This window comes from Hakea prostrata, chromosome 2, assembly GCF_041222555.1.
Source record: "Hakea prostrata isolate BN-2017 chromosome 2, UWA_Hpros_2, whole genome shotgun sequence".
Classification (NCBI taxonomy): Eukaryota; Viridiplantae; Streptophyta; class Magnoliopsida; order Proteales; family Proteaceae; genus Hakea; species Hakea prostrata.
In genome coordinates this window covers 41704367-41776455 of record NC_142601.1, presented here as the reverse complement: position 1 = coordinate 41776455, position 72089 = coordinate 41704367, and the positions used below count along the sequence as shown (strand labels likewise).

General features: G+C 40.0%; 1 protein-coding gene across 2 annotated transcripts; it reads right to left on the bottom strand.

Moving 5' to 3' along the window:
• Nucleotides 1–27587: 27587 nt before the first annotated feature.
• Nucleotides 27588–59286, bottom strand: LOC149024384 (zinc finger protein VAR3, chloroplastic-like). 2 transcript variants are annotated; one of them, XM_089144647.1, is made up of 5 exons: nt 58711–59286; nt 58416–58533; nt 35620–35903; nt 31014–31112; nt 27588–30924 (listed from the first exon to the last, which is right to left on the bottom strand). In XM_089144647.1, exons 1-5 carry the CDS (start codon nt 59163–59165, stop codon nt 28575–28577), a joined length of 3306 nt encoding a protein of 1101 aa, XP_089000773.1. In that variant the 5' UTR covers nt 59166–59286; the 3' UTR covers nt 27588–28574. The 2 variants fall into 2 exon arrangements, with proteins under 2 accessions (XP_089000773.1, XP_089000774.1); XM_089144648.1 differs by lacking the exon at nt 58711–59286 and having other exon boundaries at nt 35620–35948; nt 58416–58504.
• Nucleotides 59287–72089: the final 12803 nt, after the last annotated feature.

The window sequence follows — 72089 nt, the reverse complement described above, 5'->3', positions numbered from 1 at the left end:
TCATGAATCACATTGTGGGAGCCATTTATTGGTAAGGTTACAAATGGCTAGACTTGGGCTCACGGGCACTCAAAACCGGTGAAATGATCCGTGAGGGGACGTGAGAGCTTCCCGTCTACTATTTGTGGATGACCAATAGGGTTGATGAGTCCGTAGTCCGAGAGGGAATACGCTGACTCTAGTGTGAAGGATACCGGAAAGGATCCAAGATATCTTAAATGGTTGAGGAGAAATGGACGTATCTGGATCTGACTTAATACGACTGAGTAGATGACTTGCATTGGGCTAGGCTTTACCGTGACATGCGCCAATACTTATACCAAATGGTGATGTGAGAGAGTGGTGACCAAATCTGTAAAACCCAGCCCTAACCTTGACCCGGAAACCTTGTTATTTGTAGGTCCGATGACCCGAAGTAAAGTAAGAAGTCAGCTTTGGGCCATCCCAGTAGAGGACTTGGTGTCTGGCTTTGAATCCATGAAAGTTGATGATGAGGTTCTATTTATGGAAACTGAATCCTGATGAAGATCTGATTAGTTGATGGACTTGGAGTGCTCTCTATCTTGGTTTGAAGGCATTTCTACCTATTAGGTAAGTCACTTGACTTGCGTGCAAAACCCCTTTAGGATTGGATTTGATCTGGACCTTCAATTCCCTGTTTTGGTCTTGCTGTCAGCATTGGTCGACTGATTGGTCGACTGATTGGTCGACTGGACCAGTCGACCAATCCACTCGACCAATGAGTGCTGTCTTTGGCAATTAGGTTGTTCTTGCTCTATTTAAGTCCAATCTCGAGTCCACTTCGTATTTGCTGCCTCCAAACTCTCTGGAACGAACCAAAGACCTCTGCAAGTCATCTCTCTTGCATCCTTGGTGTTTTCTTGACGGATCTTCGTCGAAACTCTTCTTTTTGCATCAAAAGGTATGTCTACTCTCTCTTCTTCTCCTCCATCTTTGTTTTTTCTTTCCTTTTTGAGTTGAGACAGTAGAAGAGATGCTGCATTCTCTGTTGCAAACATCTCTGAACATGTTCTCATGATCATCCTAAGGATTTGAGGCTAGAACAATGATCTTAACCATGATCATTGCAAGCTTTTGAAGGAATCATGATCAAACCATGATCTAATCTTTGTTAAACTTCTAATCTGAATTCTGATCTCTTTGGATCTTCTATGTTGATCATGTTAGTAGTTAATTACTGTGTTTTCCTTCCATGATCCATAATCTATCAATTTCTAGTTGTTCTCTTCTACCTTACTATGTGTTCTTCATGATGCATGGTAGTTACATATATGGTAGGTTTTATTTCCTTATTTAGATTTATGCTTCTAAGCCTTGTTCCTTGAAGATCTAAGTATGTTTTCATGATACCTTTACCTGAAGCAATGATCCATCCTCCTATTGTTCTTGTCTTTGTTTTCTATTTCAAATTCATCAAGATCCATGGTTGATTTAATTATGGTAACTTTTTGTTTCCTAATTTGGATCTTGATATCTTGATTGGATTAGTGTTTTGAGGTCCCCTATATGTTAGAATACTACTGATGTAGTCTACCCCTTGATTAGTACCCTTTTGAACCACCAAATTCGGGTTTCATATCTTAAAACTCTGTTTTTTTTAGGCTACTGTCTACATTGGTCGACTGATTGGTCGATGGACCATCGACCAATCCACTCGACCAATGAGTACAGCAACTCCAGAATTGGTCTGTGTTGGATGTTTTGGTATCTTTTCTGTTAGGGATCTTTCCTAATATGTTGTATATACTTGTTTAGGACCTTCTTCTCAAGTTTGCCGAGATCTTACTTGATTTCTTAGGATTTCTTTGCGAGTTATAAAAGGTAAGGATGGTTATTTCCTTAATTACATAGATAGCATGAATCTAGTTTCTATATTTGAATATCATAGATATGATTCCTAAATTAGATTCTTACAATGATATACTACTGTTGTATAACTTTGATTACAGTAGCATTGCTTATTCATATTGAATTGGTTCATGTATGATTTACTTACCAATTGTATACAAGTGATTGTAATTATTGATTTCTTTCCATATATGAAGTTACCATATATGTGATGATATGAATTGATGCATGTGTATGCTTAAGTATGGTTTGGAAAGGAGAGGTGTCCTTTTGACACTTCTGTCCTTGGACTACTACGGGAATATTATGGGATGTTTCCGGAGATGCCCTCTGGACACCTTCCTAAACTGTTGGATGACATATCTAGGATTGTCTAGTAGTGTTTGGCTAGGATGTCCTGTTATGTCGGACCCTAATCGGAGGGGTATTGAGACCGAACGACCCGTGGTAGCAATGGGGATTCATGGGCGCTCAAGACCGGTAACCAACCCGTGAGAGGACAGGAATCACATTGTGGGGGCCATTTATTGGTAGGGTTGCATATGGTTAGACTTGGGCTCACGGGCGCTTAAGACCGGTAACCAACCCGTGAGAGGACGTGAGAGCTTCCCGTTTACCATATGTGGATGATCAATAGGGTTGATGAGTCCGTAGTCCGAGTTGGTCGGTGCCATAGGATACGCCGACTCTAGTGTGAAGGATACCGGAAAGGATCGTCGGGGGACGAGGAATGGAAGTATCCGGATCGACTTGATGTAACTAAGTAGAAGACTTGCATTTGGCTAGGTTTTACCACGACATGCGCCAGTACTTATACCAAATGGTTGTGAGAGAGTGTGTTGACTTAACCCCCTGCCATGGTTTGTCCCGAGGGATGAAGGACCCATTACCAATCGGCTGCTCAAGACCGGTGAAATGATCCGTGAGAGAATCCAAGATATCTTAAATGGTTGAGGATGTGAGTGGACTTTCCGAAAGAAGTACGGTGCTATGACTTAAAGCATGTCTGCCAATAGAGACCAGCATACATAGAGTTAGATTCATTCATTCATTGCTTGTCTCATATCATATTGCATTCATGATTGTTCGGAATCCTGCCATTTATGTTATTATGGATTTTTAATCGCCTTACCGAGTTTCTTTGAAACTCATTCCTTTATTGTACAATGTTGTTAGACTATCCTGCAGTGCTGAGTACTATGACGGTCCCTATGAAGAAGCGCAAGGCGAAGAGGCATATCTCCGGGGAAGGTGATTGCGGTTACCACAATTACTCGAAGATCCCGCGAGTGGTTATGCTCCGTACGATGCTTAGTCCGACCATCGAGTGGAAGCGTCCTTGTGCCATTTATGAGATTTACACTTACAAGGATGTTGTCTATAAAGTGGAGAACAATTTAGTTACCCAATGTACTTGCTACTGGGATTAGGTTTTGTCTAGTTTATTCTTTAGAGCTACTTTTCCGCTGGTTGTAAAGTGGGATTTTTGCCTCACTTTACTTATCCGTTTGATACTCGATTATATCTATTATTCGATTCATTTATGATTCATTCTTTCTTTATTGGATCTATGATTTATCTTCCGCACTCTTGTTATGATTGTTCATGATTATGTTATTGTTTATGTGGGAGGTTGATCACTCGATACCTGATCTTCGGGCTGTGGATCACACTCTCGGGTATGCCAGATAGGGTACCGGCTGGGAGGGCGTGACAGATTGGTATCGGAGCCCAAGGTTCGAGGAGATCCTAACCACAAAAGACAACAACTGAACATTCCTGAGTCATTCATCCGAAATGACTCTTCTACTCTTAGAAGTGAATAATAGAACACTTGAATTAGAAACTTGACCTTTGAGGCATAACAGAACATTTTCGAATAACATACCATAATTATACTTGAACAAATGTCACTAATGCAAGGAAAAGAAAGGTGCATAACATACAATAATTAAAGAGAAACAAAATGAACTTCATTAATTTCAAAGGTTTTTACAACGATTACATCCGAAATGCATAAATGGAAATCCTAAGGTACAGTCTATCTAGGTGATCTGCTCCGATCTCTGTATGCTCGAACTCCTCTCGCTAGCCGAGTCACCCGATGCTCTATCCTATCCTGTCGTGACTCCATCCTCTCGTACATCTGCTCCTGTCGATCTCCATTCTCTCTAGCATGGAAGTCATCGATCTCATCTGTGCTCCAAGATCTGAAGTCTCCGGAACCGCATGTGAAGGGCCACCTACCTCGAAGTGTGATGAAGGAAACTCGTGATGCACGAGGCTCAGCCTCGCGCATATCCGCATCATCTCCGGCCTGATCATCACTATCGGGACCGATATCCTCTCCTCCATCCTCCGATCCCCGATCCTCATCCTCGATTCATCATCATCCTCACCCTCCGGACCGGGAGATCTCTCCGATCGTCGTAGTCTCATCCGACGAATGGTCCGAGTCCCAATAGGGTATCCCCGTGATCTAGTGTCCATTGGTGTATCCTCGAAACTCACCCCGAAATGCCCGAAGATCAAAGTCGGTAGCCTCCCATAGCAAAGGTTCCGCATGCTAGGCCGCAGAACTAAGTCCAAGCATGACCTGCTGAATGATGTAGGAGAGATCGATCTCGAAGCCCATGTAGATGCGGTAGATGACTAAGGCCTCCATCACCGTGACCCGATGGTGATGTCCGGCTTTCGGCATGATGTTTCGGCCGACTATGCGACCGATAATCCGTGCAGAACCCGTCATCCGTCCGCTAGTCCACGGAGTGAAGCATCGACGGCTATCCCATAGCGTAGAGCATATCTCGCGAAGCTCGTACGGCATCGGATGGCTGTCCGGATCTGCTCCTACGGGTATCCACACACACCTTGTGGATAGTAAGGAACCCTGCAAGATCTCAGCCGGTGTCCGGGTAGAGAAGCGAATCCGAGTCTGGGAAGACCCTGCTCCCGAGGACAAGTCTAAGTGGATGTCCTTGGCCTCGAGCCTCCTCTGTGTAAGTAAGGTTGCTTTGAAGAACAACCTCACTAGTTCGGGTATACCGGTAGATCCTCGGTGAAGAGATGAGTCCACCGCAATGTGTCGAAACTCTGCCGAATCCTAAAGGCTACGAGCTGGCGTAAGTGAAGTAGACGTCCCATCTCAATGTTGCGATAAGCTGAAGTAGGCCTCGTACGGGAACTCGGCCCGAGGTGTGTCAAACATGTCTCGGTCTCCTAACCTCCGTCTAGGCTCGAAGGAACCCGACCTCTGCCCCTAAGAGCACCTACGATGCGACCACGACCTCTACCTCGTCCTCGCCCTCCCCTTTGCATAGTGTATCTGTGAAAGAGACAAGAGACAATTCCAATTAGTGCTATTTTAAGATTTGAGCCAAAAGGGTATTTTCGTAATTTTTCGGAAAATTTCAAATTTGGGGGAAATTTGATTTGAACATACTAGCATGTGCGCAATACTTGGAATTTCATGTCTATGAAGTTTGTTTGATGAAAATCGATCGAAAACTTGGATTAAAGCGAAAAATTCAGCAAGAAGGAAATTTGGGGATTTTGCAATTTAGGTCAAAATTGGATTTTTGAAAAGTTGAAATTGGTTAAATCAAATTGTATGGACCTATCTACAATGTCATCTTGAGCATGTAGCATTTGATCTCGTGCGAAAATTTCAAGCGATTTGAGAGAAAACGAAATTTTTCTAAAGATATCGATTTCGGTATAAAACTTTGCGAGATGAGCACCAATGTGTTAAAACTTGCTGTCTATGCATGGCATTGTGTTTAAAACCTAAGGAATATGTTTCTAAGCATTCCTAAGCATGATTTCTAGCATTGGATACAAGTAAAGCATGGTTTTATTGAAATGCAAGCATGAGAAGATGAAAATGGAAGGAAGATTAAGAGGTTTACCTTGTTTGTGAAGATGGTGTGTTGTGGTGTTGTTGTTGAAGCACTAAATCACCTCAAGAACACTTGTGGGAACTCTTGAAGATTTTCCCTAGAGCTCTCTCACCTTTGGAAGAAGTTAGAATGAGGTTGGAATGTGGAAATGAGGCTTATAATGCGAATTTTCGCATTACTGTCACGCATTGGTCGACTCATTGGTCGACTGGGTCACTCGACCAATCACTCGACCAATGGTCACAGAGACCTCATTTGCTGTTGAATTTTTGGAAAATGTGATTTTTGCCTTATGGAATATTGTTTGATGACTATATGGATATATTTGAGCATAATTTAAGTTTTCAAATCATTTGGACTTGTGGTTTATGTTGAATCTTCGAAATTCGGTATTTTGATGTTCTCGGTTTTGCGAGAATGGTTACTCCGAGAAGTGGGCGTGGTGAATCCAGTGGTCATGGAGGTGGTGAAGTACCTCAGGGAGGTGGTGAAGTACCTCATGGAGGTGGTGAGATACCAAATGTTGATCGGGGTACCCATGAGATCCCCGGTGCCCCGAATGTTGGAAGTTTCGGAGATATTGCCAATATTATGGGCAATATGATGCAGCAAACAAGCAGCTCGGTTCAACCAGATGTTGGTGGGTTTCATGACTCGCATAATGAGACCCGGGCTGGTGCTAATGTGAATCCTCATGCCGCAGTCCTGAATGCGGGAGGTTTAGCTTGAACTCCTCATACTCGCTTTGATGGAGAGTTTTTCGAAGATGCAAGTACCCACTTTTGCTGGAGTTACCAAGGACCCCTTGTTTCCTAACAAGTGGCTTCGTGAGTTGGAGAAGGCTTTCCGACATCTGCAATGCTCGGAAGCTCGGAAGATTTTGTTTGCTGAACACGAAGTTGCAACAAGAAGCCGATGCATGGTGGATCTCCACTCGTCCTGTTTTGGAAGGTTTGCATGCGGGAGTTGTAACTTGGGAGTTATTCAAGGAGGCTTTTTGTATGAATTACTTTCCCGAGGCGGTAAAAGATGTGAAGGAAGCTGAGTTTATGATTCGACTCAAGGAACTCGTGTCGTGTTGGAGTACCAACAGAAGTTCGAGGAGCTTCATTTCTTTGCTCCGGATTCTTTGATGGAAGACCTCGCCAAAGCAAAGAAGTTCTTCAAAGGACTGCGCCCTGCCATTAAAGCTTACCTCACACGGTCCAGCCTATAGTGAGCTATGCTCAAGTGGTGCGAGAACTCGAAGAAGTTGGAAGAAACGAGAGAAGGAAAGTGCTCGTGTGCAAAAGCCTTGGCAGTCAAGGAATTCTGGTTTGGTGGATCGTAATGACCGTCGTTTTGTGAGACCTACACCCTACCCCACTCCTACCTTTCGGGCTAAGAGTGTAGGTCGGAACACGGGGTTTCAGCAGCCCGGCCGGTTTAGACAAGTATGGCGGAAACCGACCACCAGCAAGTGCAAGTGCAAGTGCAAGTGCAAGTGCAAGGCCTTTTGTTCGGAAGCCCTCTGTTGCAGCCACCCCGTTGGATCCAGCAATCCTGTTTGCTTCTACGCAAGCAAGCTGGTCATTTTGCTCGTGCTGTCCGAAGCGGCCTGCCCAGCAGCCTGCCCCGGTGGTGAAGAGTGCTCCTGCTCCTCCCTCCGGTAGAGTTTTCGGTATTTCAGTCTTGAGCGGGATCCAAGCCATGATGTGATTACGGGTACATTGTTAGTCGCTTCTATTTCGCATTTGTCTTATTTGATACGGGTGCATCTCATTCGTTCATGTCATCTCGCATTCATCAAGAAGACTAACCTAAGCCCCGAGAAGTTGTCTAGTTGTTTATTGATTAGTACACCTACTGGTCTGTTGTGAAACTAGATAAGGGGTTATCTAAATGTCCTGTGTTGATTGGTGAGAAGAACTTGGAAGCCAATTTTGTGATTCTTGACATGAAGGACTTCGATGTTATTTTGGGAATTGATTGGTTGACAGCCCACAAAGTTGTGTTCCTTTGTTCCTCAAAGAAGATTCAGTTCCATATTTGTGGAAGTCCGGTCTTTGAATTTCGGGGTGAAAAGAGAAGGGTTTGTAAGAAGGTGCTTGTCTGCACCGATGCAAGTCTATGCCCTAGTGGATGATGCTTCATCCGAAGGCAAGGGTATAGTGGAGAAAAGAGTCGACGAAGTCGAGTTGTCTGCAACTTTGTTGATGTCTTCCCGATGATCTATCGGGAGTGCCTCCGGACAGAGATGTCGAATTCTCTATTGATCTCGTCCCCGGTGCCGCTCCGGTATCTAAAGCTCCGTACAGGATGGCTCCTGCGAGTTGAAAGAGTTGCAAAATCAGTTGAATGAGCTCATAGATAGAGGTTTCGTGCAGCCTAGTGTGTCACCTTGGGGAGCTCCGGTCTTGTTCGTCAAGAAGAAAGACGGTAGTATGCGCTTGTGCATCGACTACCGTGAGTTGAATAAGTTGACTATCAAGAATAGATATCCGCTGCCCGAGAATCGATGATCTCTTCGATCAGTTGAAGGGTGCAGTTGTGTTCTCAAAGATTGACTTAAGGTCCGGATATCACCAATTGAAAGTGAAGTCTAGTGATATCTTCAAGACAGCTTTCCGAACGCGGTATGGTCACTACGAGTTTAGAGTCATGCCCTTCGGATTGACCAATGCTCCTGCGGTGTTCATGGACCTCATGAACCGAGTATTTCATGATGTGCTTGATAAGTTTGTGATTGTTTTCATTGATGACATCTTGATCTATTCGAAGAGCGAAGAAGAGCATGCGAGTCATCTAAGTTTCACTTTGCAAAGGTTGCGAGAAAAGAAGTTGTTCACTAAGTTTAGCAAGTGTGATTTCTGGCTTAAGAGAGTGGTATTCCTTGGTCATGTGGTTTCAGCCGAAGGTATTCGTGTCGATCCTGAAAAGGTCCAAGCTGTGGCTGATTGGGAGAGACCGAAGTCAGTAACGGAAATAAGAAGTTTTCTTGGATTGGCGGGTTACTACCGAAGGTTTATTGAGAACTTTTCTCGGTTGGCTGCTCCTATGACTAAGTTGACCAGGAAAGAAGAGAAGTTTGTTTGGTCTGACGCTTGTGAGAAGAAATTTCCAAGAGTTGAAAGATAGATTGACAAGTGCCCCGGTTTTGACTATACCTGATAGTTCCGGTGGTATGACAGTTTATACCGATGCGTCAAAGATTGGTTTGGGTTGTGTACTGATGCAACATGGCAAGGTCGTAGCCTATGCTTCTCGGCAATTGAAGGATTATGAGCGGAATTACCCAACTCACGATCTAGAACTTGCCGCCGTTGTCTTTGCTTTGAAGATTTGGAGACATTATCTTTACGGTGAGAAGATTGCCATTTTCACGGATCATAAGAGTTTGAAATACTTCTTTACCCAAAAGGAGTTGAACATGAGGCAAAGGAGATGGTTGGAACTAGTCTCCGATTATGATTGTGATATTCAGTATCACCCTGGGAAAGCAAATGTTGTTGCTGATGCTCTTAGTAGGAAGAACCAGAAGAAGAATTTGGATTTGAATGCTTTGAGTTTACCATTGTGGTCTTCTATTGAGAGTTTTGATTTGGAAATCGTTCCTGAGAATTCTGATTTTATTCTTTCTGCCATGACGGCAAGATCTGGTCTTAGAGATAAGATTGTTGCTTTGCAGAGTTCTGATCAAGAGTTTTTGATCAAAGTTGAGAAGATTTCTTCGAATCCTGAGTCGGACCCCGACTTTGGTATATCCATGGATGGTGCTTTGTTGTTTAGAGGAAGACTGTGTGTGCCTGCAAACGAAGAAGTTAAGAAAGAAATATTGAAGGAAGCACACCAGTCAGTCTTTACTATACACCCGGGAAGCACCAAGATGTACAAGGACTTGAAGGAACATTTTTGGTGGATTGGTTTGAAGGCCGATGTTGATGATTTTGTTGCCAAGTGTGAGACTTGCCAGCGTGTGAAGGCTGTTCATCAACCTCCATCTAGATTACTTCAGCCCCTTCCTGTTCCTAGTTGGAAGTGGGAAGATATCTCTGTGGACTTCGTGACTAGCTTGCCTCGGACGAGTAAAGGCAATGACACTGTGTGGGTGATTGTTGATAGGTTGACCAAATCAGCCCATTTCATTCCTATGAAGATCACTCATACTCTGGATAAGCTAGCAAGGCTTTGTGTGGATAATGTGGTTCGTCTGCATGGTGTGCCAATGAGTATTGTTTCTGATCATGATCCTAGGTTCACCTCAAGGTTTTGGAACAATTTGCAGAAGGCCTTGGGAACCCAATTGAATTTGAGTACAGCTCATCATCCACAGTCTGATGGACAATCTGAGCGGACAATTCAGACTTTGGCAGATATGCTCAGATCTTGTGTGGTGGATATGGGTGGAAATTGGGATGAACACTTAGCTTTGGTTGAGTTTGCCTATAACAACAGTTATCAAGCAACAATAGGCATGGCTCCATTTAAGGCTTTGTATGGTGGTACTTGCAGGACACCATTGTACTAGACTGAGACTGGTGAAAGAAAAGTCTTAGGTCCTGAGATGATTGAAGCTACGAGCGCAATGGTCGATATGATAAGAGAAAGGATTAAGTCTGCCAAGTCTAGGCAGAAATCTTATGCTGATAAGAGAAGGACCTATTTGGAATTTCAAGTTGGAGAGAAAGTTTTCTTGAAGGTTTCGCCAATGAAGAGCGTGATGAGATTCAATGTTAAAGGAAAACTTAGCCCCCGTTTCATTGGACCTTTTGAGATTTTGGAGAAGGTTGGACTTGTTCCATCTAGATTACTTCAGCCCCTTCCTGTTCCTAGTTGGAAGTGGGAAGATATCTCTGTGGACTTCGTGACTAGCTTGCCTCGGACGAGTAAAGGCAATGACACTGTGTGGGTGATTGTTGATAGGTTGACCAAATCAGCCCATTTCATTCCTATGAAGATCACTCATACTCTGGATAAGCTAGCAAGGCTTTATGTGGATAATGTGGTTCGTCTGCATGGTGTGCCTTTGAGTATCGTTTCGGATCGTGATCCTAGGTTCACCTCAAGGTTTTGGAATAGTTTGCAGAAGGCCCTGGGAACCCAATTGAACTTGAGTACAGCTCATCATCCACAGTTTGATGGACAATCTGAGCGGACAATTCAGACATTGGAAGACATGCTCAGATCTTGTGTGGTGGATATGGGTGGTAATTGGGATGAACACCTAGCTTTGGTTGAGTTTGCCTATAACAATAGTTATCAAGCAACAATAGGCATGGCTCCATTCAAGGCTTTGTATGGCAGTACTTGTAGGACACCTTTGTCTTTGGATCGAGACAGGTGAAAGAAAAGTCTTAGGTCCTGAGATGATTGAAGCTACAAGTGCTATGGTAGATATGATAAGAGAAAGGATTAAGTCGCCTGATCGAGACAGAAATCTTATCTTGATAAGAGAAGGACCGATTTGGAATTTCAAGTTGGAGAGAAAGTCTTTCCGAAGGTCTCACCAATGAAGGGTGTGATGAGATTCAATGTTAAGGGAAAGCTTAGCCCTCGTTACATTGGACCTTTCGAGATTTTGGAAAAGGTTGGACCTGTTGAGTATCGATTAGCATTACCTCCGCCTCTTGCTGGTGTGCACAATGTGTTTCATATTTCGATGCTCCGAAAATACATAGAGAATCCGGAACACATTTTGCAGCAAGCACTGAAGGACTTAGTGCTGATTTGACCTATGATGAAGAACCGGCCGAAATCTTGGATAGGAAGGACAAGCAGCTGCGGAATCGCACCATTCCTTTGGTGAAGATTCGGTGGAAGAACCATACCCCTGAAGAAGCTTCTTGGGAGAAGGAAGAAGATATGAAGGAGAAGTTTCCTTACCTCTTTGGAAGCACAGGTACGCTTTCAATTTCGAGGACGAAATTTCTTTAACGGGGGGAGAATGTAAAACCCAGCCCTAACCTTGACCCGGAAACCTTGTTATTTGTAGGTCCGATGACCCGAAGTAAAGTAAGAAGTCAGCTTTGGGCCATCCCAGTAGAGGACTTGGTGTCTGGCTTTGAATCCATGAAAGTTGATGATGAGGTTCTATTTAGGGAAACTGAATCCTGATGAAGATCTGATTAGTTGATGGACTTGGAGTGCTCTCTATCTTGGTTTGAAGGCATTTCTACCTATTAGGTAAGTCACTTGACTTGCGTGCAAAACCCCTTTAGGATTGGATTTGATCTGGACCTTCAATTCCCTGTTTTGGTCTTCTTTGTCGGCATTGGTCGATCGATTGGTCGACCGATTGGTCGACTGGACCAGTCGACCAATCCACTCGACCAATGAGTGCTGTCTTTGGCAATTAGGTTGTTCTTGCTCTATTTAAGTCCAATCTCGAGTCCACTTCGTATTTGCTGCCTCCAAACTCTCTGGAACGACCAAAGACCTCTGCAAGTCATCTCTCTTGCATCCTTGGTGTTTTCTTGACGGATCTTCGTCGAAACTCTTCTTTTTGCATCAAAAGGTATGTCTACTCTCTCTTCTTCTCCTCCATCTTTGTTTTTTCTTTCCTTTTTGAGTTGAGACAGTAGAAGAGATGCTGCATTCTCTGTTGCAAACATCTCTGAACATGTTCTCATGATCATCCTAAGGATTTGAGGCTAGAACAATGATCTTAACCATGATCATTGCAAGCTTTTGAAGGAATCATGATCAAACCATGATCTAATCTTTGTTAAACTTCTAATCTGAATTCGATCTCTTTGGATCTTCTATGTTGATCATGTTAGTAGTTAATTCTTGTGTTTTCCTTCCATGATCCATAATCTATCAATTTCTAGTTGTTCTCTTCTACCTTACTATGTGTTCTTCATGATGCATGGTAGTTACATATATGGTAGGTTTTATTTCCTTATTTAGATTTATGCTTCTAAGCCTTGTTCCTTGAAGATCTAAGTATGTTTTCATGATACCTTTACCTGAAGCAATGATCCATCCTCCTATTGTTCTTGTCTTTGTTTTCTATTTCAAATTCATCAAGATCCATGGTTGATTTAATTATGGTAACTTTTTGTTTCCTAATTTGGATCTTGATATCTTGATTGGATTAGTGTTTTCAGGTCCCCTATATGTTAGAATACTACTGATGTAGTCTACCCCTTGATTAGTACCCTTTTGAACCACCAAATTCGGATTTCATATCTTAAAACTCTGTTTTTTTTAGGATATCGTCTCGCATTGGTCGATGATTGGTCGATGGACCGATCGACCAATCCACTCGACCAATGAGTACGGCAACTCCGAATTGGTCTGTGTTGGATGTTTTGGTATCTTTTCTGTTAGGGATCTTTCCTAATATGTTGTATATACTTGTTTAGGACCTTCTTCTCAAGTTTGCCAAGATCTTACTTGATTTCTTAGGATCCTTTTGCGAGTTATAAAAGGTAAGGATGGTTATTTCCTTAATTACATAGATAGCATGAATATAGTTTCTATATTTGAATATCATTAATATGTTTCCTAAATTAGATTCTTACAATGATATACTATTGTTGCATAACTTTGATTACAGTAGCATTACTTATTCATATTAAATTGATTCATGTATGATTTACTTACCGATGTTATACAAGTGATTGTAATTACTGATTTCTGTCCATATATGAAGTTACCATATATGTGATGATATGAATTGATGCATGTGTATGCTTACGTATGGTTTGGAAAGGAGAGGTGTCCTTTCGACACTTCTGTCCTTGGACTACTACGGGAATATTATGGGATGTTTCCGGAGATGCCCTCTGGACACCTTCCTAAACTGTTGGATGACATATCTAGGATTGTCTAGTAGTGTTTGGCTAGGATGTCCTGTTATGTCGGACCCTAATCGGAGGGGTATTGAGACCGAACGACCCGTGGTAGCAATGGGGATTCATGGGCGCTCAAGACCGGTAACCAACCCGTGAGAGGACAGGAATCACATTGTGGGGGCCATTTATTGGTAGGGTTGCATATGGTTAGACTTGGGCTCACGGGCGCTTAAGACCGGTAACCAACCCGTGAGAGGACGTGAGAGCTTCCCGTTTACCATATGTGGATGATCAATAGGGTTGATGAGTCCGTAGTCCGAGTTGGTCGGTGCCATAGGATACGCCGACTCTAGTGTGAAGGATACCGGAAAGGATCGTCGGGGACGAGGAATGGAAGTATCCGGATCCGACTTGATGTAACTAAGTAGAAGACTTGCATTTGGCTAGGTTTTACCCCGACATGCGCCAAGTACTTATACCAAATGGTTGTGAGAGAGTGTGTTGACTTAACCCCCTGCCATGGTTTGTCCCGAGGGATGAAGGACCCATTACCAATCGGCTGCTCAAGACCGGTGAAATGATCCGTGAGAGAATCCAAGATATCTTAAATGGTTGAGGATGTGAGTGGACTTTCCGAAAGAAGTACGGTGCTATGACTTAAAGCATGTCTGCCAATAGAGACCAGCATACATAGAGTTAGATTCATTCATTCATTGCTTGTCTCATATCATATTGCATTCATGATTGTTCCGGAATCCCGCCATTTATGTTATTATGGATTTTTAATCGCCTTACTGAGTTTCTTTGAAACTCATTCCTTTATTGTACAATGTTGTTAGACTATCCTGCAGTGCACCGAGTACTATGACGGTCCCTATGAAGAAGCGCAAGGCGAAGAGGCATATCTCCGGGAAGGTGATTGCGGTTACCACAATTACTCTGAAGATCCCGCGAGTGATTATGCTCCGTACGATGCTTAGTCCGACCATCGAGTGGAAGCGTCCTTGTGCCATTTATGAGATTTACACTTACAAGGATGTTGTCTATAAAGTGGAGAACAATTTAGTTACCCAATGTACTTGCTACTGGGATTAGGTTTTGTCTAGTTTATTCTTTAGAGCTACTTTTCCGCTGGTTGTAAAGTGGGATTTTTGCCTCACTTTACTTATCTGTTTGATACTCTGATTATATCTATTATTCTGATTCATTTATGATTCATTCTTTCTTTATTGGATCTATGATTTATCTTCCGCACTCTTGTTATGATTGTTCATGATTATGTTATTGTTTATGTGGGAGGTTGATCACTCGATACCTGATCTTCGGGCTGTGGATCACACTCTCGGGTATGCCAGATAGGGTACCGGCTGGGAGGGCGTGACAAAATCCCTAGCTAAAGAATGTCCGAGAGGAATGCAGGACCCATTACCAACCGGCTGCCCAAGATATCTTATATGGTTGAGGGTGTGAGCGGACCTACCCAAAGAAGTATGGTGCTATGACTTAAAGCATGTTTACCATAAAGACTAGCATACATAGAGTTAGAATCATATTGCATCATGTGTTTCATATCATATTGCATCATGCTATGCTTTGTATCATGTATCTGTGTTATTATGGAATAACTGCTTTGCTGAGTTCTTTTGAACTCACTCCTTTTTGCAACATCTTTTGTTAGACTCTATTGCAGGGTACTACTACTGTTGACCATGACAGTCAACACTCTAAAGACCAAGTTGATGACTCGTACCACACTGGTTATGGTGATCAAGTTGATAAAGACTAGTAGTCCGAGATTGGGACTTATCTGAAGCAGCTCGGTTTTACACTTATGTGTTAGGGATGGAATATCGTCTCATTCCCTTTTTAACCTTTTATTTGATTCATTGAGGCCATAGTTTAGTTGTTCCTTTGTCACTTTGGGAACCGGTTGTAACCCTTTTTTTTTGTCGATCTATCTTCCGCTATTATTATAGGATGGGTTTCCCCCTCCTTTTCACACTTTGACTATTTATCCTATTTGTATCAATTCCGCACTTTGATGTTCTTCGTGATCGTTCTGAGATCCTTCCTTGACTTTTATTATTAAATTACTTGAAATTTTTGATTTGTTCTTGCTTTTGATTAAATTATTGTGTTAAGTGGATATGATCGTTCCTAAACTTGATCTTTTGGGCTGTGGATCACTCCACCGGGTAATCCAAATAGGGTACCCCCTGGGTGGATGTGACAATCATCATCATCATATCACATTCATAATTGATAAAGCATATGTAAAGACAATACAAACAGCAAGCATATAATAAGATCAACATGCTATTCGTGGTTACAGCAATATATAAAATGAAAGAACAGCATTGAAAACACTGGACTAGCATGTTCAAGTCATTTCATAACGATGAGGTTGTATGTCCTTACCTATAAATAAGAAGAAATCCTCTAGATTGCAAACCAGAAACAATTATAAGACTTTTATTGGAAACAGAGGACACCTATAAATAGGGTTACAATAATATGTAAGTCGAATGAATCAAATTGGACAAAAGCCAGAAGTTAGTTGCTCTCTGGAAACCAGCCGGACGCTTGGGCCAGTCACTTAGGTTGAGCGACCCCCACTAATGACCACCCCAAAAACATAGAGTTTCAATCCAAAACTCAAGCTTCTGATCATCCGATTTCGATCCGATTTTTGGATGATCATAGTCCGAATTTCAAACCTAACACTCCCACAACCAAGGGGTAACACGAAACCTAACTGTTGGTGCAACCTAGAGGGGGGGGTGATTATGTTGCAACTAGTGGATTGTCCCAATTTTTTGGTTTGTGCAGAAATACAAGGTAAATTGAAAATTCAAATGAAATTAAACAATACAATCAACAACAAGACAAGTATTTTATAGTGGTTCAACTTTGCAAGCCTACATCCACTCCTCTCTTGGCCTCAAGAGAGTATTCCACTAGTGATTCTCTTTCAATACAATGGGTAGAGATCAAACCCTTTATAATCTTTGTTACGGTGCAAGAGCACCCTTTACAATCTTTGTTTATCTTAGGGCGCACCCTCTTCAATCTTTGTTCATGGGCAAGAGCACCCAAAACCAATTCTAATCTACCTAGACTAGAATTGAAAATAGTTACAAAAGAAGGATGTTACCTTAACAAGAGGTGTGACACTTTACCTCTTGTGTGTGTGTGATGCAATAAGAGTTGTATGCTCAAGATATGAAATGCATGCACCACCAAAGCCTTCAATCACCTCAATCTTGACTTCCACAAGCTTACTTTAACACCTTGGTATGTTCTTCAAGGTTGGAGAGAGGGTGAGAGGCAAAACCCAATGGCTTTCTTGTATTTTGAGAGCTTGAGATTACTTGGGGAGTAGTTGATCAAGTGTGAGGTTCAACCCTCTCAAAAAGGGGTGAATTCGGCTTAAATAGATGGCCTTTGACTGCCTTAGCCCAATCCCCAACAGATAGAAAACGGACATAATTTTAGTCCAATTTTCAGTCCAAAGGTCGTTCATCTAGGAAATAGCCGTTAAAAACTAGCCATTGTGTTTTAGTTAAACCACACGGAATTCCATCTGGCAGACGGAATTCCGTCTGAGTTTCTGTGATCTGACAGAAACTAGACGAACGTTCGTCTGACCAAACGGTCGTCCGTCTGCAGCAAGTCAAGTATGGGACTTAGATTTGGCTTGGGTTTTTGGTCTTTTTAGTCAACCCTAAGCCTCATACACCTTCCTACTATGTCCTAGGTCAATCTAGTGGCATGATATGCACATGATTACATACAATTACATGAGAGTGCATATGGAGGTGTCCTAAGTCCTAACTTCATCTAAGTCTTGATCATTGAAGTTCTTGACTCTTCTTGTATTCCATTCTTCATGATTATCTTCATGTCCATCTTGGCATGGTCATCTTGACTTAGACTTCATGTCCATCTTCATGTCCATTTTGGCATGATCTTGGCTTTGGCTTGACTTGAGCATATGGCTTTGACTTGGAGTTGGAACACTTGTTTCTCATCTTGCACTAAAACAACACAACTCAATATAACCATTAGCAATTCATGTTTATTATCATCAAAACCAATGGAGGCTGATGTGGCAAATGCTGACATGGCATTTTCCAACACTAACAATTGACACCAATTTGGTTACCCATAATCCTCCCCTTGATTGGATCAATCCTTTTCACGAATGTAGGGTTTCGTTTTCGGACCTGATCTCATCAAGAGCATTAAAAAGGTAGGTACTGTAATGAGAGGATCATGAACAACCAAAGAGGGAAACAAATCTACTATAATCATAGCCGAGGGTAAAGAATGAGTGAACAGGGAGTCACTTACCTCAACTAGATCAGCTAGAAAAGCCAGGAGAAGCTTCCATATCACTAACAGCACTTCAAATCACCTTCCAGCACATCTCCACTGCCGCCTAACCACCAAAAACAGCAATCCTGAATATAATATTCGTAAAATAAACGAGGGTTATTATAGAAGTCTGGGGGCAAAATAGGGCAAAACACCGCAACCAGGACCAGGCGGTCATTTGGTCCAATCAATTGCCACTAGCAACCGCCCCCTAGTATATTTCTATACAAGGGTGCTTTGCTCAAGGGGTTGAAGTCCAAGTACAACCTAATCCTAATCAACGCATGGGGGAGGTCTTACCTTCATTCCAAACATCTCCAGACACCACTTGCCTTCCAGAGGTCCAACTTCCAAGCAAAGCAGGCTCTTCGACAAGAGAATCCAGATCCATGGGTTCAGGGTATGGATCATGGACTTCTATCCGGACACTCCACAAATTTACCCAGCTAGACCTTCGAGTTCTTGGACCTGCAATACAAATTCCAGGTTAGAAATACGAGGGTTGTTACATGGGGTATAAACATCCACAAGCTCCTGGCAAAAGTGATTGGTTCACTTTGGACGAAGCGTGATACAGCAGTGGGCTCGACAAGCCTACAACTCATGTTCTTTGCTTCATTTGCCTAACTGACCCGGGAGTGGGCCTATCACATCCACCTAGCCGGTACCCTACCTGGCATACCCGAGTGTGTGATCCACAGCCCCGAAGATCAAGTATCGAGGTAATCAACCTCTCACATAGACAATAACATAATCATGAACGTAAATAATTAATGTGCAAAAGATAAACAAAAGATCCAAATAAGGAAAGAATAAATCACATATCATCAGAGTATGAAAGACAATCAAAATGTCTAAATCAATAAGTAAAGTGAGGCGGAATCTCACTCTACAAATACCGGAATAGTAGATCGCAAGTCAAAAGAAGATTACAACTGGCTCTAAAGACAAGAAAGTAAGATATAACAAACTAAGTGAGAGTTTATTCTACTTTATAAAGAATGTCTTCATAAACATAGACTTCATCAATGATGCTCAGACGCTCCCACTCCACAGTAGGGCTAATCCTGGTAACAAGTAAGACCACTCGAGGAATCCTCAATGTAATCTTCATGATTACCATCACCTTGAGTGAAGTACGCTTCTTTAGTTTGCGCTTCCTTGTATTGACCTTCATAGTCATCAATACCTGTAGAGTAATATAACAAAAGATATTGTACAAAAAGGAGTGAATTTCAATGAAACTCAGTAAGGTAGTTAATCCATAACAACATAAATAGCAGGAATTCAAAGCAACGTAAGATGCTATATGATATGAAACACATGATGCAATATAATTCTAACTCTATGTATGCTGGTCTCTAATGGCAGACATGCTTTAAGTCATAGCACCGTACTTCTTTAGGAAGGTCTCATCACACAACGCCTTTTGGTAGTGGGTCCAGCATCCCTCGGGACATTCCATGGCTGGGGATTAGGTCACCGCTCTCTCACATCACCATTGGTCTAAGTACTGGCGCATGTCAAGGTCAAAGCCTAGCCAAATGCAAGTCTCCTACTTAGTTACATCAAGTCAGATCCACATACGTCCATTCCTCGCCCCTGGCGATCCTTTCCGGTATCCTTCACACTAGAGTCCACATAGTCCCTGACTATGGACTCATCAACCCTATAGGTCATCCACATATGGTAAACGGGAAGCTCTCACGTCCCCTCACGGATTGGTTACCGGTCTTGAGCGCCCGTGAGCCCAAGTCTATCCATATGCAACTCTACCAATAAATGGCCCCCACAATGTGATTCCTGTCCTCTCACAGGTTGGTTACCGGTCTTGAGCGCCCATGAATCCCCATTGCTACCATGGGTCGTTCGGTCTCAATACCCCTCCGATTAGGGTCTAACATAACAAAACATCCTAGCCAAACACTACTAGACAGCCCTAAATATGTCATCCAATAGTTTAGGAAGGTGTCCAAAGGGCGTCTCTGGAAACATCCCATAATATTCCCGTAGTTGTCCAAGGACAAAAGTGTCAAAAGGACACCTCCCCTTTCCAAACCATACTAATCATTCACAAACATAAATCCATCATATCACATGTATGGTAACTTCTTATATGGAAAGAAATCAATAACAACATCCAACTTGTATATAACTGGTAAGTAAATCATACATGAATCAATTTAGCATAAACAAGTAATGCTACTGTAATCAAGGTGGTTGCATCAGTAGTATATCAGTGTAAGAATCTAATTAAGGAAATAAACCAAAGAGATTCAAATATAGAAACTAGAACATGCAATCTATGTAATTAAGGAAATAACCATCCTTACCTTATCTAACTCGCAAAGGATCATGGTCAATCAAGTAAGACCTTGTCTAAACTTGGAAAGAAAGTCCTAAACAAGTACATATAACATATTAGGAAAGATACCTAAAAGGAAGGAAATCAAATCATTCAAAACAGACCAAAAATGAGGTTGCTGTCCTCATTGGTCGATTGATTGGTCTACTGCCTCAGTCAACTAATGAGTCGACCAACAGAGACAGTGGCCTTTAAAATCAGAGATTTTTTAATACAAAACCGAATTTGGTGGTTCAAAAGGGTACTAAACAGGAGGGAAACTACAATGATAGTATGCTAGTATATAGAGGACTTCAAAACTCTAATCATATCAAGTCTTCAAGTTACAAATTAGGAAACAAAAACTTACCATAATTAGATCAATCATGGTTCTTGAAGAATTCTTAGTAAAAATCATGGACGAGAAACTATAGGATGATGGATCACTAATCCGATAAAGAAATCATGAAAAGCATGCATAGATCCTCAAGAAAAATAGATCTAAGACTGAAAAACATCAATCTAAATAAGGAAAGAGAATAGATACATGTTTTCCTTCAAAAGTGAGTGATGATCTTGATGAAGATCATCCACCAAGCTTTAGATCCGTAGGAAAAAAAAGGGAATGAGTAAAGTGATAGTTGCAACAGAGATGGAACATCATCTCTATTGTCCTCAAACAGAAAAGGAAAGAAAAGTAATGGAGAATCAAAAACGAAACATAGAAGAGGATGATCACATACCTTTTTGTGTAAATGCAAGAGATTTGACGAAGATCCGTCAAGAGAATCACCAAGGATGCAAGGGAGATGATTTGCAGAGGGCTCTGGTTTGTTCCAAAGAGTTTGGAGGCAGAAAATACGAAGTAGACTCGAGATTGGACTTAAATAGAGCAAGCAAAGACCTAATCAACAAATCAGATCCCATTGGTCGATTGATTGGTCGACTGGCCGAGGGGACCAATCAGAACAACAAGTCCAAAACAGGGAATTGAAGGCTCTAATCAAATCCAAACATAAAGGGGTTTTGCACACACACCAAGTGACTTACCTAGTAGGTAGAAATGCCTTCGAACCAAGTCAGAGAGTACTCCAAGTCCATCAACTAATTCCTTCTTCATCAGGGTGCAGTTTCCATAAATGGAACACTGTCATCAACACTTATGGATTCTAAGCCAAACACCAAGTCTTCCACTAGGATGGCCCATAGTTGACTTCTTGCTTTACTTTGGGTTGTCGGACCTACAAACAACAGGGTTTCCGGGTCAAGGTTAGGGCTGGGTTTCACAGGGCCTTCTGAATATTGTACTTATTCGAGGAAGGTCCTCGTCCCTTTGTGCCATCGAAGCTTTTCCCCTAGATCCCAGTCCATCAGTAGGTGGGGTTCTGCTGCACCTTCTTAGCGAAGGTGAGACCTCGCGGCAATGAGTGGCCTTCACATGCTAATCCAGATGCCCTCTAGCGATCAGCTTCTCGATCTCAACCTTTAACATGTGACAATCATTTGTATGATGCCCTCTGTCCTTATGGTACTAGCAATATTTCGCCATGTCTACCCTATTCTGAGGATGTGTGTCACATCCACCCAGCCAGTACCCTATCTGGCATACCCGAGTGTGTGATCCATAGCCCCGAAGAACAAGTATCATGGAAATCATCCTCCCACATATGCAATAACATAATCATGAACAAAATATAATCAATGTATAATGAAATGAACAAGAGATCCAAATAAGGAAAGAAATGACAATGTAATTAGAGTGCGGAAATGATACCAAATGTAGATATAATCAAAAAGGAGTAGAGTGAGGCGAAATCTCACTCCACAGTTACAGCGGAATGTAGCTCATAAATCTAAAAAAAAACACAATTGTTCTCAAAGGAAAGTAAAGAAAAGAAAGTCAAACTAAACTAAGAGTCTTCTACTTTATAAAGAACGTCTTCGTAGATGTAAACTTCATCAATCAAACTCGAATGTTCCCACTCCACATTAGGGCTAATCATGGTACGTGTCATGATCACACGAGGAATCAGCAATGTAATCTTCATTGTTGCCAACGCCTTGCATGTAGTACGCTTCTTTAGCTTGCGCTTCCTCATATTGCCCTTCATAATATTCCACTTGTAGAGGAGTCTAACGAAAGAGATTTCACAAAAAGGAGTGAGTTCAAAAGAACTCAGCAAGGCAAGTTAATCCACAACAACATAAATGACATGATTGTAGAACATAACATGATGCAATGCGATATGAAACAGACAATGTATGTATGAATCTAACTCTATGTATGCTGGTCTCTATAGGCAAACATGCTTTAAGTCATAGCACCATACTTCTTTAGGAAAAGTCTCATCTCACTCATCATCGGTTGGCAAAGGGTCCTTCATCCCCCAGGACAATCCATGGCTGGGGTATAAGTCACCGCTCTCTCACATCACCATCGGTCTAAGTATTGGCGCATGTCACGGTAAAACCTAGCCCAATGCAAACCATCTACTTAGTCATATCAACTCAGATCCAGATACGTCCATTCCTCGCCCCTAGAGATCCTTTCCGGTATCCTTCACACTAGAGTCAGCATAGTCCCTGACTACGAACTCATCAACCCTATTGGTCATCCACAATAACACACGGGAAGCTCTCATGTCCCCTCACGGATTGGTTACTAATCTTGAGCGCCCATGAGCCCAAGTCTACTATTTGCAACCCTACCAATAAATGGCCTCTCACGAGTAACCACAATGTGATTCATGTCCTCTCACGGGATTGGTTACCGGTCTTGAGCGCCCATGAATCCCCATTGCTACCACGGGTCATTCGGTCGCAATACCCCTCCGATTAGGGTCTGACATAACAGGACATCCTAGCCAAACACTACTTGTGAATCGGGTCTGATATAACGGGGGTATTCCTAACCAAACACTGGTAGACAAGCCCTAGGTATGACAATCAATAATTCAGGATAGTGTCAAAGGGCACCATTGGAAACATCCCATACTATTCCCACTAATGTCCAAGGACAAAAATATCGAAAGGACACTTCCCAATCCCAAATAATACCTAACCAATCATATTCTCAAATCAGTCACCCCACATACACAACCAATATCTCATCATATAGAAAGATTCACATAAACATGATCAATCGCATATGTAACTGATAAGAATAAGTATTCATAATCAAAAGAATACATGAACATGATGCTACTGTAGTCAACGTACATACATCAGTAATAGAATAATAAGAAAATACATTTATGGTAGTGAATCTAAGAGAATTCAATAATAGAAACTAAGATTCACACAATCTATGTAATTATGGAAATAACTGTCCTTACCTTAAATAGCATTGATGAATATCCAAAGATCAAAGAGAGAGGTTCCAAACTTAGCAAATAAACCCTAAACAATCATATATACAACATTAGGAAAGAGGCCTAAAAGATCGAAGATCAAACGAATCTAATCGGGCGAAAAAACAGAGCTCTGACTTGCTTGGTCGATTGGGTGGTAGCCTGGTCCAGTCAACCAACCAATCGACCACCTGAGTCAGTACGAAGCAAAAATGTGAATTTTGATCCAAAACTTGGAGGAAACCTCTAGAACAGTATTCTAACACTAAAGTAGTATAGATTAGCCACTAACAATGATCAAAAACACTACTTATTAATTTGAAATCATGACTCTCTAATTTGGTAAAAATCCCTAGTTTTCGATGAAAATATACTATGAATCCAAAGGAAAACTAAAGAAGAGTCGATCTCATTCTAGTAGATGACAAGCAAGAGATCATACATGAAAGCATCATACAAAACAGATCTATCATGCTTAAGAAATCGAATCTAGAGAGTGATCATGGTTTCATGAGGGTTTTACAAGGATCATGGCGAAGATCAATGTAAATGTCATAAAACCTTGAGAATGGAAGGAGATCAATGAAGTGATGGTTGCTAACAAAGAATGCAACATCATCTTCATAGTCTCATCACAGAGATTAAGACGTAGTAAGAATAAATCACAACACAGAAGAGATCACTAACCTTTGATTGAAGAATCGGAGATGAGAGGCTTGAGATCTTGCAAAAGTTCTTCGAATTCACAAAGGAAAGCTTTGAGAGAGTCTTCCCACGTTCTTTGAGAATTTTGGAGGCAGAGGATACTAAGAAATACGAAGTTCACTTAAATAAAGAGCTAAAATCCCTAAACAAAGGATTTTCTCGAATTTCTGGGCTCGTTGGTCGATTGGTTCGTCGATTGGCCCAATTGACCACCCAGTTGACCAAGCAAGTCAGCAAGGCCAAACACAGGGAATTGAAGGCCCAACTCAAGTCCAAACCTAATGAGCTTCTCCCAACACAACATATGACTTACCTAGTATAGAAAAATGCCTTCAAATCATGTCTAGCTATACTTCAAGTCCATCAACTTGACTCATCTTCAACAAGGTGTAGTTTCCTTTCTAGTTCTGAACAAACTTCCAAGTATGGAACACCATCATCAACTTCCATGCTTTCTAGGTCAAACACCATGCCTTCCACTGAGATGGCCCATAGTTGGCTTCTTCCTTTACTTCGGGTCTTCGGACCTACAAACAACAGGGTTTTCAGGTCAGAGACAGGGTCAGGATAGGGCAGGATTTCACAATGTGCGTGTAATTTTCCAAGGGTTTTCAGTAACCCAAAATCTCCCGAGTCTCAGATCTGCATAAGTACCGCAGATCGTGACTTATTGAGGGGAGTCAATGCTTCCTCTTCTTCCACTACTTTCTTACCGCACCATTCTTGTCTAGGCATCACGTCTCTTTTTGAGAAACAAGGTCGAGTGCTAGATTCAGGGGTCCTTCTGGAGAGCGGACCCTCATGGTCCTTGTAATGGCTTCAATTCGCTTCTAAGACCTCCACTACCGTGGCCATTTCATACCCTAGATCGAGCAATTCTGCCATGGTTTTTGGCTTCTTCTCCATGATAGATGTGATCAACTTTTCACCAGTAACTGCTCTCTTGAAAGTGGTAAATGACACCTTATCATCAAGATCCTTGATCATGATGGAGATATTATTGAAACGAGAGATAAAATCTCTAATGGACTCGTGACATCCTTGCTTAAGGGCCAGCAGGTTATCCTCCATCTTGTCCCTCTTGATGCCGCTTTTGAACCTAGCCACAAAGGCATACCTCAACTCTGTGAAGTTGTGTGTAGAGTGTTTGGATAGCCTAGAGTACCAAGTAGTTGTTGGGCCCTCATAATGACGCTGGGAAGCATCTGCACTCTATGGGGTCCCCTCCTCCACACATGGTCATGATTGAGGTGAAGTGACTTATATGAGCCATAGGATCCATAGTCCCATTATAAGGGGTGAAAGTAGGGGTACGGAAGCCTGTCGAAAGGGGTTACCGCCATTATTTTCAACACAAAAAGATCCTGACTTAATACGAGTTGGACCTCGTCAAGGACTTTCTTGTCCAGCTGGAAAAGATGCTCGTTCATGTCTTGCACCTGTTGATAAAGGCTTTTGTCACGAACTGATGTGGATGTCCCGGAAGCCCTATCATCTCGCTGGGGTCCCTTAGACTCCGCCACGTGCTCCTTCAGTGTTTTCTTTACTTTTGGAACCTGAGGCTGCTTCGCGATAGCTCCAAGAAAGGAGTATCTGTCAGGAAGGGCTCCCAGCCTATCAAAAACAGACTTGTTAGCTCCTCCCTCTGTCGCCTTGGCCTTGCCCTTTTCTTTGCATCTGGTTTGTCAGGGGCGACGCGTATCACCTTCATCTCCCTGAGCCCCGTCAGCAGCACCAACAGAGGAAGGATTTGATGTCTCAGGAAGGCCAGTGACAGGGACTGGAGAAGGCCTGATGTGCCCTCCTTGAGTTGCCATGGAATGAAGGGAACTGAGCATTAGAAGTTAGAGCGGGGGTCACCCCCTATGGGGGAAGATCGATAGGCAGATCAGGATTGATCTCCTGCTGTTAATGTCCCACAAAGGGTTGCACCTCCTTCGAAGTCCCAGCCTTCTTATTGGCCCCCTTCTTCTTATAGCGGGTGGTTTCCTGAGACCTGGAAGCTCAGTCGAGCAAGTCATCTCCAGCCATGTCTCCGTGATCTAATAGATTCAGATATAGGGAAAGCTACTAAACTTTTCGTTAGCTCCCACAGACGACACCAAATATTAGTGTGAAATAAATCTCTTCTCATCTCATTCGGTTTGCTCCCAGTTCGCTCCTGGTTCTTGAGACCAAAAAAGGAAGTGAAAGTGGGCCGCCTCTCAGGACGGGAAGACACCTCCAATGACTAAGTCAGTCTTTGAATGGGAGCTGGAGATTCTCGCTTGAGGAGTTAATGCTAAAGGAGAATGAAGGAGAGAATGTTTCTCAAGAATAAATGCAGAAGAGTAATGGTTGGAGAACTCAAGCTTGCCCCCTTTACCTGTATATCCCCCCTCTATTTAAGCATTGGGTCCATACCACAAATGGCGGTCTGATTCGCTCAGCCCTTCGATGGAAATGATTTGAACGGACGGTTGAGGTGGCTTCAGGATGTGACTGATATTGCAAGATGACGAACTTGATTCTTAGGACAGCTGATGATCCCGTAGGTGAATCAAGGGGTCAGTGTAGAGTTGGTCTTGATGTGAGTTGTTCCTCAGTTGAGGAGGCAAAATGGAGGTTTGTGGTACTCGAGACAGTCTGGGAGCGAATGAGAAGCTTCCAGTTTGTCCGTCAAACAAAAAGATCCCAATGTTTCTAGATAGGCACCTATTTCAATTGAGCTTCCTTGAAAGGTGTAGTGGTTTTGCCCATTCGATCTCTGTTTCAGCAAGAGCAAAACAGAATTTCATTTTAGGTCATCCCTATCTAGCTCTGATCTTGGTGTTCCACCTTGTGTTGCTTTCCACGTTCTTTCATTCCAAGTGTCTGGCTAGCTAACAAAATCACATTCCGAATGTAAGGGCCTGTTTGGTTACATGAGTCTGGAGATTTCAAATATCTAGAGATTTCAAATCTATGTAGTTATAATTTATAAAATTAGATGTTTGGTTGTGAAATAAAATCTGTGGATTCATCCTAAAAAACTATTTGATCGACGTGATTTTGTGAATGTGCAAATGTATAGCTTTTTTGAAATCTCTGGATTTCATCCATTACCCATAAATCTACAGATTCACGTTTTTAGTGTAAAAAGGTGAATCTCTAGATTTCATAAATCTAGAGATTTTTACAACCAAATGGGTATAATTCTCAGATTTATGAATCCAGAGATTTGAAATCTCTGGATTCATGTAACCAAACATGCCCTAAAGCAATTACGGTATTTGAGAAACCAATATTTGATGCTATTAAATTTTTAGTTCCTTCCAGTCTCCGACCAATCTGATATTTCCTGATCCGCTTACTGAATATCAGAAACCTCGTTCCTAAGTTAAGATTGCAGAAGATCACAGAAATTTTAGTGGAATATGGAAAGAGAGAGAGAAAGAGAGGTCAAGATTGAAGATTAACCTTAGAAATGAGTGAAGAAACTGCAAAACTGAAAAAAAAAAAATTTGGGGGGAAGGAGGAAGTCATAAAAGATAATGAAAGTTTACCATTTTAACCTCATTTACACACGTGAAAAGCGCATGCGTTTTGAACACCACCCGCCAAAACAACTGAAATTGATTTTCATAGAAAAATAAAAACAGGTCTCAAATCCTGTACTTTTTTATAGAAAATCACACCAAGCACTACCAAAAATATTTATTAAGATATTATATAATAAACAAAAAAAAACAAAGAATCATACCAAAATCTCCATAACCTAAACCCTTAATATTTTTGCCCTATACAGTAAAAAGCACACCGCAGCCTCACGAGTGAAAACGCTTCGACAAAAGGAAAGCCAAAAAAGGTACAGAAAAGCAAATGATAAAATATAAATTGCTCCTAAAAGTGATTGGTTTATAACTAACTCTCCCATTACCAAAAAAAAAGTTAACTCTCCTATGGAATTACCCATTTTAAACTGCTCATATTCTTAAGAATGATAAAGGTATAACGGGTTGAATAGTCAATAAATGGCCTATACTAGAAAAGTAGTTTGTTTGCTGCACTCCATCAAAAACACCACCAATATGAAATCAGTATGCACCCAAAAGTATCAAAATTTGTGACTCTAGTTCATCTTAGCCATGGTGCTTATTAAGTTTCCAAACATTTAAAGAATAAGAACAAATCGTACCCACACAAATTAAATAAAAGTTGCATAGAGGCTCACAAAATCACCTACCATACAATAAACTCACCCTGTGCCTTGACAACTTACCTACCAGTAGATTCAACTAGAATCATTCTCCTTCTTGAGTGGATCGGAGTTCACAATAGGCAGGTTTCTTCTGTATTGGGGGGACGTCAACCTCCTTTCCAGAGGTGTCTTTCGCTTACTGACAACGAACCTGTTTACCCCTTTCCGCATTGGCATTATCTCAGGGAAGTCTTCATCAGGGATATTGCTCAACTCTGAAATGTCTTTGATTTGAGCAACCCTCCGAAACCATCTCTGTTCCTTAGCCTCCTGAGACATATCCAAGGGATCTGGTTCCTTCACTGCGGACCCCTCCAAGCTCCCACCTGAAAATCCCCTGTTCCAGCTCTCCGGCCCATTCTTATCGTTCTGAGGCTGCTGGGATGAACTCCCCATGGCACCTCCTGTACTCCCCTTCCAGGAGGATCCAGTATCCCAGCTTTCCCTGCTATTAGTCTTCAAGTTATCAGATCCCGGTGTAGTACTTCCCATGGTTGGTGACCCCATGCTCCCTTTCCAAGATGATCCACTGTTCCAAACTTCCCCACTATTCATCTGTAGATTATCAGTTCTGGAGGTAAAACCTCCCACAGCTGATGCACCATAACCTGCACTCACCGTCTGAGATGATCCACTGTTCCAATCAGTTCTGGGGGTAATGCCTCTCGCAGTTGAGGCGCCATAACCAGCACTTTCTGCACTCCCCCTCTGATTTGATCCACTATTCCAATCAGTTCTGGGGATAAAACCTCCCACAGTAGTGCCATAACCAGCACTTTCTGCACTCCCCCTCTGAGACGATCCATTATTCCAATCAGTTCCGGAGGTAAAGCCTCCCACAGCTGACGTGCCATAACCAGCACATTCTGCACTCCCCCGCTGAGAGGATCTGCTATTCCAATCAGTTCTGGGAGTAGTTGATGCGCAATAACCAGCACTTTCTGCACTTCCCTTCTGAGATAATCCACTATTCCATTCAGTTCTAGAGATAGGACTTCCCACAGTCGATGCTCCATAACCAGCACTTTCAGCACTCCCCATCTGAGATGATCCAGTATTCCAACCCTCTCCATTTCTATTCTGTAGATTTTCAGGTCTTTCACCAGACATTGCCATGGTTGGCACCCGATAAACAGCATCGCAATTGTTTTTGCCACAGCCATTTACAGCTCTGGTAGTGTCCCAGCTTTCACCGCTAGCATGTTGATTCTCCAGTCGTGGAACCGAAGTACTGGAAGCTCCCCAATTAGTAACAACACCTGCCGCAGATGACTTTCCCAGCACATTTGGAGCACTTTCAGCTGTCCCAACACTAGCATTCTCATTCAGAGCTTTCTTTGTTGAAGACTCTGTTCCTGATTGCTTATCCTTCTTAGCAAAATAGTCTGGTGGAAAAGGAACAAAGGGTACAAAGTTAGTATTGCTTGATTGTTCCATGGCCATGCGTCTTTTATACAAGGGTGAGGTCATTGATCGGTCTTTCTTCTTGCTGACAACAAATCTGTTCTCCCCTTTGCGCATTGGCATGATTTCAGGGAAATCCTCATCAGATATTGCACTCGAGAGATCTTTAACATCATGTAGCTCTGCAACCTTTTTAAACCACCTCTCTGATTTTTCAGCCTGCTCTCTATCTTCCTTGCTTTCAGCCTGATTTAGGGGTATTCCTGAGAGATGCAAACCATCTTTTGATTTACCAGATTCAACACTCTCAGAAAAAGATCCTATTGTGTTGCTTGTACTGGGCGCAAATGAATCAAGGTTTCCTGCCACTCCACTTACCATCTCTAATTTCTGAGCTTCAGAACGTCCATAATGTTGAGAAGCAGAACTTGAGAATGAGGACTTCTCTGTTCCAGCCATTTCTCCAACAACACTTCCATTAGCACCAGTCTCTGAATGAGCTGAAGAACAGCCAAGAATCCTGTCCAGACTTTGGCTTATTGATGTCTGCAGAGTCATACTCTGATTTACCTCACCTTCATTCCTGGCCTGAAAATCATCCTCATCAGGGGTGCCATCATTGCCTAAATTCCGTCGGTATTGCGCATCAGCCAACCTTCTTTCTAGGGGTGTCTTTCTCGTGCTGACAACAAACCTATTGACACCTTTCCGCAAGGGCATGATTTCTGGAAAATCTTTATCAGCAGCAGCACCATCCAAGTCAGAAGCCTTGTCCAGGCGAGAAAATTTACTAAACCACCTCTCAGCCTTTTCATCATTTTCACCAAGCCTACTCTCAATATCAGCCTTGTTTAAGTTGCTTTCATTGCTGTAACCCAAATCAGACCTTGGTGTCATGGCACCATATGTGGGCCCTCCCGGTCGCTTGCAATCACACCTTAAGCATGTTGAATTTCTCCCGTAATTGAAGAAATCACATCTGAGAGAAGTTTTTTGTATTCCGTTAAGCGTCAAGAGAAACAAATTTCAGCATTTTAACATGACAAAAAATAAGTTAAAATAGCTTACTGAGGGCACTCCCATTCTCCACCAGCCAGCTGTCTCTTGGGCCGTGACTCATTACATTCTAGGCACTTCATGTTCCTTGCAAAGTTCATGAAACTGCACCTGCAAAAGAAAGAAGTTGCCATGAATGTGACTACCCTAAGAATATGACAAGGTTTCTGGTCACTCATGAGTAATAAATCTGAAAAACAAAATTTTGAATACAAAAAACAGAACAAAGGAGGCAAAGAAAATTTATACTATGAATTTCAGGGACAGTTTACACACAGACCCCCTTCTTTTCTTTGACAGTTAAGAATGTTGAACTACGATGGACACAGAGGGGACTGAATCAGTGGGCCCAAAATTGATCCCAACTTCATTGTTTCCTCAACTCACTATGAGCAAGGCACACATGCACACATTCACAACCACATATATACATCATGTTGCAACCAGATGCACTCACAATCATGTGGCCAGGTATACCATGTGTGGACAACAAACGCAGCACACTGCAACAAACACATACATTTATCACCAACTACACATCATACACCCTAGTCCACAAACTATCATGCAGAAAATAATATTGCAATGCATATACAAAAGCACATACCATAAGATGGAAATATGTGACAGCAGCAGTGTGCCTTCCATGGTGGTAGGCATAAAGTTGGGGTCCATGAGGAAATCAAAGTACATGGAGCTACTTGACTCCCAAGTTCATCTTCTTTGTATTCCTTTAAGAGTGTCAATTTGGTACCATAACCATATACCAAAACAGAAACCACCTGTACTGTCCTGAACCATTTCAAATTTGCAATGGTACGGTTATAAAAACAGTTTCTATCAATTTGGTACGGTAATTGTTTGGCATATAAAGTTGGTGTCCATGAGGAAATCTAAGTACATGGAGCTACTTGGCTCCCATCTTCATCTTCATTGTATACATTGAAGAGTGTCAATTTGGTACCATAACCGTATGCCGAAACCACCTGTACTGTCCTAAACCATTTCAAATATGGAACAGTAGGGTTTTCAAAACAGTTTCTATCGATTTGGTACGGTAATGGTTTTGGGTACGGTATCGACAATATATAACGAAACTGGACCACATAAAACCATTTATACCATTTACACCAATTCTGAACTGCTTTATATAGTTTCTGCACTGTGTGCATACTGCCACTGTATCATACTATTTACGTATGTTGTTTTTATAACACAACCATACCGTATCATGACAATATAGTAATGCTCTTGTGAATGTAGATACAACATGGTATGGTATGGTTTCATTTTTGGGTATTCATTGTCTGTACCATACCACTTGACATACTTAGTTATTTTTTGCTTAAACCACTCCTCTTGCTCAGTCAACTACTTCTATATTTTACCTCTCTCCATGCTATCGCCACCGGCATCGTCTTCTCTTTTTCACCTTTATTACTATTCAGCATAACTGCAGCTTCCTCCTTTCTCTTTGCTTTCATTTGTCTTTCCTCGTGCTGATTCCTTTCCCACTAAGGTCTTCTAGTGCTCCATTTTAGCCACCATTTTTCCCCATTATATTCCTCCCTAGAAGTTTTTAGGCAATGTTGAGATAATAAACAGTACAATCAATCAAAGGAACTCAACCAAATTCAATCAGAAAAAGGTTAAGGTTCCATAATCCACTTAAAAGAAAAGGGAATATTTCCATCTAATTTGTATTATTTTGGTGGTACGGCCAAGTGGTAAGGAGAGGGACTGCAAATCCCTCCCCAGTTCAAATCTGGATGTCGCCTGATCAACCAAAGACTCAGAATATCTTATTCTGCTATTCAGCTGACATAACTGGTCGAATTTTTGCCAGCAGAAGCAGAGGAGAAGACCACCCTGATTTCCCCCCTTAGGTCAATCCCTCCGCAGTGCTCATTCCCCCCCCCCCCCTAAAATAGCAGCATGACTCCCCAGGGAAGCTATCCTTCTTAGCTGCAAACACTTTTTAACTGCCCAACATTTTGCTCTGAAGTGTCAGTGTGCATAAAACAACAGCATCACAACAGACACCAATTAAATGGGATCGACTGAATGGATCTCAGATCTCCAATCAGCTCTCATTAAGATCATGCTAGGGGTATGATGTAAACCAGGTCTAGGGCTAAGGGTAAATAAGTAATTCCCTAGACTAAGGGTTTAGCCCAGTAGTTTCCAGCAATAATAGTAGGGTGTTAGGGTTTCAAGGTGGGTTTAGAGCCTGCTGAAACAAAATTCTAGATCTGAATCCTTAGTAACTTTAAATTTCAGATTTTGAAATTTTTAATCCTAAGGCAACTAGGGATTGGATTAGGGTTTTGGTTAAGGTGAGAGAATGGTCTACAGTTGCTGAATTTTCAGATCAGAATTATTGTCAATTGATATTCTTTCAACCAGAATCAAGTCCAATTGATAAAACTTTAGTCGAGCTCAAATTTCTGCAATTCTGAATTTTCTGCAAACCAAGGTAGAAGACAGTGCAGGTTTCAGTTAAACTTCAGAAATATGGCTGATTTGGGGAAAACAAGATTAGGACTTTGTTCTAGGCTTAAGGGCAACCAAAAGGGAAGGGAATAGGGTTCAATTGGGACTGGGAATATGCCATTCCTATTAGGTTAGGACTTAAACGTGGGAAGAAGAAAGGAGATGAGAGAGGCTGCTGCTACTCAGGAAGTGACCAGGATGTTGGGGAAACTGTAGGGAAGGGATCTAGGGGTATTTACGATGGGGTAGGGAGGGTCTTCAAGGCCAAAACTCAAGGGGAAAGGGCAGCGAGGCTTGCGGTAAGAAGTGGGGAAGGATTAGGGCTGGGTTGGGGTCTTCTACTTACTTGGGAATGCTTGACAGATGCTTGAAGGTTGAAGATGATGGCTGATCTGCAGTTCCAAACTTGAAGTTGAATCCTTGATTGTCTTGAAGACTATGAAATTATTGAAAGCTGAAGAAGAAACAGAATTTCTGACTCAAATCCTCAACCGAGACCCACCAAATAAAGAAGGTCCCGATACTCAACTCAATAATTTATTAATCTTCAAAAACAGAGAATAACTTACAATGAAGAGGCTATTTATAGCCTAATTAACTAATCTGACTTTACTTAGGACTTCCTTCTCATCTAAGGATTCCTTTACAACTCACTTGGACTCCGAAAACACTTATCAAAAGGAATCAATTTACAACGCGATCTCAGCCCTTCGATCTGAGATCTCACTACCACACTTTAAATCACCTTATTAAGCATATGCTAATTAAACAACTTAAGACTAAACAAGCAACTTAATCTCAAACTGAACTCTTTCAAAATACAACTTTGACTCGCAATATAAAACTCAAAAACAAGTCCAAATTAGACTCAAACTGACTCACGAAAATCTGAAATAAATCCTAAATTAAATTCAGGAATAAATTGATGGCTAAAAATGCCCAAAATATCCCTCCCATAGGGTTCAGCCAGCCCATGGAGTCTTCTTGGATCCATCCTGGGGGGCCCACTTAGGCTTAGGGTTTCAGACAGGGAGGTCCCTATGTTCGCATCAGGGTAAGGTTTAACCTAAGCATGTGTTTGCTTAGCATAGACCAAAGACAAAATGAGGCAAAATTGAGCTAGTTGCCCAACTCTATTGGTGAAATTGAGATTTACACAGGTTGACTAATGACAAATTCTTCTTTGTGCCACATGATACAACTCTATGTAGCAGCATGCCTCCCCCAACAGACATTACTCTTTTGATCTAGAATAAAGTGGGGGCAACTCCTTCAGATTTACCTTTTAACAGATCCGAGACTTCCCAACTGCCATCAATTGTTATGAATCAAGTGAATTTTCAATTTGATATAATCCATTAATATTCAGCCAATGCTCTTCGTTGAGTTCCTCCATTCAACTGACTGCATTCCTTCATCTTCAAACTCTTCCTTTCAATAGCCATATTACATTTGTGTCTTTACTGTCCCCTAGCTAATTCCCGGCTGCCCACCACACCCAACCACCCCCCCAAAAAAAAAATTTTTGAGGACCCACTTTCCAACTCAAATGTTATCAAGTGAAAACCCAAGCTTCACTCTCTTAACCATGGGTCTTCCAAAGCATAAACCATAACTTTTCAGTTACTGCCTTATCTAGAATAGGTATGGTACATTGTCAAGGGCCTTGTGCTAGAGCCGCAAAACAACTGAAACTCATAATTGTCTTTAAAATATTTATCAAGATACTCCCTCTCCTCTTTGGGTGAAAAAGGTACACACTAGTGCTAAACATCATCATACTGGCACAGCTTTTATTAACTATGTAGCCGTATTTTCATATTAGTACAGCTTATTGTCAATTTCAATCATGCAGCTATAATACTAGAAATACATCCTCCAGCTGAAGATGGGAGCAGGTGTTCCAAATACACAGGCATATACAAAAATCCAACTCTTTTAGGCACTACAGAATTAGGTGGATCCAAAGCAACAGGAGCAAGTTAATTCACCAATTCAGAGTTCAGAATACAGAACACCAAAAGAAGATGAGCAAAGAAAATAAGTTCTGATATTTGTCACAAAATTGATAACACTTATCAAGAAGAAAATCCAAATGATAAACGGGAGGAAGAAAAAGACTTACTTCTGGCAAATCCAGTCACCTCTCTTCATTTCAATGTTTGGACCAACAGGCCTTGGGGTCTGTCCATAGCTGTCGGTATAATGATTTGACATTGATCCAGAAAGGCACAAACCTTGATCAGTTATAGTTGCATCAGCCAACTCACTCAATAGGTTACGAACTGATGATTCAACCATTTCTTTGTTACTGATGTTGACCCTGTCTGACGCAACAAAAGCATTGCATGCATAGCTTAACAGATACCGCATCAGATCAACCATGTCAGCCCTCTCAATTTCAAGCCCCTAAAGTTCCAGGTTTCAGAGCCATCAAGAATAGGCCAAGTGATTCTGTATGATGTGATGATACTTCAAGGGTTGAATACAGAAATATAAAGCATTTTTATTTTCAAAACAAAAACAATCAAATGTAGCAATGATCAGGTGAATAATTTAACTGAGTAAAAAATAAATACAGTTATAACTTCTATAATGAGCTTTTTTTCTCATCAATCAAGACATGTAGCAATAACTAGAAAAATTTAATTGAATAGAAAGCAAGTAAATAAATTTCTAAAGCCTTAGTGTTGTTTCTCACATCTATTTTGACATCCTTTTTCTTTTCCCTTTTTCCTTTTTTTTTTTTTTTTTTTTTTTGGGGTGGGGTGGGGTGGGGTGGGGTGGGGGGGGGGGGGGGAAGAGGGTTTCAAAAATGGATTTTTATTTCCTTCCGCTGGAGAAGGAAGAAAAAGTATACGCCTAGATCTTTGAAATATCTTCGCATTCAAAACCTAAAGTATGCCAACTCAACCAAATTCTCTGTTCAACCTAGGATAAATAGACCAAAACTCAAAATGGGTCTCTAGATTTCAAGAGATTTTGAAGGAACTTGTAATCTTAGCCAGTTGTGTGCTTCTGGCTACTGCAAGTGCCACATCCTGTACTTTAGGCTCAACTTTGGACAGGAAATTCACTGAAAACAGCATCAAAGTGCATTGCCAGTAGATCCAGCCTAGACGCACAAGAAATCTAACTAAGATTCAAGTTGTGTACATTCACTATATGTTGGATAAGTCACATGATCTAAGTATTGGAGGTTTCTTTTTTCTTCTGAAAATAATTTATTCTCAAATTTTCTCCAGAAAATTTGATTCTGGCAAAATTTAAAATTGGAAAAAGATTAGATGAATTGTGCAGTATTTGGAAGTAGTTTTTATGTTTGGATACCATTGGATGGTCCGGGACCTCATGGAGTCACTTTTTTGTGCAGCCATTAATTAAAACATTTACATATTTAGTGAACATTAAATTAAAAAAATAAAAATATCAAGGAAAAATAGCTGTTTTGTATTTAATAGTTCAAACATATTCTTTAAATGTCAACATTGAATTGGTGTCAAATGCATCATTCCATTATAAATTACTTAAAAGTGTTAGTAATTTTTAATAGAAATTGTATTTCTTTATTTTAATCAAAAATAAATACTAGGATTATAGAGACATGCTTTTAACTATTCAACCGCTGTAGTAGCTTGACATTAGGTTTAAGACATGCAATATGTTTAAGTCTTATATAGATAACTTTTTCATGCAACAGCATAAAAGGAAGGAAATTTGCTACAAATGGAAGATGGTGGTGAGGTTGCACAGAAACATGGAGACCCATGATGCGAACCAGGATCTAGGGTTTCATTGATTGAGGTAATGCCCTAAATCTAAGTCCACTCCAGGTTCCTCTTCCTGAGAATTAGCAGTATTCTACGGTCTATAGTACCTTCGGGTGGCTCATTTATGGTTCTAGGGATGGGCAAGGGTTAAGGTTAGGGTTCAGCTAGGGTTTCGGAACTGAGGTTTTGCAATTCAGGTTTGAAACCTTGCTGTATTATTAATTTCAGACTTGAATTCCAAGTCTATGCTTTACAAAACTAGGGTTTCTTAAATTCTAGGGTTTCTAATGTTTGAGCTAAGGTTAGAGTTAAGGTCAAGGGTTAAGTACGGTTGAGGGAAGATTATCCTAAAAGAATTAGGGTTTGAATGAAAGGCTTGAAAGTTATGATTACAAATATGGTTAGAGTTTCTAAGGGCATGTTTGGTAACATTCTTAAAAAACGTTTTTGACATTCTTCTGTTATTTGGGAACGGAACAACAGGTTAGAGGCGTTTGTTAAAACGGTTCATTCTTATGTTCTTTAAAAACAGACCGGTCAATAAAGTGGTCTGAAAAACGTCATTTGCAGAACATCAAAAAAGACGTTTTTACCAAAGAATAAAAACGGAAGTTATAAAATTGGTCCCAATTGAAACCTTAGAACGAGTTTATCAAACACCAACTTATTCTCATAGTGTTCTGGAAATATTTTCAGAACAGATTTATCAAGCGCCCATTTCCAAGCAAATAACAGTCTTTTAGCATAGAAATATTAAAAAATGGTTTTGGCATAAGAATTGGTCTCTCAGAACGGAAACATTATCAAACGCATACTAAGGTTTTGGAAATCTAAGGCAGCCAAGAAACTAGAGTTAGACTAGGGTTTGGGATGGTCCAATTGGGCTGAAATTGGAAGGGAAGGTCGCTAGGGTTAGGGGAATGATGTTCCTAAAGTTTAAGACAGATCTAACAGCTAAATTGCCGTAGATCTGACCTTGAAATTTGGGTTTGTATAGAAGTCCGAAAATTCCAGAAAAGTTCCAAGAAATAGAAAAGCCGGTGACATGGAAATTAGGGTTTTGGGGGATGGAGGAGGAAGAGAGGAGAAGGGTGGGCCAGGGGTGGGGTGTCTTGTACTTGGAGATGGAAGGAAGCCGGAATTTCAAAAGCTTGCAAAATTTCTTCATTCAATGGATGCCACAAGTCCACTCCATGGGAACCCACGACTACTAATCCTTGCTCCTTCAATCTCAGCTTTATTTCATTAATCATAATCTGATTCGTTACGTAGAGAGGCTTATTTATACTTTATAGCCTTTAGAAGGAACTCAGATTAGGACTCTAGACAAATCAAACTAAAACTCCTACTTTTGACTAAACACTCTTACTTGTACAAGGACTCTATTATATCTCATTCCAGAAGGATCCAAATTGGAAATTAAGAGTATATATGGAGTCCCTACAAGGGTTAGACTGAAACTAGGGGACTCCCTTACAACTTAGGAATCCAACCTAACAAGGACAGTTCAATAACTCAACAAATAATGACTCAAACTCAAAATTAAAAGTAGATCTAGGGTCCCACGAACATACTGAAACCAACTAACTAAACCTAAATGCACTCAACTGAAAAGTAGCAAAATTACCAAAATACCCCTATGCTTGGATGAAATTGCCTAGGCTGCTAGTAGGGCTATAGGGTATTGGTAACCTCCCTCGGCCCTATTTGGGAGGGAGGCCTTATTTGGGTGGTCCTGGATCTGGTTTACCTCACCCCATGCCAGCTGATACAATGATTTGGTCCTCTTCTTCACAACCTCAATGTGTTCAAACCCAGATTGAGTTTGTTGGGCGTGTTAGAATTTCACTTGCACAATGACACTACTAGACACGTATGACAACTGCAGGGGATTTGAACTCATCAAGAGTTCCAATTCGAGAAGATTCTAAACCATGTGAGGATAAGAATGGTTTACAAAAGAGTTGTATACCAACTATGACATGCATTGATAAGGGTTTAGGAAATTCAAATATAAAACGAACCCTAGTTCTATAAGCTGATCAACCTAGGACTCTTTGTAAAACAACTAGAATGGGTATACTACCTCAATCAATAAATAATTAAGAGAGCCCCTTCAACCATGGACTTAGGTTGCACACTGTAACCGAACCACTTACAACTTTGAGCCGTCTTCTTCCTCTCTTTCATTCTTCATCTTCTCTTCTATCGTGTTCATTGATCTCAAACTCAATGAGGGGAATTAATCAAGCATTCAGTTATATAGAAAAATTCAGAACAAGAGACTTAGTTTCAGAATTCAGACCCGTTTTAAAACCCTATTTTGACCCTAATTAGAGGCCTGAAACAGTTACAGCCAAAAACTCCTGAAACCCAAACTGTTCCTGTTGGTATTCATCTGAGATCTTGGATTTCTGTCCCCCATTCTGATGTAACCCAGTGTCTGGGTCAAATTTCAGGATCCTCACAAAAATGGAACCAACAGTACAATTAGGGTTAAATCTCAGTGTTTCAGGTCCGAACTTAGTCAATTCTCAATGGACAGCAGCTGTATATGCTCACTTAAGACCTGCGGCTAAGGGGTTTTGATCTCTAAACTCTGGTTCAAGGATTGGGGAAGGTCTAATGCTAAGGGAGAAGGTTGTTTAGGGTTCAGCTAGACTGTTTGGGGGTCTGGAGTAAGAAGAAAATTACGCTTTAGCTGATTCAGAATTTGCTGAATTATTCTCGAACTATGATTTAAAGAATTTTAGGGTTTGTAATTTCTAGGGTTTCTAGGCTTAGGTTAGGTTGACTTAAGGCTGGAAATTGAGAGAACTAGTTCTGTTTTATTGTTCAGTAATTTCTAAATTAATTCCTTAAGATTAAGGTTAAAAAACAAGGTTCCCAAATTGGTTTAGGACTCTTGATTAGGGTTAGGGTTGGTCAGATTGGGCTGAAATTAGGATGGAAGATCACTGGGATTAGAGGAATGATGCTCTTAAGGTTTGGGACAGATCTAAGGGTTAGGTTGCCCGTAGATCTGACCTTGAATTAAAGGTCGCAGGAAAAGCTCCCAAATCCCAGAGAATTCCAGAAAAATAGAAAAAGGGTGACACCGGGCATTATTTTTATGGTTTTAGGGTGGCTATGAGTAGGGATTGGGAATGTCTGTACTACCTTGTAGAAGGTGTTCCTTGAAGAAATCGCAGAAATTCAGAAACTTCAATGGTTGCCGCAATCTTAGGGAGAAAGAAACACAATTGCAGAAAGTAATAAAATTGCAGAAAATAAGAGAACTCTCAAAACCCAAGTCTTGAGGCTCTCTCCGACGACTCTAAGTCTTCCTTCAGCGCTGGTTTTTTAATTCATCATAATCTGCTTTGTTACATGAGGGGGTGACTCTATTTCTAGCCTTACAATGAAGGAAAATTAAACTACGAGTCTACAACTCAATTCCAACTAGGACACCTACTCAGACAAAGACTCTTCAATAACTTTTTAACTAAGGACTCGAACTCAAAACAAAAAGTAGATCTAGAGTCATTGTAGATAGTGGAGTACAACTAAGGAGATCACTTCTCCAACTGGGACTCCTAACCAGACTGGAACTCTAACCAACTGACCAAATGAAAAACAAACAGTAGATCCTTGCTCCTAAAAATATCCTGGATTCTTTTGGAGTACTTTGGAGCCCAAAGGAGGTGGGAAGATGACCAAAATATCCCAAAGACAATTTGACCAGCTCTTGGTGTCACATGATTATGGGCTGAACTTGGGCCTAGAATATTGAAGGGGCCTATGGTTGCTAATCATGGTTACATCACATTCACTAGACATTACACTATTTTCAGTAGACAAGCTACAACTGTGGTTAGATAAAAATCTCAGATGCTGGGATCTTGGGCTCTGAAATGTCAGATAATGGTACCCACTAGAATGAAAAAGAAAAAGTAACCTGGCAAAGAAAAGAGAAAGGAGACGGAACATTGACCCGAAGTGTAGGGATCATTGGCTTTGATACCATATGGATAGACGGCCAATAAGGTGGGAAGAAATTCACAATGAAAGTCGGAGTGGCAGGGGAGGTACAAGTTCACAAGTCACATGCCAATATTTAATAACAAAACTCCTACCCTTAACTCTAAAACTGACATGTAATAAAACCCTACCACTGCCTATACCATTTTCAAAATACAATAGAAGAGTAGAAGATAAATTTAAGAACAAATTTCTATCACTCCCCTATAATTAAGACTATTTACTAAAACTCCCCTGCTAAAACTTTTATATCTGATTCCCACAAAAAACCCAACTCTCACCTCTCCTTCTCCCCTGTATTTTTAAATGCTCAAATTACCCCTCTATTTTATTAATTTAGGGGGGTTCTCTTTCAAATAGAGTTGTTTCACACTATTTGGTTTGTCATTATTCCTTAAAAACAGAATTATCCTCTATTGAAAAAGGATCAAATTATGAGCAATAGAGAAAGATCTATACAAGACAGAAAGCAAAATTCCTTTCTCTATTTCACTGACCCTCATTCAAATTGAAATCAATCACTACCACAAGTGATCTTAGATTAGGTTGTGTAAAAGATAATGGTATTATCACGATCCCATTATCTAGGTTGTTGCTATTTGGTTAAAAGCTATGAATTAGGTTGGAAACTGCACAAAACAGTCCCCTCTCTCTTCCAAAATGCAATGATGAAACTGTATGCTCCAATTGAAGCCAATGCCTTGATCTATACTGATGATATACTATTGTTCTCACAGTCTTCAGAAGAACATGCACAGTTACTCGAGCAATTCTATGCAATCACCAAAGAAGCTGGTGTAATGCTCTCGCCTACAAAGCTCATTTTGGCAGCCTCATCGATTGATTTTTTGGGTGCAACCATTACTGTTGGATCATATGTCCTCCAACCTCACATTGGCAAATCTTTCCTAGAATTCCCAGACATTCTCACCATTCGTCAACTTCACAAGTTTATCGAAATCATCAACTACATGAAAAAATTCATCCCCCAAAAGGCAGGATACACACAGCTTATGTATGGTCAGTTCAAAAAGAATGTGCCACCATGGTCAGACCAGCATACCAAGCAGTCAAGAAGATCAAGCAAAATGCCCAGACTTTGCCTCCATTAGCAATCCCCTCTACAGGCACTCGATATTGCAAACAGATGCCAGCGATACATTATGGTCAACAGCCCTCCTAGAAGAACTCCATGGAAAGCTGCAAGTTTGTGGATACAGAAGTGGCATATTCACCCAGGCAGAACAATCATACCACAGCACATTCAAACAAACCATCGCCGTCAAACAAGGAATTAAGAAGTTCAATTCCACCTCACTGGTCACAAATTTCAAATAGAAATGGATATGACATGCTTCCCCAACATGCTCCAATTCAAGCAAAAGATGCTTCCTGATTCGCAGTTGCTTAGATGGACATGATGGTTAAGTAAGTGGTCATTCATAGTCAAATATATAAAAGGGAAAAACAATGTTCTAGCAGATTTCTTATCTAAGCCTCTTAAACCTCCCCCAAACATCTAGTCCATCCTTCCTTTATGTTTTCCCCTTAACTCTATTGCTTCCTCCCCCAGACCACCTCAAGACTCTACTCCACCAGATGATTCGGACTCTGAACCAGAAGAGATCAATTCACACCACCTCTCAAACTTACCTCCACCAATTTATAGTGATATCTCTTGTCACACCATCAACAACAGGTGTCAAACCACTTATCAAGATAACCTTCAGTCTTACTTTCTAAGTATGGCATGGCATACACATGGTTTAAGTGCCATCCATCCTATCCTTATCTCACCATGTTCATCATTGACCAGTTCTAGAGTTTCAACAAAGAACACTACGTATTCTTCTGGAACCTCTTCGTTGTCCACAAAGTAGCCCTCTGTTTTCCTACTTAGCCATTGTCCACTACATTGATCACTACAACCGGCCTCCTCCCACCATTCCTGATGATATCCATACTCCCAATTGGTTCCATCCTCCTAGACCTCACCAAAGATACCTAGCCCGGCTCTTTGCTGAATTCCAACCTCGAACAACGGCTCACATTCTTTCAAGCCCAAACCGACGAATATGAAATTGTTGTATTTCATCACAACCCTGATCATATCCATCCTCACTTCATTGAACCTACTCAACCTTATACAAACCATTGTTTTGCCTATCGTGCTACACATTTTGTTTATGCAACAATGGATTATGACCTCTACATTTCTCGTGTTAATCCAAATGAAGAATGGCAAAACATTCCAGCATAGCATAGTGGCAGCATTCCAAAGGGACTGATAGGAATCAAAGATGCATGGGAACACAAACATATTCTCCAAGATCTTTAAGTTTCATACATCCTCACTATATGGCACGAGTATATGATTGGCCATACCATCTCCAAGATAGTCAGCCCGTACATGACTCTAATTCAGAATAGGACTTGGATTCTAATTAAACTTTGTATTTCTACATGTGTACAGTATTGCATAATGTACTGTATAAGTGTATGTGTACTAGAAGATGTGTAGTGTTCCAATGATGCAAGTGACATAAGTGATGACATCATAGTAGCATTATTAAGTTTGTTTTTATTTGTATTTCATTTCAAAGTTCCTTTGTCTATAAAAGGAAACCCATGCTTGTAAGAGTTATAAGGAATGTTAGTATAAGCAACTTTCATTCTATATTAGGTATCAGAGCCATCATCTCTTTCGTTTCATGTTTTCTTTCTATTTTAGTCTATTTAATTAATCTATTCAAAGCACATAACCGTTGTGATAGCCTACAGTCGTGCTTCCTGACATGGGGGCAAGTGCTATCATTCCCCCAATTATTATCCTTACTACCATGTTCTCTCTCTTTACATCCCTTAGTGTTGGGTTTTGAGAGCTTAGTTCTGCAGTAAACAATGCTCTCGCTGATTGTTAGAGTTCCTTTGTGTTTCTTGTGGTTCCAATGTCTGTTACTCTCCCTTAGTTAAGGCAATAACAGTTGCTTCAGCGTCAGTGGGGTTGCGTTAGAAGATCACTATTGGCCCTATTTAGCTCGGGTGAGTTGTATTCTCAGCGATTAGAAACACAACATTGCAAATCCCGTATTAGCAGCACATCTAGAATGAAAGTTGTTTATAATAACATTCCTTAAAACTCTTACAAGCATGGGTTTTCTTTTATAGACAAAGGAATCTTTGAAATGAAATACAAATGAAACGCAAACATCAATGAAATGCAAATAAAAGTAAACTTAATAATGCAACTATGACGTCATCACTTACGTCACTTGCATCATTGGCACACCACACATCTTCTAGTACACATACACTTATACAGTACATTATGCAATACTGTACACACGTAGAAATACAAAGTTTAATTAGAATCCAAGTCCTATTCTGAATTAGAGTCATGTACGGGCTGACTATCTTGGAGATGATAATGGCCAATCATATACTCGTGCCATACAGTGAGGATGTATGAAACTTCAAGATCTTGGAGAATATTTCCATGATATCTTTAGTCTCACTGTTCTTCCTATTAAGAGTTATGCTCAGATTGTTCAGAATTCAAAGAAGTTGGAAGAGACGGAAAAAGAGAATGCTCGTGTGCAAAGGCAGTAGCAGCCAAGGAATCCTGGTTTGGTTGATTGTATTGAGCGGCGATTCGTTAGACCTACACCATACCCTACTCCTGCTTTTCAACCTAGGAGTGTAGGTCAGAATTCTGGATTTTCACATGCCGGTCAGCAAAGTCAATTTGGTGGGAATAGACTAGCAGTGAATGTCCCATCTTCTAGGCCTGTGAATGCTAATCCTAGACCTGCGATTCGAAGGCCCCCTACTGCAACGACTCCAATTGGACCAAGGGATCCAATTTGCTTTTTCTGTAAGCAGACCAGACACTTCGCTCGTGCCTGCCCTAATAAGACAAATCAACTGTCAACCCCTTTAGCGAAGAGTGCACATGCCCCTCCCTCTAGAAGAGTGTTCAATATTTCTGGAACTGAACAATATGCAAATCATGATGTTGTGACAGGTACTTTGTTAGTCGCTTCTAAGGCATTTGTTTTATTTAATACGGGTGCATCTTATTCGTTCATTTCATTTGCATTTGTTAAGAAGACTGACCTAACACCCAAGAATCTATCTATTTGTTTGATGATTAGTACTCCTACTAGATTTGTTGTGAAACTAAATAAAATGTTAGAAGAATGTCCTATTTTGGTTTGTGAGAAGAATTTGAAAGCCAATCTAGTGCTTCTTAATATAAAGGACTTTGATGTCATTTTGGGAATTGATTGGTTGACAGCACATAAAGCTGTAATCCTTTGTTCTTCGAAGAAGATTCAATTTCAGATTTGTGGAAATTCAGCCTTTGAATTTCAAGGCGAGAAAGGAAGAGTTAGTAAGAAGACTTTGACCGCATTGATGCAAGTCTGTGCATTAGTGAAAAGTGTTTCACCTAGAAGCAAGGTCAAGGAAGAGAAGAAGATTGAGGAAGTCAAGGTTGTCTATGACTTCGTGGATGTTTTCCCGAATGATCTGTCAAGACTGACTCCTGATAGAGATGTTGAGTTTTCGATTAATTTAATTCCAGGAGCTGCTCTGGTATCTAAAGCTCCGTATAGAATGGCTCCTACCGAATTGAAGGAACTACAGAACCAACTGAATGAGCTCTTAGTTAGAGGTTTTATACAGCCTAGTGTATCACCTTGGGGAGCTCCGGTTTTGTTTGTGAAGAAGAAAGACGATAGCATGTGTCTATGCATCGATTACCGGGAGTTGAATAAGTTGACCATTAAGAACAGATATCCGCTGCCCAGGATTGATGCCACTTCAATCAGTTGAAAGGTACAGCCGTGTTCTCAAAGATTGACTTAAGATTTGGATATCACCAACTAAAAGTGAAGTCTAGTGATATTTTCAAGACAGCCTTTAGAACAAGATATGGTCACTATGAGTTTAGAGTCATGCCCTTTGGTTTGTCTAATGCTCCTGCTGTGTTCATGGATCTTATAAACCAAGTATTTCATGATGTGCTTGACAAGTTTGTGATAATCTTCATTGATGACATCTTGATTTACTCAAAGAGTGAAGAAGAGCATGTGAGACATCTTAGTTTCACTTTGCAAAGGCTGAGAGAAAAGAAGCTTTATGATAAGTGTGTAAAATGCATACTTTATGACCTAAGATTTCACACATAAACGTGCTCATCAGATTCCCCTACACTTAGACTAAGCTTGTCCTCAAGCAAGAATAAAAGGAAAAAAATACTAATGCAGGTAAGAAACTAATCCAACAAAATAAAATCCTAACTCACTTTCATAGGAATTATGGTTACACTTAGCATGTGCTACAAGCCTTTAAACCACTAGATTACCCCTAGAGGACGAGTTTTGTCTCGTGGATATTTGCAGAGAATATACATCCAAAATTCCAATTTAGCTCAAAATAAGACATTGCAAATTCCAACTCTAACAATTGATAAGTACTCATACATGATCAATAGTTATGACAATTTTTCTCACCATTGATTTAAGATTCCCACACTTGAACTTTATTACCCCATATTGATTCTTGAGACTAAGCATATATCTCCATCAAAGACTCACCTTATATCTTCAAGTACACCTCTCCTTTAAGCAAAACCACTCATAAAGTAAGGGGACCAAAGACTAAGGTTTTGAATATTTCCGCCTGTCCCCTGGGTCCTTGATTAGAGATGCCTACGGTCGTGCCTCTCTTTGGTTAAGCTTTTCCTTTCCTTTTAGTGCTTTGATTATTTCCTTTCTGGAATTTATTTTCAGCATTTATTTATTGTTCTCCCTTCACCTGGGTCCTTGATCAGAGTGCATATGTGATAGCTCCCTCAAAGGGTAAGCAATCTAACATACACTTGTGTCATAGTGAGCGCGATCTAATTCCCCATCGACGTTTCGACATAGAGGATGAAGCCTACATGATAGCTCCTGAAGAGACTGATTGTGAGGCAACTGAGATGACTCCAATCGAATAGCAGGAACTGAAGAGCGTGCAAGAAGCTTTTGCAGGAATGAGCTCAAAGGAATGGCTGAAAGCTACAGAGGAGGAGTTAGAGTCAATGAGAGTTAATGTTTAGGACCTGGTTGACTTACCATCGGGCCGAAAGGCAATTGGGAACAAGTGGGTTCTCAATATCAAAAAAAGGCGGATGGATCTATTAAGAGATTCAAGGCTCATTTGGTAGCTAAAACTATACCAAAAGAGAGGGCATTGTTTATGAGGAAACATTTTCCCCCGTGATTAGGTTTGCCTCCATCCGCCTCATATTAGCCATTGTTGCTTAAAGGACTTAAAGATTTACCAAATGGATGTAAAGACTACTTTTCTCAATGGAGAACTTAAAGAAGAGATCTATATGGATCAACCTCAAGGCTTTGAAGCTAAAGGGCTCCAACACAAATTGTGTAGACTCAAAAAGTCCATATATGACTTAAAGCCAACATCTAGACAGTGGAATGTGCGCTTCCACCAAGCTATGGTTGTCAAAGCATTCGTCTAAGCGGCAAGGCAATTTTTCAACCACCTAGTTTTGAACCGCTTAATTGACGCCCAATTTGCAAAGGAACTCCAAGGCCCAAAGTGACCCCCTACCCATCGGCAACTGAATGTGAAGCATGAGCTATACTCAACATCAAGAATCAATGTATCAAAAAATGCCTAGGCGTCCAGCTTTAACAACCATGGCTTGATGAGATGAACTTTTGTTTGTGTTCTTTTTTTAAATAATTTTTCATAATTATGATTCTTGAATGCTTTTTTTTTTCTTTTTTTTTATGAATGTGACTATTGAATATTTGTTTAGCTTATTATAGAAATTAATTGTATTGGAAAGTAGTTTTATTGAAAAAATTTGACCCAACCGCTTTGATAGCCTTATTGCCGCCTAGGCATCGCTTTGTCACCTAAACGCCTAGTCAAAGCCCCAATCGCTTTGACCGCCTTGCCACCTTGACAACCATGCACCAAACTATAATGGAAAATGGTTCCATGCTAAAGAAAGACCATTGTGTTTACACCAAGAGATCCGATGATAATTTTGTCATTCTGACATTGTATGTAGATGACATACTCATGGCTAGCAATAGCAAGGAGCCACTGAAAACCATTAAGAAATGGTTGTCCTCCATCTTTGATATGAAGGACATGGGTGAAGCAAGCTATGTGCTTGGTGTCAGCCAAAATTGTCAGAAATAGGCAATATTAATAATGTCTTCAAGAGATACCAAATGTTCAACTACAAACCAATAGATACTCTAGTGGAAAAGGGTTTGCACTTGAGCCATGACATGGGACCTAAGACTCCAAACGAGAAAACCAAAATGGAAAGAGTTTCATATTCCAGTGTTGTGAGTAGCCTTATGTACGCTATGATGTGCACTAAGCCGAATATTTGTTATACAGTGGGTTTGGTTAGTCGGTATCAATCAAACCCAAGCATAGAGCATTGGAAAGTAGTCAAAAGGATATTAAAATATCTCAGAGGAACAAGTAACTACATTTTGTGTTACCAAGGATCGGATTTGCGATTGGTTGGCTATAATGATGCCAACTAGGCTAGAGACATTTATGAGTGCAAATCAACCTTTGGATATGCTTTCTTGCTGAATGGCGAAGCCATTTCGTGGTACAGCAAGAAGCAGACTTGTATAGCGCTCTCGACCATGGAAGTAGAGTATGTGGCATGCTCAATTGTGGTGCAAGAGGCTGTTTGGTTGAGGAGGTTCCTACAACATACTGAGTTTGTGTTGACATCCAAAAAGCCAGCCATTATCTTCTGTGATAGTACAACAGCTCTTAGGGCCTTTTTGGTATCTATTCTAATTTTCAATTTTAGGTGTTATTCATTATTTTAAAGTGTTTGGCATCAATTCTTAAATTTATTTTTATTTAAAATAATAATAAAAAATCTCAAAATCCATAATAGACTTTTTGTCTATTGAGGATTATAGGTAAGAAATTCATTCTCCTCATCTATACATAGGTCCACTTAAAATTTTTAAGTTAAGGTAAGGTTAAAAAAATGAATGCCCATTCTTCTATGAAAACCACGTTGTTTCTTCCTTTTTCTCACTCTCAAACCCTAAATCACTTTGCCAATAACAAACTACTCTTTTGTTCGTAGACTAACTGAAGATTTCTCAAAATCGATTCATCATCTCATAAGGTATTTCTTCAAAAAAAAATCTCGAGTTCTCCTTGTAGTTTTTTATGGGATTTACCCTAGAATGTTAGGTTTTTCCCTCCACTAGTAAGTGTTTCTCTTATCTCATGCTCTCTTCAATCTCCCTCTGTTTAATGTTTTGTCCTCCCTCTAAAAACTCTATTGTTTTTTCTTTTGAAAATTTGTTTTCTTCTTACTCTGTGGTATACTGATTATACTCATCGCTTCAGTATTTTACTCTAAATTCGACAAATTTTTAGTCTTCTTGGGTCAATGTTCTATAATTTTCTTAACTAGGGATTATGGATTCAATTTGTAATGTTATGATCTGAGATATAAAATCTAATGTCCATGTTTTCGTGGTTTCTCATATGCAAGCAGAGGAGGTGAACAGTTTATGATGCTACCGTATTTTGTGAATCTGTGTTAAAGTGGTTTGGATACGGTTTTTTGTTGTTACCCTAATGTACTTTCCTCTTGCTTATCTTCATCAAGTTTCAAATCCAGCTTCACTTCAAAGGTAACTTTATATATTCTTCTGAATTTATGTATTTGTTCTTATGCCTATATCACCATTATACACGTTGATTAGAAAACTGCTCCTTGTTTTCTACCCATCTGACTAGTCTCATACCATGAAAAAACTCAGGCTTTTAAGCCACAGCTTTGATAGGTTGGCTTTGCTAGAAAATTTAGTCTTGTTGTTCTGCCATTTCCTTTCCTCTTTGGTCTCATTTCTTGATCATGGTATTCTTTGATAAAGCTTCTTTGATTCTCCATCTTGTTGGTCTCATTTCTTGATCTAGGTATTCTTGCCATCATTGGTTAAATTATTTTTTCCCATTTGAAGAAGACAATCTTATTTTGTGATTTTCCTATAAAATATCAAATGCCCTTTATAGGCATGTTGCTATTTTGGCTTTGGGTGATGATTCACTCTGTGTATTGGATTTGTCGATTCTAAATAGATATGTTGATCTATTAGAAGGGTAGTGAGGTAGAAAACCCATCTGGTTATTGTCGCCCTTGTACCCTGGTCTTCCCTATATTTGAGATTTTGGCTAGTTGCATCATTAATTTCTTGTTTGAATCTTCCTGATGGTGTCCGAAGTGTGAGATTCTTGCCTGTATGTTAACATTTTGGCGTGTATACTATTGCTAATCCAAGCATTGGCATGAACTGTTTCAGAAAAGCTATATTTTTTAGTGATTGATTTTTGAGTTTTTTACATGAGCCCCCTCCATTTTCATGAAAAACAAACCGCACCCCCTCCAAAATCAAAACCTTGCAAATACCGCCTCCACCCTTAACCCCATTACTTATAATTGTTAAATGATTTTAATATGACCATATTACCCTTTGTGCTTACCAGTACTTTTTATTTTAATAATTTTAAATATTACCCTTTGTGGTTCACCTTTAAGGGTTTAAATAATGTGCTATATAATAATTATATAAGGACAAAAGGAGGAGTAAAGCTTTTAACTTTCACGAATATCTATAAAACACACACTGAAGCACCCAGAAGCAGTTCTGCTTCATCTTCTTCAGTTCTGCTTCGTCTTCTTCTCTTGAAGTCGGCTATTCCAGAAGTCTTGAAGATGGAATAATGGAAGTCCGCCGAGTTCATAGCCTTCCCTTTGCAGTTCTGGTCAAGAAATCAGAGAGTGGAGAGGAAGATCGATCAGTTGCTATACCAATTTGCAAAACGAGATGGCTCTGATTCTTGCAGCCATCGCATCTCGTTCTGCCATAGCTGCAGAAGCAACAGTATTGCTGCCAGATATGGTGGTGCCGCCGCCCGTGACAGGTAGCATCCAGAATGCGCTACCGCCGCTGGTTGGGGCTGGTCCTGCTGCTGAGACCACACCTCCTTGTTCTTGCTGTTGTCGAGGATTACTCGCTGATGGAGATGTTGCATCGCCAGTGTCCTGCTGCGGTTGTGCTTCCTCTTTAAACAGATCTTCTCTGAAACGTTTTCTCAAATAGCTATCAGACGAATCTCCTCCATAACCACCAGCACCACCACCAGGCAGAGCTTCATTCCCAGTCAATATATGTTGTTGTTGAGGTTGAAACCCTAGCATCTCTCCACTGGCGATGAACCTCTGACCGGCATCACTTTCTTCGTAGTTCTGCTGATGGCGGGCGAGGGCTAATGAGTTATGGAAGGAATGAGGAACGGATTTAGAAGCTGGAAGTGAGAGGCTGGAGCCACTACTGCGTAGAGAGACATTTAGAGTAGCAATATTGGCAGGAATGGTGCCGGTGCCAGTAGCGGTGATGATGGCAGGCTCTGCTTGCTGCTAAAGCCACTCGATTGTTTCGCAGTCGGATTTATGAACTAATTAAAATTATTAAAATAAGAACTGCAAGCAAGCACAAAGGGTAATATGGTCATATTAAAATTATTTCAGTTATAAGTAACGGGGTTAAGGGTGGAGGGGGTATTTGCAAGGTTTTGATTTTGGAGGGGGTGCAGTTTGTTTCCCATGAAAATGGAGGGGGCTCATGTAAAAAACTCTTGATTTTTCTACTCGGCTAACTTTATGTTGTCTTACACTTGACACTGGATAAACAACCAAGCTTGGTAAAACAACAACATCATTTGCCATATTCTTACCTCAACCAAGCATGAAGAAGGCAGAATTGGGAATTGTGGTTGGAATCTTCAGATTGACATTTAGAGATATCTTTGACTTATATGCCACTAAGCTTGAGATCCTGATTTCATTTTTTGACCTAGTATTCTTTCCATGAATGTCACCTTTGTGTTTGTGGGTTTGGGTTTCATTTTTGGATGCTCTTTATTTTTGTTCCAAACATTATTTATATGTATGTCAATATATGTATTTGAAGACATAATTAATGTATAGTTACATACGAAGTAAAGTTCAACTGAAGAATATCATTGGACTGTTGCTGGTCTTCATTGTAAAGTGTTCAGAATGCTGTCTTCCTTCGTGAAAGCTTGATAATTTTTCTTTTGGAACCATTTTAGATTTAATTATTTATATTTAAGTTATTTCATGTCCATGCCCCTTGGTGGCAAAAAAGACATTCTTGTAGTCTTATTACATCTTACTTGATAACTTTAATTCATGGATCTTTAGGCTCAATTGGTAGAGCACTTGGAACATGAGTATGTTTCAAGATGATGGTGGTTCAAATCCACCAAGTTTCTTTAGTTTCAATTACGAACATAGATTGTACATGACAAAGGTTAGATTGCTTATTACGAATACCTTTTATGCATTTTAACATGAACCTAAGTATTTATAAAAAATGGGAAAAAAAGTCTCTTTTTCATGCGAACCATATAATTTTTCGTATTCCTTCCGTAGCAGGAACATTCTTTTTTCCGTGTAACCATACATGATTTTAGCACTTAGGAATAGGAAATTCTTACCTAGAAACAAGAAAACGAAAAGGAAACATTACCATATAACCCCTTATTTTTCTCACAAATATTTGGTGTAATTTAATTTTAGTAGACATAACACTAGAATTATAGTGAGTGTTGATGCTTTCTTGCAAGGCACATATTTTGTGTGGAAACCGTTCACCTGATATTTTGTGTGATGCAATCTTCTTATAATTAATTAATTAATTATTAGATTTTGATATGGCCATTTTTGTATCATTTTTCATTGTCATTTTCTAACAAATTTTCATTTTGACATACCAAACTTATTTTTTCATTCCATAATTTATTCTCGACAAAAGTCACCAAACCATTTTTCATTCTTGACCAATAATGAATTCTTGTACTCATTTAATAGGCATAATACAGTATGAGAATTCATACCAAAAAGAGCCTTAGTTATGTCAAGGACCTAAGTATCATGGGAAGACCAAACATATACAAGTGAGATATCATTTTGTTAAAGACACTATAACAAGGAGAAAGTTGTACTTAGGCACATATCTACAAGTCAGATAGTACCTGACCCTTTTACCAAACCTATAGCTAGAGATTTTTTTATTTCTCATGTAAAGTCCTTGGGCTTGAGTAGATTGCGACTTATTTATGTATTGAAATTTTATTGTTATTGAATCATATGAGTTCATTCTAGTCTCTTCTTTACGCTTTCTTTGTGAATGTATTCTTCTAGCATAAAACATGATATGTCAATAGGCATGAGAATGGCTCACTCACACAAGCATTCACCTTTGGCACTTTAATAACGAGCGAAGATGAGATGGATTGTGACTGACCTTGTGTAGGTCGACTCATAATCATGTTGTTGCCTTGATTTTGGAATCAAGATGAGATTCTCTAGACAAGAATGTTCTCACCATTCATGTTGCTTATAGAAGCCAGTGCAAGTACTTTATGTGGCACAGGAGTAGTGTCAATAAAGAAACTCAGGAAAGGCGCAAGTGGTGTGACTAGACTAAGACTTGTATGATGTTAGGAGAGACGTTCTATCGTACATAGAATGCTCCACCATAGCACATATATCATATTACATGTGCTTAACGACCATTGGAAATAAGAGGATGGATCCCTGCTCCTTCCATTATGTGAGTCTTGGGCTTTATGGTCCATTAGTGTCCTTAGTGACTTTTGACGACATCATGAAACGAGAGGTTGATGTGGCTATTTTAGGGTGTTACCTATGGTCATGATTGATTCGAAGGGGCATCACCATGAAAGGAGTCAATCCCGAGTGTAGTGATGGTTTGGGACAAAAGGAAAGGTTTGATTCACTGCACCTGAAGAGTGCTTATTGGCCCCAACTGTATTAGTTACAATAGCAAACATTTTAAGGACAAGAAGATGATCTCTTTGAGGGATCGAGATACATTTTGTCTAACGAGTTTGAATAAACCTAGGACATTGTGGTATATTGATGTTTATTATAATGTGTTTCTTTAAGTGTTGTTGCCATCATGGCCTTTATGCAAGGTTTCTAGTTTAGGGCTCACAAGTGCAGGTATATCACCGGTCGCACAGCCCATTTAACAGTATAATTTGTGGATGTTGGTGTCTGAGACACAAGTGGTCCATGTATCTAGGATACATAGTGGAGAGATCAAAATGTGTTATTAGGAATATACATGTGTCTAAGACACATTGTGATGGAGAGATCACTACTTGCCCTTGTGCAAGTGGAAGATGTTGGGAATTTTGAGTATGCCCAAAGGCAATTGTAGAAACTCATAAATCAGGCAGTTACAATATATGAGAATACATTGGTAATTGTCATCCCACTTAGTAGCAAGTTACCTGATTTGTTGGACTCTCTCTCTCTCTCTCTCTCTCCCCCCAAGAAATGCAAGAAAGGAATGATGGTTTGGTTGCTCTCTTCTTCCTATTCGATCTCGTTTTTTACCATTAATCCACAACAGTACTTGGGTTGTGGATCGTGTTCTCTCTCTTCGTGACTAAGAATCTACCAATGTCGAATTGTGTGGAGGAACAATTATGTGGATCCAATTTTTCCATTGTATTTCGTTTGGGATTAGCATATCCAAGTAAGATTCTATTCTTTCTCCTTGTGGATTAATGAATCTAATATAAATATCTGTGTGGTGTATCCTATCCCTCGATAATCAACAAGATGCTTGGGGGAGATTTAAGAGGCATGGATAAGAAATCTGCTAGAACATTCCTTTTCCCTTTTATATGCTTGACTGTGAATGACCAATTACTAAATCATTGTGCCCATCTAAGAAACTGCAAATTAAGGAGCATATTCTGTTTGAATTGGAGCATTCTAGAAGAGAGAGGGAGTTGTCTTGAGTCCAAATGGCATAATTGTCCATCGGAGACGACGGCCAGGAATACAAAACGTTGTTTTGTGTCGTTCCTCTGGGTGGGTTCCCAATTGCCAAAATCTTGCTTTGAGATCAAACTAGTTGAAAACGTTGGCCGAAGAGAGTTGTGCCAAGAGAGTGGGAAGTGGTAGATTCGACTAAGTTCTGATCTAGTAGTTGTTGCACTTCTTGTCTGCTAAGGCTAGATGTTCGATGTTCATTCCAAAGTGGCTAGCCTTAGTAGGATTGGCATCTTCATTCTTCTTAAAGGGGAGTTGGATGAAGTACTCAGGATTTTGCCAAAGAGGGTGTGTACACTTTTGAAGAAACTCTGTGTGGTTGGAGGCACAACAATCTGCTAGAAGCTTCTGTAAAATAATGTCAATAGGAACGGCGGAGAAAAGTCATGGGATAGAAGACCATGGGAGAAATTGTTTCTTATAGGTAAGAACTACTTGTCCCCATCTAAGAGATGGTATTTTGTTGAGGATGCTAAAGCCAATAAGGAGGTCATTTCTTGGAAGAGTTGAGCCAAAGACTGTGATGAAGGACCAATGTAGGGAAGATTTTTATCTTTTGATAGGTCCTTTGCTGACAAGATTAACTGAGAAGGATTCTCCATTTGCTGCTAGGTTGCAAGGTTTCCATTATTCAAGAGGGAGGATATTGGGATCAATTGTAAATGACGCATTGGTGTTTCAAAATTAGCAATAACTTTTGTTGGGTTTTGCCCATGTTGACTATTGAATTGTTACAAGAATCAGGATAGAGTAAAGTATTTAAAAATTTTTCTTTAAAAATAGATGATAATCGGATTCGGATACCGGTAATCGGATTCGGATAGCGGTATTCGGTAATCGGAAATTAGAAATTTATAGTAAAAAATGTAAAAAAGTGACAATTATCAATCAATAATCGGATATTTTATCGGATCGGATTATTATCGGATATCCGATAAAGTTTCGGATTCGGATGCCTTCTCTAAATTTTTGCCGGATTCGGATAGCGGATTTGCTAATCGGATTCGGATTCGGATACTGGTATATCCGAGCCGAATCCGGTCCGTTTACAGGCCTATGTGCCATCTAATGATTCTTCATTCATTCATTTAGCTGTAAGCCAGACATGAAATTCTCGAAATCAGGCTGGCCATTCAATGACTAGGATATCATCCAATGTGAAGAATTGCTTTGGGATCATGATTTCCAAAAGGGGTGTATGCAGGAGCACGAGGAGGTAAATATGCAAGGGAATAAAAACTGAATTTAATCAAGTTACGTCCCAATCTCTTTCAGCCAAGCAAGTGTTAGGGCGTTGAGCATCACTCCATTGCTCGGATTGATGGAACTGAGTGTTGATGACGGCAGCTGCTGGATTTGAGGATTATAGGGTCATACCTGACGTTGGTGGACAAATGGAGGACAAAGCTGAAATCCAAATTTCAAATGGTGGGACTGTCAGTTCGGTTGCAAAGCACATGGATCTAGAGAAAGTGGAATGTGTAGAAGATAGGGCATCGGCAGAGATAAACTCCAAAGAGGTTGCAACAACAGATTCTAGGGTTTTTGTTCAAGATGCAATGATGGATTCTAAGGTTTCTGTTCAAGTAATGTGAATCAATTCAACTCAAAAGAAAGAAATTCATTGGGTTAAAAAAATAGAGGGGTAACTAGGGTTTTAAAAATAAAGGAGAAGGCGAGGTGAAAGTTCGACTTTTAGGGGAATCAGATGTGAAAGTTTGAAAAAGGGAGTTTTAGTAAATCAAGTATAACTAGGCCTGTAAACGGACCGGATTCGGCTCGGATACACCAGTATCCGAATCCGATTAGCAAATCCGAATCCGAATCCGAATCCGGCAAAAATTTAGAGAAGGCATCCGAATCCGAATCCGAAACTTTATCGGATATCCGATAATAATCCGATCCGATAAAATATCCGATTATTGATTGATAATTGTCACTTTTTTACATTTTTTATTATAAATTTCTAATTTCTGATTACCGAATACCGCTATCCGAATCCGATTACCGGTATCCGAATCCGATTATCATCTATTTTTAAAGGAAAAATGTTAAATACTTTACTCTATCCGGATAAAAATTTATCCGGATATTATCCGATCCGATAAGCAATTATCCGAATCCGAATCCGGTTACTTAGCGGACGGATACGGATATTTTCCGGTAAGAAAATTTCCGGATTCGGATACCCTTAAACGAATACGAATGCGAATTCGGAGGCGGATTTCGGCTATCCATTTACAGGTCTAGGTATAACTATAGGGGAGTGATAGAAATTTACTCTAAATTTAAATAAATGAATAGACTACTAATATCCTACTAGACCAAGGCTCATACTAAAACTAATCCATCTCCATCTAGGTTCCCGGATGGGTTTTCTTCAGTCCAAGGCAGTGCAGCCCCAGGTCTCTTTGAACTATGGCTCTCCACCTCTCCAGCTTGCCCCTCTAGAATACTCTCACAGAAAAAACCAAAATGAAGGTAGGAGACTGCAATTACTCTTCCTTTCCCCATTACCCAACCAACATTACATGTGGGACTGATTTCCTAAAAATCCTACCACATACTACCCTGAAAACAAAGACAGCATCAAAGAAACTAAGGTTCAGTTATAAGTAATAGCTTCAATGACTCTGACAACAACAAAGAAAAGCAAATGAGATTAACTAACAAACAACCAATGTAAGTGGGATATTTCCTCACTTAATGAGTCATTTTCTGAAACAATTGAAAAACAATTATCCGTCTCACAAACCTACCATTAGCAACAATCTTTGAAAGCATCATTTCCTCATGAATAATGAACGAGCAAAATGTCTAATCCTGTACTAGGATACTGGATTTTCACATTACTCTATATACTACACCCAGGTCAGTAATTTCCTCAGTCACATTCGGTCCTCCGTACTACCAATGAAGTATCCTTTTATTGCTCATCTACAATCTCAACTGTAAAGTTAAAATGCTTTCTAAGTAGATTAGAGGATATAATTTCCAAAGAAAGAGGAAAGGCGGGTTGTGATGTTTTCCCTGGTAAATATAGATTAAGCTCAACGGTAATCCTCAGATAGAGGAATAAAATGGAATGCACAGACTGTAATAAGTATACCGCCTGCAAAACTTCGTCAGCACAACATGATCACTAAAGAAGCTTACATTGTTTCCCCTGTCTCTGACGAATGACTTCATTCGTCTCGCTGAATCCAAAGCATCTTTGAATAGAAAAGGTGTCCCATTTTCAATAACCACCTCAATATCCTTTATAGAAAGTGATCTGTCTCAAAAAAATTCAAGAAACAGGAACATAAGAACCCAACATGAGGTATCAATTGGTTGTTAAAGTCGACAAGCTCAAGCTGAACAAGAAGAACCACAAAAAAGAAAAAGATTTATTGTTACTCTGATATTGAAAGTGAGTAATTGTTTTTGGGTAGAAGAATCCTTCACCCACCCTAAAATATCCGACCGACTCCCAGCAAAGGATAAACAAGCATTGGCAACACTTAAGAAGTCCTTCGGCAGATTTTCATCCATCGAAAGCTCTCCATCCAATGCCATAGGCGAAGAACCCTGACGGTCAAAAAAGCCACCAGCTTTGAGATTCTCTAGTAGCTTCGACCATTCCGGCCATGGATGGGAAACGAGATGACTGGACAGAAACTCAGAGGATTCACCGTAATAATCTTCCCTGACATTACTAGTCTGGGTATGAATCTGCTCGGAAGCTTTGATGGAAAAGCACGGAAAGGGTCGAGGGTTCGAAAAGAATCTCCTACGGTGAGCGACAGATGAAAGCCAAGCAACAGAGACGCTGGAGTAGCGGGCAAGGCGGAAAGCTGAAGCACGAGGATAGAGAAGCGGCAATGGAGCGCTGACCAGCATCAACAACTTGGAAGCGCCGCCCATCGCGACTAGCGAAGCATTCGATAACACCTGTAGCAGGAAAACTCACGGTGCTGTACGAGAGGGATGATCTGCCCTGACTGAAAAACCCTACTGATCACAAGTTAGAAAATCCGAATTTCGACCCCCGACGAACCAGAGTACTAGTACGAGCATGGAAACCCGAAACGGTGTCTAATAAAACGGAAACGGAATCTAATCGATCACCGCCGATCCGACCCAAATCGACCCGTATGGGCTAGAACCGAAAAAGAAATCAGCGAAAATCAGGCTGATAACACTAGGTTGTTGTGTTTAGTTTAGTCCCACGGGGGCAACATTAGATTCATGGTTTTAGGGACATTTTTTTTTGTTTTTTTGTCAACAAATAAAAGTCATAACATTAAGTAAAAGAATGTAAGCCATAAAACCTAAACGCCAACAAAGAGATATCAACCATGAATAAATGTGAGATATTCCACCAAGATCGAGAAAGGGAAAGACAACGTGCCCCCTAGTAAGAAAATCAGTAAAAACATTGCTAGTCTTAGGAACAAAATTAAACAGAACCACATTAAAGTCTATGACAATCTTAAAAATTTCAGAAACTAAACTAAGACTAGACCAATCTAAAGAAGAGCTAAAGCCTTGGAGAGCCAAAATGACTGATAGGCAATCAGAGTTCACTTGTATGTGAGATACTGTTAGATTTTTTATTAAAAATCTATATTAAGTTTCAAAATTAGTTTTTTGCATTTATTTTATTTAATTGTTTTGTTTGTATGCGAGACCCATGAGGTAAGGGTGGTAATGAGGCATCATGAGTAAAAGAGGCCCTTCATGACCTTGGTTATGAGGCTCTTCGTGACATTGGTCATGAGTCTTAATGGTATTAATCATGGTGGTGTGGTGGGGTTACTTGAAGGTTGGAATTTACTTCAATTCTAACTCTTGACCATCAATTCTCATTTCAACTTCATGATCATTCATGGCCATTACCATGAGTGGGGTTGAGGTTATTGAATGGATTAAATCCAATTCATTGCCTTAAGAATCCTAAGGGGTATATGGTGAGGTTTGAGCCTATATAAACCCAACCCAACCATTCCTTGCATGTGGTGTGTAATTGAGACACTCCTCACATTTGCATTATTTATGTTACAAAGTTAATTTATTTCTTTGAATTTGTCTAAGTGTTATGCTCTAGCTTTTGGCTCCTTGAAGGAACTAGAAGAACTACCTCGTCTTCTAGTTGGAGGTTGCTTTATCTTGGAGGTGATGGTGCGAAGAACCCTTGGTAGTAGGGTGCATCAATTACCTTAAAGATAGCACTCAAGGTGTGACTCAACCTCATTGATCGGTGGTTTGTTCGGTTGCAACTTCAAGTTCTCCGAATTAGCTAAGGATTTCCATCTTTCAATTGTGTTGTAATTTCATTTTTGTATTTTGTAGAATTTGTAATACAATTACCCCAACAGATACTCCTAAAGATAGTGTAAGAAGTAGGCCATCTCTCACAGAAAAAAGTTCCATCAAAGAAGCAGAAGTTTCAAAACCATGGTTGCATTGTGCAGCAATAAAAATTCCATTAGTGTTCCAGAGAATGCTGCTTCTTCCTCCCTTTCTAGTGTTGTACTCCCACGAACCATCCACAAAAAGTTGAAAACATATAGCATCTCCTAGGTGGTTTGCAACAATGAGCTGCTCATGGAGATCTAAGACCTGAGGAATGTTCAAGAAGTTTTGGATATCTGCCAATAAAGAGGAGAAGTGATTCATAGTGTAATGTATGGAAGCATCAATACCACGAAAAATAATCATGATCAATCACATATGTAATTAATAATAATACATAATCATGATAACCGAAGTGATATATAACATGGTACTACTATCTTGAAGTATATACAACAGTCATATGATGTTAGAAATACAACAATTAATGTGAATCTACCAAGTTTCCAACATAGAGGCATAATTCATATAATCCATGTAATTATGATAATAACTATCCTTACCTTAAGTTTCAATGATGATAATCCAATAATCTCAAAAGAATGATCTAAAGATGGTATTAAGACCCTAAACAAACATAAATGAAATATTAGAAAAGAAATCGGGAAAATCGCTGGTCGAACGGGTCAAAACTGGGTGAAGTTGCAGTCAGCAACATGCTTGGTCTATGCACTTGGTCGATGGCATCGACCAAGGAGGATCGACCAAGACAATCTCGGGCTGCAAGGTGGATTTTGGTGATTTGGTCCAAAATCGGTCATCCGGGACTCAGATTGATCCGAAACTTGGAGGGATGATTAATAACAGTATAAGAACACTACCTAGCAAGTATTATCATAATCCAATGGCCCAATTGAAAACCCCAATTTGAGACCCTATGTTCTAAAGACAAGAATTCTAGCATTCATGAGAAATCGATGTAATTGAAAGGGAAGCTAGAGAATTAGTTGGGGAATGGGTTAGGAACAAGATTACAATCATTTGCAAGCCAGAAATTAGACTAATCATACTCCACATTTCAGTATAATATAAGAAATCAAGTTGTTAAGCAAGGAATCACGGTAATGCATATGCAAGGATCAAGATGCAAGTGAGGCATAGCAAGAATGAAGGAAAATCATTGTAAATGGGAAGAGACATTCATGGCAAGCTGTTTGCAAGGTTGCAACACCTTGGCCATGGTCTCATCAGTAAAAGAAGAAGAGAAGTGAGTAGGATAGAGAGCAAGAGAGAGAACCATACCTTGGAAGATGATAATGGGGTCAAGAGACAATGATTGCAATGATTGGAGGCAAGAATCCTTCACATATACTAAGAGAGTGCCTTAGGAAGCTCCACTCTCGTTCTCAGTGGTTTAAATGAGTGTAATAGGGTTCAAAACACGAGGCTAGCATATATAGATGATAGAATATTCCAAAAGAATCATTAACTTTGAGTCTGGGAAACTTTGGTCGAAGCTCTTGGTCGATGGCATCAACCAAGGAGGATCGACCAAAGGCAGTTCAGCAGCAAAATCCATAAATAGTTCAGCAACTTCGGATAGGGATTGAGGGCTATACGAGGTCAAATTGAGTGGGGTTTTCTCCTACAAGTCAATCAAGAAGTCTAGTTTAAGCAAATACTTTCGGATTGAGTGCAGGAGTTCATTTGGTACTATAACTAATTCAACCCTCTTCGATGCGCAGAATTTCACTAAACACTGACAATGTACTCAAGTAAGGGGCATCATCGTCAATGTCCATGGGTTTCGGGTCAAACACCATGTCTTCCACAAAGAGGGCCCACAAGGACTTCTTCCTTCACATCGGGACATTAGATCTATCCTAAGGAAAATGTCAGACATGACCTCCTAAGGCTTTCAAGGATAATAACATTGAAATCAAGGTCTAACATTAAGGTCTAACATCAAACAAATCTTTCTTTATCTCAAAACAAATAGGGTGTCTTGGATAGGTTTGGACTGGATTTCACATTCTCCCTCCCTTAAAATAATTTCGTCCTTGAAATTGGTTGAGTACTTGGCCTTCGAAAGAGATGGAGGTACATCGCTTTTACCTTGACTTTCTTCTCCCAAAATCTTCGGAAAGCAAGTAATAGTAAGTCTTTTGTAACAAAAACAAAGGAGTAAATCTAACATGCTTTGAACTCCAATAGAAAGTATGATCATGGCTTTATGAAGATTTTACAAGGATCATGGCAAAGATCAATATGAAGATCATAAAACCTTAAGAATGACAGGAGAGTGTAGAAGAGATGGTTGCAAAGATGCAGCATCTTCTTCATAGTCCCAATCACAAAGAAAAAGAGTGGATCAATACAACACAAGAGAGATTACTAACTTTTGGTTGAAGAATAGGAGATGAAAAGCTTGAAGTCTTGAAGCAATTAGAAGGAATAACAAATCATGAAGATCACACTTGATTTCTCTTTGAAATCATCATGTGGAGAATTCACAAGGTTATAAAGTGTATGGAGATCCACTCTAGAAAAGCAAGGATAGGAGGATCAGTCATGGGAATGACTTAAGATCACCCTCTTATTAAAGGGAAATAGAAGGCACAAGAAGAGATAGAAGGGAGAAAAGATCAGCTTCGAGGTAAACTTCTACCAAATGAAACTAGGCAACTCATATGACAGAGAATAAATTGAACAACGTATATGGTAGGTATGCATTGGCACAACAGCAAGCTTAGGATTAGGTGGGATTTCACATCGGGAAGTTAAGATATTAGTGAGGTGCTCGGTAGAAAAAATACCATCTACGCCACCCCTTATGATTGGAAGGACATGTTTCCCTAGCAAGGATACTGCCCGACCACCCAAGCTCAACCTTGTTACGTGTTTGTGAAATTTAAATGTAACCGCAAGCACACGATATCGTGTAGCTAACGGGTCGATCTCAAGGAGATATGCCCCACTTATAATTCAACTTCTTAATAGTAATGCGAGAGTGGAATGATTCAATTTTTGTTAACTAATTAACTAAACTAAACGATCCTAATCAATACGTCTAATGCAATCGAATTGAAACGAAAAATAATTAAACACAATCAATGCATAAATAAAAGACAGGAAAAAAATGCGAACAATAAAAATAAAAAGGAAAAGGGAAGTGATTTGAGTGTCAGCTCTGGATCGAGGGAAGGGGAGTATAATAATAATGACTTTGACCGTGGACCCTTTGCCGTAGCTTAAAGTCCACCGATCTGGGGAACGGATATTAAAGGGAAAAAAACAGTGCAGAAAGTAAATAACAGAAAGTAAATAACAAAGCAATAAAAAGAAAATGAAGCCTTAACCAAAGAGAGGCACGACTGTAGGATTCTCTGATCAAGGATCCAGGGGATGGGAGAACAATAAATAAATGCTGAAAGTAAATTGCAGAAAGTAAATAGCAGAAAGTAAATTTCAGAAAGTAAAAAGGAAGCCTTAACCAAAGAGAGGCATGACTGTAGGCATCTCTGATCAAGGATCAAGGGGATGGGAGAACAATAAGTAAATGCTGAAAGTAAATCCTAAATTAAGAATATGGAGGGGTAGATAGAAGCGGGAATGAAGGGAGGAGAGAAGATTAATAAAGAAGGTTACTTACTTGCGAATTGAACAAACGATTCGAATCTCAACCAACCCTAACAACTAGATCTAGATCTAGAATGATCTAAAACTGCAATTGCTAGACCCAGAGAAAAACAAATCTAAAAACTTGAAACTTGAAACTTGAACTTGAATTGCATTACATAAAAAAAATTAAACCTAAACATTCAATCTAGAAATTTAAATCTCACAAATGCGAGCAAAGAAAACTAGAGAAAGCCTAAATAAACTGAAGAGAAGAAAGAATACTTCTACTAAGCTCTAGAACACGTTATTCTTTGATGGAGTACGCTCTCCTTTTATAGAGTTTACATGAGATATGAGGCACGGCTAAATTTGAATAAAACTCAGGGTTTCTATCTGACTCAGCCAATTAGGGTTTTGACGTACTAATCGCACCAACTTAGAGAGCTTAGATGCATAATTCCACTGTTGGATTTGAGTTTTAAGTAGTCGTAAAGCTCTCCTCCAAAAATCAGCACAATCGAACATCGGATGACCGTTCAATGAAGGGCTTGATCGAAACTGGATAGAGACATTCAAAAACGGGATTTTTGCCTCTTACTTCTCTAATTATAATTCTTTTTCCTCTTTTTCTTTCTTTAATTAAATCCAAGATAGGAAATAAGATATTGAGGTATGCAATGACTCTTTTCCATTTGGGCTCTCTCAATAATATCTCTGTAGATTTGATTTAAAATCTCAGCCATAGATCAAATTCGCCTTCTTTATCTCTTCAATATTTCGGAGTTGGCCCATAATCACACATCTCTAGCCCATCATGCTCCAGATCAGGCCCATTTTCGCATTTGAGAACTTGAATGGACTTCTTGACGTGTAAAATAGCATGATTCAAGCCCAAAACTCCAAATATTTGCTTAAATCTTGAAAAGTACTAAAATCTGCAAAAACAACATAAAACCCAAGGTAACTCCACTCTAAGTATATAAAATGCATGCTTTATGTCATAATATTTCACACATAAATGTGCTCATCAGATTCCCTCACACTTAGACTAAGCTTGTCCTCAAGCAAAAATTAAAGAAAAATACAAATGCAGGTAAGAAACTAGTGCAACAAAATAAATCCTAACTCACTTTCGTAGGAATCACGGTTACACTTAGCATGTGCAACAAGCCTTTAAACCACTAAGTTACCCCTAGAGGACGAGTTTTGTCTCGTGGATGTTTGCAGTGAATATACATCCAAAATTCCAATTCAGCTCAAAATAAAACATTGCAAATTCCAACTCTAACAATTGGTAAGTACTCATACAGGATCAATAGCTATGACAAATTTTCTCACCATTGATTAAGATCCCCCACACTTGAACTTTATTACCCCATATTGATTCTTGAGACTTAGCATATATCTCAATCAAAGACTCACCTTATATCTTTCAAGTACACCTCTCATTTAAGCAAAACCACTCATAAAGTAAGGGGACTAAGGTTTTGAAGTATTTTTGACCAAACAATTTTACCAAGGCATTGATGACACTTGTATTTATTTCTCTTTTTTTTCTTTTGAGTAGTGAACTCTACATTACTCCACTACGGTTGGCTTGAATGACATGGTGGAGCAAACACCAGAAACCCAAGTTACTTTGTAGCTTTGCTTTGCATATGCCCACATAGACAATGATGCGAGAGTTCTTTTCAATAATCTCATTCCTAAGAGTTTCGATCAAGTCACCTCGATTCCTAAGTCGGAGTGCCCTATCTAGTTCCAAGGAATTCAACTTTTACTTTCTACTCTTTTTTTTTTCTTCTTTTTTTTCTTCTTTTCTTTTCTTCTTTTCTTTTCTTTTGTCATGCCATACACGAAATTGATCTCAACTTCTAGCCAAAGAAACAAGGATCCACAAAACTCATAGATGGTCCAACGCCTTAGGTTAAGGGCCTTTTCTTTTCTAAGGAAAGTCTCATCTCAACATATATACAAGTTACCTTCCTCTCAACAGGGTTTTTATGTGTTCATGATGGGTACCAAAATCACTCTCATTTCACACATCATAGCAATTGAAAGAGTATGTATACTAACCAAAAGTCAAAGTTAAAATCTACAAAGAAGCTATACCCCCCCCCCCCACATTTAAGTAATGCAATGTCCTCAATGCATGATGAAAAGAAGAATAAGGGCAAGGCAAAAGAGGGCATACCTTGGAGTTTCTCAATCACTAGTGTAAAAAGGCTTATAGAGATCAATGAACTCTACACTATCAACACTTGGCATTTCAAGGAAAGGCTTTAAACGTTGACCATTCACTTTGAAAATTTGGTTAGAATGAGGATCAACTATTTCCACAGTACCATGGTTAAAAACATGGTGAATAATAAATGGACCTTCCCATCTAGTTCGCAATTTTCCTGGGAACAAATGTAGCCGAGTATTGTACAACAAAACATTATCACCAATAGAAAATGATTTCCTAACAATATGCTTATCATGAAAGGTTTTAGTTTTAGCCTTGTAAATCTTTGAGTTTTCATAGGCTTCATTTCTAAGTTTCTCCAACTCAGATTGTTGGATACGACGATGGATACCCGCATCGTCAAGATCAAAATTCAACTTCTTGATTGCCCAGAAAGCTCGATGCTTTAATTCAATTGGGAGGTGACAAGCTTTACCATACACTAAACGGTATGGGGATTGACCCAAATCCGTAAAAGTAACAATTAGGGTTTTCGATGAAATCTTAGTATGATCATGAAATGAGAACCAGAGATGAAGGAATATTCATTCTAGTAAAGAATAAACCGAGATCATACACTAATCAACCAAGAAAAATAGATCTAAAAATGATAAGGATCAAATCAAGGAATTGGGTTAGGATTAGACATTGTTTCATGATGATTCCACAATGATCATGGCGAAGATCATTATGAAATCATAAAACAAAGATCACAAGAAGATTTTAGAAGGGATGGTTGCAAGAATGCAGCATCCACTTTATAATCCCAAACACAAAGAAAAGGAAAATCAGAGATGAGGAAGAAGATGGGAGAGACAACCAACCTTAGAAGCAAAAAGATGAAGGATTGCTTGAGTTCTTGCAAGATTATCACCAAGGATGCAAAGAGAGGCTTGGAAAGGGGTCTTCACACCTTCTAGAGAGCTTAGGAGGCAGAGGAGACGAAATGAACTCGTACAAGCACTTAAATAGAGCAACCAAGACCTAATCAACAAAATAGATCTGGTTGCAAGCAGTCGACCAAGCAGGACAGCAAGGCAAAGACAGGGAATTAAAGGTCTAGATCAAATCCAAACTTAAAGTGTCCCATCCACCCAGCCGGTACCCTACCTGGCATACCCGAGTGTGTGATCCACAGCCCCGAAGATCAAGTATCAAGGAAATCATCATCCCACATAAGCAATAGCATAATCAAGAACATAAATAATCAATGTACAAAGTATAAATGAGAGATCCAAATAAGGAAGGAATAAGATCTAATATCATCAAAGTACGAAAGGTAATAAAATGTCAAGTCATAAAGTAAAGTCAGGCGGAAAACTCACTTTGCCAAACAACGGAATAGTAGCTCAAAAAGAAATGAAAGAGATTACAACTAATCCCAATAAGAAGTGCAATGAGTAACTAAATCGTTTTCAATCTTATAGAGAACATCTCTATAAGTGTAAATCTCAAAAATAGCACAAGGATGCTTCCATTCTATCGACGGACTAAGCATTGTACGCAGCATGACCACCCGAGGAATCTTCAAGGTAATTGTTGTAACCGCAATCACCTTCTTGGAAATATGTCTCCTCTCCCTGTGCTTCTTCGTATGAGCAGTCATAATACTGAGCCTGTAGAGAAATCTAACAAGACATAGTACAAAAGGAGTGAGTTTCAAAAGAAATCCAGTAAGGCAGTTAATCCATAATAACATAAATGGCAGGATTTCAAAGCAAAACATGAATGCAATATGGTATGAGACAAACAATAAATGTATGAATCTAACTCTATGTATGCTGGTCTCTATTGGCAAACATGCTTTAAATCATAGCATCGTACTTCTTTAGGAGGGTCTCATCTCACAACGCCGGTTGGTAGTGGGTCCTTCATCCCTCGGGACAATCCATGGTTGGGGGTATAGGACACCGCTCTCTCACATCACCATTGGTCTAAGTACTGGCACATGTCAGAGTTAAAGCCTAGCCAAATGCGAGTCTTCTACTTAGTTACATCAACTCAGATCCAGATACGTCCATTCCTCGCCCCTGGCGATCCTTTCCGGTATCCTTCACACTAGAGTCCTCATAGTCCCTGACTACAGACTCATCAACCCTACTGGTTATCCACATATGGTAAACGGGAAGCTCTCATGTCCCCTCACGGGTTGGTTACCGGTCTTGAGCGCCCATAAATCCCCATTGCTACCACGGGTTGTTCGGTCTCAATACCCCTCCGACTAGGGTCTGATCTAACAGGGAGATTCTAGCCAAACACTGCTAGACAGTCCTAAGTATGATAATCAATAGTTCAGGAAGGTGTCAAAGGGCATCTCTGAAAACATCCCATAATATTCCCGTTGATGTCCAAGGACAGAAGTGTCAAAAGGACACCTCTCCTTTCCAAACCATACCTAATCAGTCACATCACAAGTATAATAACTCCCCATATGGAAAGTAATCAAGAACATGATCCAACTCATATATAATTGGCAAGTAAAGTCATACATAAACTAAATAATGTAAACAAGTAATGCTACTGTAATTAGAGTAGTTGCATCAGTAGTACTTCAATATAAGAATCTATTTATGGAAATAAATCAGAAAGATTCAAACATGGAAACTAAATCATGCAACCTATGTAATTAAAGAAATAACTATCCTTACCTTAAATAATTTGCAAAGAATCTCGAGAATCAAGGAATATCTTTTCTAAACTTGAAAGGGGATCCTAGGCAATGTACATACCTTATTAGGAAAGATCTTCAGAAGATAGGAATCAAATCAACCAAAAATAAACCAAAACAGAGGCTACTGTCTTCATTGGTCGATTGATTGGTCTACTGACTCATTCGACCAATCAATCGACCAACAGAGTTAGTGACAGACAAAATCAGAGATTTCTGATCCAAAATCCGAATTTTGTAATTCGAATTGCTACCAAGCAAGAAGGGAATGCTATGACAGTGTATTGGTCTAAAGAGAAACTTAAAACCCTAATAATCATCAAGTCCTAAAGTCACAGATTAGGAAATAAAACTTACCATAAATAAATCAGTTAGGGTTCTTGGAGAAATCATAGCAAATTCATGGAGGGGAAACTAAAGAATGAAAGATTACTAATCTAATAGAGAAATCATGGAAAGCAAGTACAAAACTTCTAGAAAAACAGATCTAAGCTTGAAGAACTTTGAATCAAAATAAGAAAGAAGATGAAAACATGGTTCCTTCAAAAGCAAGTGATGATCTTGATTAAGATCATCCATCAAGCCTTAAATCCTTAGGAAAAAGTAGAGAAATGAGTGGAGTGATGGTTGCAACAGGGATGCAACATCAACCCCACTGTTCTCACTCAGAAAATAAAAGAAAAACTAAAGAAAACTAAAGATGGAGAATAGAGGAGGATAATCACATACCTGGCGATGCAAAAGCAAGAGGAATGATGAAGATCCAACAAGAAAACCACCAAGGTGCAATGGAGATGACTTGGGGAGTGTAAAATTTGGCCTTATCCTAACCCTGACCCGGCCTGGATTTTATACTGTTGCAGGTCCGAAGACCCGAAGTGGTGGTAGAAGAGACATGTGGGCCCTCTTAGTGGATGATTCGATGCTTGATGCTGAGCCTATGGACATTGACAATGATGCCCCTTACTTGAGCACATTGTCAGTGTTGAGTGAAAATCTGCGCATTGATGAAGATTGAATTAGTTGAAGCACTTCTTGGAACCCCATGATCAATCCGAAGGTATTTTCTGAATCTAGACTTGTTGATTGACTTGTAGGAGAAAACCCCACTCGATTTGACCCTGTATAGCCTCCCGAATCCACTCCTGAAGTTGTTGTCATGTCTTGGTCGACTGCTTGGTCGACTGACAGTCGACCAGCCAGTCGACCATGAGTAATGGAATTCGAAAATACACTAAATCTCTTCCCATTTTGCCCCTACCTTTTTGGAACTCGTGAATGAGGACCTAAACTAATCATTGGCACTCCAGAGCTCGAGGTTGGACACTCTCTTGGGCTATTCCTTGATGTTTGGGAAGATCTTTGACTCCAGTCATTAGTGTATACATTAATCATCAACTCAAGGTATGATTTCTTCTATTCTTCTTCTAATCTATTCATTTTTCTATCAATTGATGATCTTGAAACCATGGCTGAAGTGCTGCAACCTTGCAAACAATTAACCATGAGTCTCCCCCCTTTCAATTCCTTAATCCTCCCCCACTCATGCTATGTTATGATTCAAATGAGATTAATTGCACTCCATCACTTTGATTCTATTCAATTTAACCTATTTTGATTCAAATCTGATATGTAGATGCATGTTAAGCTTAGACTATAATGAAATTGAGATTGTAACTTGATTCTTAACACGCATTTGATTGATTCCCATCATCCTTTACAATTTCTATCAATTCCAATTTAATTCTCGTTAAGTATCATATAGAACCTAAGATTTCGATTTGGGAATTTTTGATTGAACCGTTGGATCATCATGAAAATTAGTGTGTAGTATCCTCTTACTGTTATAAACATGCCCTTCGAATTTCGTGACGATCGGAGCATCGGAAGGGCAGTTTCAGATCAAGTTTCCATTGCTGTCCTGTAGTTAACAAGTCTTGGTCGACTGCTTGGTCGACTGTCAGTCGACCAAGCCAATCAACCAAGAGCTGTTAAGACCCCTGTACTCAGCCAAATTGATCCGTTTGAACTCCGATTCGATTGCTTTCTTCTCTGACATTACTTGTATGTTATCTAGGGTATCAACACTGATTTTGGGACCATACTTGGTGATCATTAAATCTATTTACAACTTGATTAAGGTAAGGACAGTCGTTAACTCAAGTATGTTAATTATACCAACATGCTTACATTATGGAAACTTAATGGTTATGTTCATATGAGTATTCCTTTACTATACATGATTGTTATATGTTTTCTTATCAGTAATAGAATGTATATATCATTTAGAATATCATGTTCAATTTTACTTTATGATTTTATATATGATCAATCATGTTATGATATGTATTGTCTATATGATGAACATTGATTTAGTATGATATGATGAGATTGAGTTTGTGATTGACTACGTATGACTTGGGATTGGGAAGTGTCCTTCCGACACTTCTGTCCTTGGACATCGGAGGAGTACTATGGAATATTCCTCGAAGGTGTCCATTGACGCTTTCCCGGGTTGTTGGATGACATGTATAGGATTGTCTAGGTGTATGGTTAGGATATTTTCCTTGTCGTATCAGACCTGAATCGGAAGGGTATTGAGACCGAACGACCCGTGGTAGAGTATGGTTGAAGGGCGCTCAAGACCAGTATCCACTCCGTGAGAGGACTTGAACTATACTGCGGATACCCGAAAGGGGCCATTTATTGGTAGGGTTGCAAATGGATAGACCTGAGCTCACGGGCGCTCAAGACCGGTAACCAACCTGTGAGAGGACGTGAGAGCTTCCCGTTTACCATTTGTGGATGACCAATAGGGTTGATGAGTCCGTAGTCCGAGTTGGTCGGTGCCATAGGATACACTGACTTTAGTGTGAAGGATACATAACCAAGTTGGTCGGTGCCATAGGGAAAGTATCCGGATCTGACATGATACGACTGAGTAGATGACTAGCATTGGGCTAGGCTTCGTCGCGAC

Bases quoted from the DNA above. Each gene is read 5' to 3' on its own strand.
- LOC149024384 (XM_089144647.1), bottom strand. From the start codon at position 59,165: ATGGGCGGCGCTTCCAAGTTGTTGATGCTGGTCAGCGCTCCATTGCCG. The intron at 58,534-58,710 runs GTGGGTGAAGGA...TTTTTGAGACAG, and splicing joins AGTCGGTCGGATATTTTAGG to ATCACTTTCTATAAAGGATA. The intron at 30,925-31,013 runs GTAAGCTATTTT...AACTTCTCTCAG, and splicing joins GGAGAATGGGAGTGCCCTCA to ATGTGATTTCTTCAATTACG.